Source organism: Micrasema longulum, unplaced genomic scaffold, assembly GCF_059751315.1.
Source record: "Micrasema longulum isolate JH-2025_06_02 unplaced genomic scaffold, ASM5975131v1 h1tg001927l, whole genome shotgun sequence".
NCBI lineage: Eukaryota > Metazoa > Arthropoda > Insecta > Trichoptera > Brachycentridae > Micrasema > Micrasema longulum.
Genome location: NW_028279101.1, coordinates 57,014 through 129,102, shown reverse-complemented (window position 1 = coordinate 129,102; position 72,089 = coordinate 57,014). Strand labels below are relative to the sequence as shown.

Sequence of the window (72,089 nt, the reverse complement as noted above, 5' to 3'; positions counted from 1 at the left end):
TGGCTTAGTTTATTGATTCCAGGCAAGCTGCTTAATGAAATATACTTACATTGAATTTATAAATTTTATGAACATAAATTAACCCTCAAACAATTAATTTCATAATAAAACAGACAGGGTTTTTAAAGTTGTTTTCTGTAACGATTCAGTACCATTTTTTTGTTATATTTGTTTATGTTATTGTTATTCTTATTTATTGGTTTGTTCATAAAAGCAGTTTACAATAAAACTAATAAACATTCATGAATACAGGTCAAGACAATGAAAGCCAAGCAAACTGCACTTTAGCACTTGGCAGTCCTGTTACTGAGAATACACAATATCGTATAATATTTTATTTTTTTAACAATATTTTTAGTTTTTTGAGAATCCTTTATTGACGCGGGCAGAATGATGAATATTACACTGTGTTTGAAATGGCCACTTAAACCAGCCAATGACAGATCATAAGCCCTATAGATGACTAGACTTCTATATTATCTTCTCAAAAGTGTTCTTTATATCTGTTGTAATATGTTAATTTATATATTTTTTAAATTATTGTATTATTGCCAGTCGACAGTAATAAGGGTTAGTACTCCGTATTACCACCGGCAAGTGTTTTTAAATTATAATTTTTTTATTTCTTCAAAACAATAAAATATATTTTTAGATCTTTAAATTCAATGCCTTTTTGCTGTTTTTTTTTTAATGTTTTATTATTTAGAGTAGAGTGGGGTTTGAACTTCGTACCTATGATCCGTGAGTCCGCCGCAAAACTGGCACGGGATCACAACCCGATTCGAAATTCGTTTTATATTTCCTAAATCTTTTCCACTTCATTTCCATAAATGATTGTATTATTTTTACTCTACCTTCACATTAGAGATAACCGAAATACGATGCATTCGGTTTACCAATGCAGTGAACTATGCACCACTAGGTACAGAAAGAATAATATAATGTATTTTTAAAATTACTTTGTCAACAGGAATTCCAGCAACACTCAACTACATCAGAACAGATCAAGCACAGCCTGAAAATCCCCAGCTTATTCCATACCCGAGTTTAGCAGAGAATGAATTAGGGAACTGCGCTTCTGGACTAACCACTGTTTACCGTGTCAAAGCAGATTCCTGCGGAAGACTGTGGGTTTTGGATACAGGAACTTATGGAATTGGTAAGTTATTAACAATAAAATTAAATAATAGAACACGACAGAAGAAACTTGGAAAAATTACGATTAATCGTTTATTTTGTTATTGCAGGAAATACAACCACAAATCCTTGCCCTTATGCCCTGAACGTGTATGACTTGAATACCGATAGACGCATCCGTAGATACGAATTTAGACCTGAAGACACGAATGCCAATACCTTCATTGCCAACATTGCCGTGGACGTTGGAAGTTCTTGCGAAGACACTTTCGCATATTTCTCTGATGAACTCGGCTATGGTCTGATTTCATACTCTTGGCAACAAAACAGGTCTTGGAGATACACTCACGGATTCTTCTTGCCCGACCCTCTGCTCGGAGACTTCAACATTGCAGGACTTAACTTCCAGTGGTTCGAAGAAGGTATCTTCGGAATGGCTCTTTCCCCCACTAAGCGTGATGGTTTCAGAACACTGTACTTCAGTCCGATTGCTAGCAACCGGGAGTTCGCTGTGTCAACTAGTATCTTGAGAGACAGCAACCGGGTGTCCGACTCATATCAAGACTTCACCGCTCTGGGAACACGAGGACCAAACGGACATCTTTCCGCCAAGGCAATGAATGACGAAGGTCTCATGTTCTTCAACATGGTTGATCAAAACGCTATTGGATGCTGGCATTCTAGCCTTCCTTACAAGGCGAATAATTTGGCCATCAATGATAAGGATGACATCGGTCTTGTATTTCCTAGTGACGTCAAGTTCGACAATAGTGGAAATGTATGGGTTATTTCAGACCGCATGCCTGTCTTCTTAGAAGCTGATCTTGATTTTAATGATGTAAACTTCAGGGTTTATTCCGCCCCAGTAAGTGAAATGGTGCGAGGGTCTGTCTGCGATGTCCAAACACCCCAAAGGCAAACTCTTGCTCCTGCCATTTACCGTCCATTTGGAGGACCTTCCTCTACATTTGGTCCTCAATATACTCGTTTACCATCCTTCAACTCTCTGCCATGGGTGAACAGACACTACAGAGTTCACGAAAACGTATTTTAAAAAAATAAAATAATTATTTTAAGGCTATTAAGCTACATAGTTTCCATTTGTAAATAAATACATCATAATGTCTGAACCAGTGATTATGTACATACAAGGGAAATTTATTTATTTAATATTCTTTGAACTTCATGTTTATATTAATAAAACTAATTGTTAAAAAATAAAATATTTTATTTAAATTGTAAGGAGTTACTGAATCATTTCAAAACCATCCTAATTTTCCCTCATAATAATACACAATAAATCTTAGCAATTTCCAGTTTCAAGAAAAAAAAGTAGCGAGATTTCTTGTTCCGAGATCTACATAATATGCCAACCGTTTTAAAAACCAGTTGAAGCCGTCTACCATTAATTTCAAGTTAAGATGAGTTCATATATCACAAGAGAAGAGGCACGGCAGCCGAGATTTTTAGACCTTTTGTCTAATTAGCGGGTTACCAAAGGGCCTTATAATAAATCTTGACACACCAGACTCAAAGAATTATTATTAAATTTTTGCACCAACCTTTATATTATCAAACGACTCAACATACATACAATCCGTAATGAGTTTAAAGGATTTATTTAATGAAAGTCATTTACTTAGTGAAAGTTTCAACATTACATTAATTTATGTCAACTTATGAATAATTTCATAATTTTCGTGATATTATTGAAATTAAAATTGCATTTCACAAAAAGAAGCTATCGTAATTTGATTGTCGAATTAGATAGTGGTATTTCTCTTATGAATAGTGGGGTTCGAACCCCAGTAAAATAGTGATTTGGATTCCTAAAGATCTGTCTTTCAGTAAATTAATGTGTCCTACGTTTTAATGGAATTATAACACACAATATCTTTCACTAATTAAACTTTAAATATGTAGCAGGCTGAAGCTGTATTCATTTAATGTTTATGTCAAAAAGGGATAAATGAAAAAAAACACAAGAGCCTGACTCTTTTGGCAAGCCCAACCTGAACTGTTCCAATATTTTGATTAACATTAAAGCTGAATATTTTTATTTTAAAAATGCTCAGGCATTACAGTCAATAAAAATATTTAATAAACTTTGCATTTTTTTGCGTGCCAAAAAGTTTTCATAAAAATCATTCGAATGTGCATGCTTACACAAGTAAAAAAAATGTGTTAACTTATTTCACCGGCAGGCACTAAGGCATTAACATTCTAACGAAAACAGTTTTTTTTTATATCAAAACAACTTAAGTATATTTGACTCGGGTTGTGGTCCCGTGGATAGTGCTGCGGACTGTTCGAACCCCACTCTACCCCAACCTGATTTTCATTTTCTAATAGTGAGTTACTTACAACTCGTTGAAAATGGTCACCAAAATTGAAATATTTGGGTAAATTGAAAGAACGCTAATATTTCTTTTTTCTTAAAAAAAAAAAAAAATACTACGTAATTTCAAATTATTCGTTTTGTTATTTACGAAATACAATCATTTTTAATAACCATATTACCATATTCCGACTTGCTAGAAAAATAATAGGCACTCAATCAAATTATTGCTCGACACAATAAGTCTTATTATATTTAGTTTTATTTTATTGATAAGCAGTCATCCTGGCTGCGGAATATGCAGGACTGAAATGCTTCCGCTGCAGTGATCGCCAACGTCGGCGTCGGGGGACCCGACAAGGGACCGGAAGAAAATGATGGCTCGCTGGACGGCCAAAACCGTACGGCAAATGTACCAAAGTACCTATAAGTACTTACAAACGATAATAATAATGCTACATGTGGTGAAAACTGTGAAACAATCATACGAAAACAACGTAGAATAAGTTAAGGGTAGCCTACAACAACGCATATATTAATATTATTGGCGGCCTCCGTGGTGCAGTGGTCAAGACGCTTGACTCACACACGGAAGGTTCCGGGTTCGATTCCCGGTGAGAACACAAAAATCAAATGTGATTTTCTTAAGCCTGGGTGTTCTGTGATGTAATTCACCACTTGTAATTAGGTCTCCTGGCCTGTTGTGGTGAAAAAAAAAATACAAATACAAAAATAGTAATTTAAGGCCTATTATCTCTTTGTATACGAGTATTTTGTTTTTTTTTTTTATTCCTTTGATAATATTGTGTATACGTTTAATTACTGTTATTATTACATATTAAATAATTAGTGAATTCGTTTAACTAAAATTAAAATAAAATAAAAATATGGGCTATTGCTTGGACTGCCTAAGCACAGCAGAGCCTCCGAATTGGTAGGTGAATTCTTTCTCTGCTTTACTTCTTTAAAGAGCCTGGAGCCATTTATAACGCCTAAAAGGCTCCAATAATACGCTTCCCCAAGCCACTGCAGAGTGGATCAAATCGACCCTGTTCAAACATTGGTTACAAATGCTGAGCCTTCATAAAAACTTTTTTTTTACGATTATTTATATTTCATTCCCTACCATTCTTCATTTTTATTTGGCGATAATTTATTTAACAGCATATTTTATTTTCTTTATATATCATATATATACTTAAGGTGCTTGACTTTGAAATGAACTACCTTTTCATACGAAAAATTCACCTTCTCTGGCCACCTTCAAGAATAAAATATTACAATATATCCTTAGAATCCCGACCTCCCTGTATTTTATTGTTTTTTTTTAATGTGTATTTTAATTTCTTTTTTTTTCCTGATTCTTCTTTTTCTCTCTTTCTAAACTCATTATCTGAATCCACATGCCTCATCCTTTGATATGTAAAACAAAACACAGTTTTTTTAGTTAATATGTGCAAGCCTTTTCTCCCCATACAAAACAGCTGTTATTTTTAATTAATTTGTGTTTTTTTTCATGTACTCATATGTAAATTCTAAAATCTTTTTATGGTTTTCAAAAATTTACTTTTTTAATGATGTAATAACTTATATTTACATAACATAGTTATTAATTTAAATATACTAGGTACACTTCCAATTATTTATTTGACCAATTGTCGCTTTCACCCTCTAATGGGCATCTTAAGGCTGGTGAATATTACACAGTGTAAGGATAATTTATATAAAACTTATTTTTTGAATGTACCAACACTTAAGATAATATACAGTTTTATATAAATTATCCTTACACTGTATAATATTCACCAGTCTGAAGATGCTCATTAGAGGGCGAAAGCGCTCATTGGTCAAAATAAATAAGTGGAAGTCTACCAAGTATTTTTAAATTTATGACTTATATGTAAATATAAGTTATTACATCATTACAATGGAATTCCATCAAGAATTGTCAATAAATAATTTAAATAAAATAATTTACTTTTTTGTTTGTGTTGAATCAACGTTCACGTATTGTTAAACCTTATTTTATTGTTGTCATTATTTCGTATTTACTGCATTTTGTGGTTACCTACCGTATTGTATAGGACTCGTCGCACATTATTCATTCGATGTGTATCAGTTAAATTTAAAAAATGAAATGCTTTTTTTTTCAGAATACGGTTTTGAATTTAACACTTAAAAAAAAAAAAAAACAATTTAGATTTGAATTTTAACAAAAAGGTTTCTAACTTTTTACTTAGCTCTTTATTGTACCATTTTTAATACAATTTACAAGTTTTAAGCAAATATTTTTTTCATACTTACGCACCCATACACACGCACCCTCTCCCTCATTCATTCACGCATACACACATTCACATACACGTGAATACAAACGTCACACAAATACAATTACTAAACTTCTTTTCTTATATATTATGTGTCATTATATTTACAGTGGATTTTTTTAATTGGCTGTAGTATTGTTAAGATTTTTCTAATTATTTTGTTTATGTACTAGCTGTAAAAATCCCAAATAAAATAAAATAAAATAAAAATAAAATTATTTTGTTGAATAATGATAACATCAATCTTATAATCATGATAATAAAATATTTAATTATTTTTTTACACTTTTGTGTGTTGTTTTCAATACCGTACACATATAAAATGTCAATGTAGTTATTTATCCATTTCAATTCATGTACCTACACATATGTAATAATATTATATTCTTACCTAAAATGCAGCCATACAGGTATGAAAAACCTACATAACTTTAACGATTTCAACGTGATATTTAAATACAAAAACTTATTGTTTATTTTGCTTAGTAAAAATTGATCAAAAATAAATACGTAGTTACTAATGAACGGGTTTCAGAACGAGAACATTAGGTTGGTATTTTTGAAATCTCAAGAAAAACAGTGTTAACATAATTTCACAGATTTCGGTATCCTGCATAATTGGTATATTTCTATAAACTATGTTTCATTAATCAATCCGCAGAATATTTCGAAATAATATTAAAACTGGAAATCATGTACAAAGTTAGAAATCAATAACAAATTAAATACTTGCATAACTTGTCTTAAAAGCGTACAACGTGAATTATATTTATGTGCATAAATCTAATTAGGTATTTGAATTAAATGAATTGGAGAACTATTTTAGTATTCGTTTCTTTCCTAGTTGAGTAGGTAGGGGTCTGCAACAAACAAGCTCCTGACGTCACTGAGACGGCTCCTGACGTGTAGATCAATTGTGACGGGTCCCTGTAAATTAATTTTCGCTATCCATGCCCGGGTCTTTGAAGAGCCTTCCCGATGGAATAATATATTTTTATACTACAATTACTACTATTTTGAGTATGCCGAAACATTCGCAGACTGGCTGGATTTATTCAGATGTAAATCGGTCTCAACAGAGGGAAAACATTTTTGAGAAGGAAATATGGAAGTTTAGCCATTTACAGGGCTTGTGTGATGATGATGAATAGATTTTTGCATTCATAAACCACCTAGTGACCTGTTATTGGTTCAAAAAGTAGTAGGCGTATATTATTTTTTTGTTTTAAATATGACGTATCAAACGTTTATATGTTTTCATGTAGGTATGACGCACAAGAAAAAATACCGGTAGCTTTTTCCTGTCGTAATTTAAAGCAATAAATCTTTCGGTCGATTAGCATATCGTCTAGTTTAATTATATTAATACATGTCCGTACGATCTCTGTTTTCGACAAATTTTTTTGACTGAGGTCGAGTCTTTCTTTTATATAACTCTATGACTATGCAGTAGACATCTCATGTTATAAATAGTGATCTATTAGACTAAATACACTTTTTTTTTTTGTTTGGAAAAAAATTACAACAATTTTTAAATAAAAAGCATACATGCTATAAAATATAATAGAAACCTAATTTTAAAAATAAATCCATTTTAATTTCTAAGAAAATTTTATAAATGATTAATTAATTACATAACGTTACCCAGATATAAAATAAAACGATGTTTGATGATAAAATTTTCCTGATGTTAACATATTACAACAGATATGAATAACATTTAAGATAAGGTAGTATAGAATTCAAGGCATCTACAGGGCTTATGACCTGACATTGGCTGGTTTAAGTGGCCACTTTCCACTCTGTGTAACATTCACCATTCTGCCCAAATTTGAACATTTATATTCTTTCATCTGTTGATGTCATGAAGAAAAATCAATATGTGTATTATATCAAAACGTAAAAATAAAAACCACTTAAAAACAATTATAAAATTAGTGAAATTAAATTAAAATTTAAACAAAATTTATTATGTGAATAAATAAACAGATTTAAAAAAATAGAAATTTAAAAAAGTAATTTGTAAACATAATTGAAATAAAAAATTAATGCAAATTAAATAATTTTTATGAAATAAAGTATTTTTTTCAGTTAAAAATATAAAATAATATTTTTATAACTGACAAAACATAATATTGTTGTTTGTAGTAAAATACTTTTTTTAAGCGTACAATACGTACATTGGCGACGTGATGTTTTAATTGAGTAGAAGGGGTATCTAACTTTAAAACAATCTAAAAGTACGTGGTTAGCTGATTGGACTACCATAAAAGTCATGAGCTCGTTTGTCGACGTGGATCACTGTAATATTTTTAGATAAGATTTCACTGTAATATTTTAAATTAACCCTCAATCGCAACTCTGATTATCTTGCCAGTAATTAAAGATAATAGTAATACAGAAGCTAGTTTAACAATTATTTATTTGTACATTTTACTTTTTACAAACATATACATTTTAAATACATAAAAGAGCGGGCAATCGCCTAAAAGTATTTCTTCCTACCTACCTGAACCGTACAGTTTGAGGAAAAAATATGTAAATGAACATGTTTTAGACAGAATCTTATAACTTCATACAAAATTTAAATAAAAAATAAACTAAAAATCTACCCTTTACTATGAGGGGGGTGGGACGGAAAAAAGAAGGACAACGCAAAAATAAAGAAGAAGGAAAACAGAAAAAAACAAATATTTAGATTGTGACATTTCTATCTTATTTTTAATTAAAGACGCTTAGAACAATTATATAATAGAATAGAAAATTATAAATACCCTTAAATTCTCTTTTAAAACACCACAGCTTGCCCATATGAGTCTCCTTTTCTTTTCTTTTTTTTATATATATATATTTTTTTTATATGGGAGTTGCTTTATTATTTACCTTGCTTATAATATACAAGGTTTATACATAAAAAGGTGGATTTTTCTGCAATTAAATTTCTTTAATTTTATCTAAACTGTTACGATCAGGAGGAATATACTTATGTGGACCAATCGGGAACTTCTCAACATTGGCTCATGTGGAGAGGAAACCACTTAAAACTCTTCAGGAGAAGCAAGCCTGTTGGCAGCAGTCAACAGGCCTGCCGTTCCACTAGAGGAGTGTTCGGCATTTTCTTCCCTACTTTGGTTTATTTTACCAATTGCCTGCACTATATTTATCATGTATGATACTACCTCTCGTGTGAGTTCTTTATTACCTACGGATATGAGTCTCCTTGGCGTCGCCCACACACACGGAAAAATTGCTCAGCTGGCTGAAGGAGCTCTTTTTAATCTGGTAGCCTTAGCATATTTGTGCATATTTGTGTTGAGGGTAATCCAGAAGCACATAATATGCACTTCACTAGATTGTGAAAACAGGGAAGTGAATTTTTCACTGGCTGGGATTAAATTGATTTGACATGATCAATTTGTTTAAATGAAAACAAAACGTTTCAAAAGTCTTGAAACTATTTTTGGAAGCCACCAGATCTGTATATCACAGTAGAAATTAAAATTAAAATTATTGAAACATAAGTCCCAACTATATGGGACTAAAGACCTGTATTGCGTTCTGACAAACAATAAATTTAAACAACTAGGCACAACATTTGTTATACAAAACAAAAACATCATTAAAAATAACACATCAATATGAAAAGAACTAACAAAAACACACATTTTATTTACATGAAACAAATTCAAATGTTTTTTTAATTTGTTTAGAATAAAAATTGCTAGTTTCCTACTCAAATCCCTCCCTCCACTCTTGAAAGTGGGTTTTGTTCTCGAGAGCTAATGATAATAAATTGTATTTCCCTAAGTTGTTATGCCGGGTGATATAATCACTCATAACTAAATGACACAAGCCATATCAACCCGCAAGAACAGGATCAGTACCTGAAAGTATTCAAAATTAAGGATTCTAAGTGCAAAAATGTTACCTGGGTAACTATTGTTATATGGTTATTTCAAAGTTATTTATTTGAAATACGTATGTAGCGCCTACATATTTAAAATTTAATAAAATAGCTCTATTTCTAAGGCCATTTTAATTAAAAACACTTGTTTTCATTACCAAGATTTAACATTATAATAATTCAACCTTGTCTTTTTTTTAATCCGGTTCCTCATTTTGTAACCTAGGGCTATTTTTTTGCCTTGTGAATTAAATCAAATTGAATTACGATACCTTTGAATAAATCAATAAACTTAAGAATTTATTCAATGCTCTATAATTATGCTTACACAAATAATATTAACGTATTAGAAGCCTACGTGCTCTAAAAACGAGCACATGTAGAGGAAAGTGACCAAATACGGAATAACGTTTTGTTTTCTGGACAAAAAAGAAAACCATTTTACAAATTAAAGACTTTTAATGGTAATCATGATTAGCAATACGTTTTTGCTAATCATGATTACCATTACGTTGAATTCAGTAATAATCTTATAGTTTTAATATTCATTATCAACATTTTTCAAAAATCTAAGTAACCAAATGGTGGCTATTTATTGTACTACTATGGAATAGGTACTCAAATATGGAAAATTAGAATTAAGCACGAAGTATTTTTTTTTAATTAATGAAAATTATACTCATCTTTAAAGAGGTCAGAGAGACTTGTTAAAAATTAGATCAAACTTAATCTACTCCAAATTAAATTTCCAATTATCGGATCAGCGTGGCGCAGTCATTATGTGCCCAGAGCCTACATAATAGACATTTGAAACTACATCTTTCATTAAACCTTTTTTAGAAAAAAATATAGTCGCTGCGATCCTGACTTTCTTTTTTCCTTTGTTTGCTTTCTTTTTGTTTTTTTTTAAAATATTTTTTATTCTTTATTTTCAATACCAAATCATTTACATTTGGTCACATTAGCTTTTCTGCCCCCCTAAAATATTTTCATTATTTTATTTGACACCGAGTTTTTTTGTTTTTTACTATAGTGGCGAAGATATTCTAAAAATAAATTTCACAATCAATTTATTAATACTTTAATTGAGGTACAAAACAGCCTCCTAAGTTTAATAACCCAAATACGGAATTTTTCATTATTACACCACCAGTAACTATCCATATTCGCAATAACAAAAATAAATTTATTAGTATATTTTACAAATAACAAAACACAAACAATAAAACGTATTGAACGTATAAAGACAATCACTATACAGCTTGCTGAACATGTAATCATAGCATTATTTTCAACAAGTTAATGAAAATTATAAAGCTTTTACGTATCTTGTAAAATTTCATATCTAAAACAAAAAAACTTTTGCCACTCCAAAAACGTTCGTCGGAATGACAAGAAAAAATAAGTGAATAAGATAAAATATTATGGTCTTGTATTGCATCATAAACTGTTCGAAATAAATGACGGTATTCCATATTAGGGATACTATTCCATATTTGGTAACTTTCCTCTACAGCTATTTAAAAGAAAATGGAGAACCTCTTTCAGAAGATAATAACTGTTAATGTATTTGATTATTCATTCAGATTTACATACATACATACATACAAATTTATATGTATATTGAAGAGAAGAGAGTTAATAAAAAACTGTTAACAATTCTTAGATACCTAGGTAGATTTTTTTTTACATTGCCATGTCATTATCTTAAGTAACTGTGTAACATTCATCATTCTGCATTAGCATGTTTGAATATCCATACTGCTTCAATTTTTTGATCTGTTGTATTTCGTACAGAAATCTGAATCCTTTTTTTAAGTACATGAAATTATTTCAATAATTTCACCAGCCAACTTTGATACGCCTGGTTTTTTTTATTTTGAAACTTTCTTATCTTATACAAGCTTTTCAGAGGGAGATCGTAAACCTTTAGAGGAACATTCCTCATGGTAAGCTGTAAAAAAAACCCAATAAAATTTTTCCAAAATGTAATTTTTAAAAAAAATCTCAAAATGTAGTAAATCCTTAATTTCTCAGACATGCAGTCCCTCCAACAACCACTACCCCTCTCCTACCCAGCCGCTTCACTTATCTGCGTCTGGTGCGTATCGCTTCGATGGTCAAATACGTTTATATCTTTTTTTTTTGGTTGTCGAGGAGGGGTAGGGGTTTGCGGAAGGGAAGCTAGTGCGAAAAATTAAAGGTTTACTCCATTTTGATATCATGTTCTTTTTTTTTAAAATGAATTTTTGGAAATATTAAATACAGATTTTTTTAAAGCTTACCATGAGGAATATTCCTCTGAAGTTTCACGGTCAGGCCCTGAAAAATCGTGTACATCCAAAACATATCTTCAAAGGTTTACACGTACGGACTTACTTATAAAAAATCAAATGTAACGAAGGAGGCAGTTAGGACCCCCAATAGTTTGTACTGTTGGAGAGGATGATGATAATTTTTTGATATTTCAATTTTGTACTTTGTTTTTTGCACCACAATAGATTAAGAGGCCTTATCGTAGTAGCGATTGAAGCACAGAACACCCAGGCTTTAAAATATCACAATTAATTATTGTGATCTTACCGGGAATCGAATTCGGAACCTTCCGTGTGTATGGCCACACTATACTACAGGGGCCGTCAATTCGATACGAAAACGGTTTTTCTCACCCTATGAAATATTTTTAATTAATTTATTTTGATATTATTTATACGGTCTAAACCAATTACAACAAATACATGAAAATAAATATCTAAAAGAAACTATTATATATAATTGATTAATAATATATTTATTTATTTATTATATATACGGCCTTAGCTAATTACAACAGTTATATGAAGAAACATAAATACAAGAAACTAAACAAAAACTAGGTAGCAAAGACAAACTAGAGCAATAAAATACTGGTAAACAATATATTTATAAACACTTCTAACATATAAGATTTCAAACTAAGCCGTGTCAATCCATCTTTATCCCACAGTATTTTAGTGGCGAAGTGATCTACAAAAAGCCGGAAGATCGGAAAAAGAATTCCAAGGTATGGGATGAATGAGAAGTTCAGTGTCTATTTAATATTTTTTCATATGTCAATAGACTATTAAACTAAGCAACAAAATAAATATTTGTATTTTAATATATTATCAGCGCTTTGTTTTTTTTAAGTTTCGTATTTCTGAAATGACTCCGCGTGTGACGTCAAAGGTTCTTCTCTGTAAGTTCTTCCTATTGGTTCGTTTACGGTAAGCAAACAGGATATCCTTCACAGCTGTCATATAATTGGTTGGTTCATATGAACCAGTGAAGTCGTTCAAAGTAGTGCGTTTTGTTAAAGAAAAAATATTATTTTTACGTACATTTTCAAGAAACTTTGCAACTTTGTACAATGAAATGCTCTATTTTTTACCGCGCGCAAGAAAACCTTTTTTGTATCCAATTTCTCGTAGGGCTGAAGTTCCTCATTGACTAATCTGCCCATTCTGGACATTGGGACATAAAAACATTGATAAACGTTAAAATGTTTATGACAAAAAAAGAATATGTCAGAAGATACGTCATTGATATACTCGTTCAGTTAATTAAACCTCAGTGAGGAATGTGAGTATATTTTAGCAAATTCAATGTTCAGCTTGTCAGTAAATTAGTTTGACATCACCGTAGCTGGTAAGCTTGGCATGGAAACTGGCATATCTAATATTGTGTGAGATATGCCGCATAGCCACTTTATTTCGCTCCAGTACAAAACGACATATCTCAAGATAATTACCTGTCAGATTGATACCGCTTTAGGGCTCTAAATATCTATAGATCCAAAGTGCATCGTTAGGTAATTAACGAACTGAGTGGGAGGGCCTTGCGATGCACTGGTTAAGATAATTTTGTTTATTAGATTTTTTGTACATAATGTTAATTGTACATTGGCGGGCTTATTGCTAAATGGCAATTTCTTCCAACCAACCAAAAAAATAAAAGTTTTAATTTTACAATTCAAGTAACAAAACATATTTTTAAAAATATAAAAAAGCTAAAGATATACGAGTATAAAAACATAAATAACGATATGTGTTTATAAATAATCTTAAATCGATACTATTACTCAATAGGGATAAGAAAAAAAGAGAAAAGAGGAAAGGAGGAGAAATTAAGGAAGAGAAAGGAGATGTTTCTTCAGACGTGATTTAAACAGAGATTCCACAACAGTCAAGCCGCATGGACACTATATGAGTAAGAGAAGAAAGAGGATTGTGGATGGGTATTAAGAGAGTACTTTGAGAATTATAAGGAAGAGGTAAATCATCAGCTGATAAGCGTTGAAATTTTTCACACAGGTATATTGGAGCGTTAGGACTATGAAGTACATTGAACAGAAGTGAGAAGGAGTGATAGTCTCTTCGCTGTCTAATTTTGAGCCATTTCAGTTGCCTACGATAATCAGAAATGTGGTCATATTTCCTAAGACCAAAAATGTACCTTATGCATATACTCGTATTCTGAAGTCGTTCAAATTTATCGAATTGTTCACAGCTTAAATCAGCCATGGAAAATTTTCCCTCTTGCACGGAGGTTCCGGGTTGAATTCCTAGTGAGACTTCAAATTGAATACCAAGTACAATTTATCTCAAGCCTGAGTGATCTGTAATTTAATTTACAGTTGTTATGTGAAATCCTGTGCTGTCTTGGTGCTCAAACAAGTAGAATAATGGATTGTACTGAACTTCTCCCTAAAGCTATGCGATTTGGCGTATGCTAACTATGCGGTTCTTCTCCAAAAATATTTTCGTGATCTTCAGGAAATCGTTGAGAGACTGCAGGACAATTCTGCATGTCTGTGCCTTATGCGGGTAATAGTAATACCTACTAGATCCATATTATGTGCAATAAGTCCTATCCTAACCCTTATCACCCACTTTTTGCACAAACAGCTCGAACCCGCTTAAGGTTGTTGTGGCAACGTTTTACTTGATGTGTGCTGTTTGAAACACTTATTTGTACTGGGTCAAAACTTAATGCTAACTGTTTAACCATTATATAATACCAATGGGTGTTCTTACATGGGTGCAAATCCTGGCTCCTCACCGAACTTGAGTATGTGCACGGCAAGTGCTTGATAACTAACATTGAAGTCCTGCACCCTTTAACAAGTTTCTTGAAGGTGCGGTGGTGAAAATTAGTTGGACACGTACTGCCGATGCTTCTGGAGAGCCTCACCACATGCCTCTTCTTCATACATGCGGGCTCCCGCCGTCCTGGAAGGCCAATGATGACGATGAATCGGAGGTGATGTCAAAGTTGATTTAGTTTTATGACCGTGCGTCTGTAGGATTTTTCCAACTGCGAGCCGTTTAGTGTGCTTTTTTTTAAACCCAAAAACTATGAATGAAAACATGTATTTTTTATACATTGATTGTTTTATCATTATAATTGGAAAAAATCCCCCTTATATTCCTGATTTGTGAAAATACTGTATTATTATATTGGTCATTAATAAATTTAAATTTTCGTCAGAATAGATCTCATAGCATACCTTTTACAGGCAGGTAACAAGAAATAAGATGATATAATAAGCTACCGAAGGTAATTTCGCGTCAAGAACATTTCAAAGAATCTAATAAATTAGACTCCTTTTTTGTCTTTGTTCTTCTTGTGTGCCGCTATTAGTAGATAATTTAATTTGATAAGCTACTATCTTTTGTGGTTGAGGATAAGGATTTCAAGTATAAAATGTGGATTTAATCCGAAAATTCTTGTGCTAAAATTTACTATCGTAGACAGTGTTGTAATAATAATTAAAATTAAAAATGAATGCATACTGCAAACAAATCATTTTTTCGTAATTTCAGCATTTGTTAATTTGGTTTTTCTTTTATTATTATTTTCTTTTCTTTTATTTTTATTTTCTTTTAATGGTTATGTAACTATTTAATAATAAAAAAGGAATGGCCCACGCTCAGACGCTGTAGTCTTTGTGGGCATTTTTCCAATTCGTGTTTTAGCTTAATTTCAAGATGTATTTTTCTAAAGTGTATTTTTGTAATTATATTTCTATGTAAATTAATATATGTATGGATTTTTTTTTTAATGCTGCGTTACTCTTGGGACATCACGTGATTACACGAAATTTAGAAGCAAATTGATTTAGATAATAAGAAATTGAAAATTCTGCTTATTATTGCAAGATACTTCGATTGTAATAAAAATAGGCACACAGATGAGCGTGGATACCTACACATAAAGTCCAAAGCCTAAACAATCGCAAGCATTCTTACGCTTGTATTTTCAATTTCAGTATTTTATTTAAAAAAAATGGTTTCTTTTATAAATTTAACAGATATAATTGTTTGAATAATACGAAAACCATTATAAATGTGATTTTTTTTATTTATTTATGTTTTAACATTGTTTATATTATTTTTTATACATAATAATGTTCCCTCACTGGGGTGTCCCGTGCCGAAAGAAACAGTTTACAAAATGTGAAACATGTCTAAGATTAGCTATTTAACAATGTTAACATAATAATAACAATAAAAACGTAATTCATCCAATTAACCTAATTATCATTAACATAATAAACAATAAAAAACTAAAATAATCATAAAAAACATAACCAATTTATATAGACCCATAGAACAAATTTCATAAATATTACACACATTTTACCTATTTGGCTTGATCCACTCATCGATCCGTGTGCATCCCACCTCCACTATCAATTTCTTAATAGCAATTTTATATTGTGAGAACTTACTAATTGTCGTTATGGATAATGGAAGGAGATTGTACACTTTAACCGAGTAGTAGGCCAATCCTCTTTGACCGAAAGTTGTATTTATTTTTATTTTTTTATATTTTTTTCCAGCATCAGGGTGGAGTATCTAGTAACTCTTGTATTTGTAACGGAAGGTAGAGAATAATGTTTACGTGCGTATAATGTGACAAGTTTATTGTATTTTTTCAGCTAAGCAGTCTCGTTGAATTTTTTAAATCATTTTTAAGCAATACCTGGCCAAATGAGATATAATAAGATATATACTAATTGAATTTGTAGAATTTTGCTGGTTTTGTGGCGTGGAGCTCCTACCCCAGTTGGAGATTGGCAAAAGATACGATGTTGATGTTTGATGCATATTTATTACACGGCGAATAAAAAGTTGATTGAATCATGTCGCGTGACTGTTACGGCGATGATGTATAAAACTGACTGGGCTGACTTGGATGGGCTGACTGATAGAGCTGACTTGCTTCGGCTGACTGACGTTACCACGCCCTGTGGTCTCTTTATAGGCGGCGTTCCTTAGTTCTTCATGTTTCTATGGCGGGAACAAAGTTAATGTACTCCAAGACGTTGCTCTTATGTAGACGAACGTCTTATATACAATATTGGTCTTGCAGAATATAGTATAATGTAACCAATCGAAAACGCCGAGTTGCTTCTTACAGTCGTTGCTCTATGATTTAGGTAAAATCATTTAGCACGTGTGTATGACATCGATTAATGGATTATGACCTTCACAAATTTATTAGACGAAAAATTATTAAAAATACATAAAAACCTAAAACAAAATGATACAGATTTTGAGGTTTTTTTGCACATAGGAAAGTGGGTATATGCAAGGACGCTATGAAAATACACCACAACACCCAGACTAAGTAAGAATTTTTTTTTTCTTTTTATTTCTTGCTATTGGCGGGAATTAAACCTGCGACGCTAATTTCACAGGTGGCCATATAACCAACTTTTTCACAGCGCCTGTCAGTTAATTAATAACTATAATGATTAGCTAAAACGAATAATATAATCAAATACTTTTGTGTAGGTATGTGTATTTACATATTTAACTACCTAGGTACATGTTATAGTCAAACCCTGGAACTATTGAAATTCTCAATATCAAATATCATTTAGATACTGGCTTCACAGTACTTAATTTGTGGAATTAATTACCTTTATTATACTGGTAATATCATAGGTAAGTTTTTAAAACCATTAGGTAGGCTCACCTCGACTTACATAATCTATTAAGTTATTTTTATCTTGATTCTGATCTTAATCAAATTTAGCCAAAAAAAATATACCTATTTCAGATTGATTGACTAAAGGGCCCACCCGACAGACACCTTTGTAAGATTACAACAGGAAGCGAAATAAAATAACTAAGTTTCCAAAATGGCTTCCGTTAAAAACCTTTTCTTCTTCTAGCCCAGCTGCCATTTCCAACATCCCCAAAACAAAACAAAGGTAGGTACTTATTTGTAATATGAAGTTGCCAGGAGATAAGCATATGTTATTTATGGCTTCCACAAGTGGTGATGATTGCAACTCTGATTTTACAATTACCATACTTATCTGATCATAAAAGTAATAGCGTTTTGTTTTTTGACTGGGACGAACTGGACGTTTAGATATTGAGTTATTTACATACAAAGTGAGTATTATTTTATTTTTTTTAATTTCGGAAATTATTTTAAATAAATTTATTTATTTTTTGCTGATAAAGCATTTCATCATGTGTGCTTTATTTTTATTTTTTTTAAAAAAGCATACAGACGAGTTAAATAAAACCAAAACTATTCTCGAGTTAAATCTCAGATCACCATTTCCCAATTTTTCTAAAGGCGCAAACTGTTCAATATAACCTTTTTTATCTTTTTTTGTAAAACATTTCTATATCTTCCACATACAAAACGAATTTGTAACGTTAGCAAAATACAAGACCATCGTATTATTTTTCATTGTAAGTATGTACGTAGTATATATCCATACTAATATTATATGAATCGGGTTGTGGTCCCGTGGCTAGTGTTGCGGACTCACGGATTAGAGGTCCGAGGCTCTAAACCCACTCTACCCCAACTTGATTTAAATTTTCTAATAGTGAGTTATTTACAACTCGTTAAAAATGCTCACCAAAATTAAAGGTTTTGGGTGAATTATAAGAACGCTAATATTTCTTTATTAAAAAAAATAGTAATGCTTTTATACGCCTGTGACTTTGTATTAGCGTACGCATTATGTAAATGACGCGAAGCGACGAAGGTAAATAAAGTTCTAATGTATCAATCTAATGGGGAAATATCATGTGTATTTTACATTTTTAAGTAATAAAATATTGTCCAGTAAAAAAATAATTTCATTATTATTAGTGGCATATTTTTTTTTATTTGAATTTTCGAATTCCCGCAAAAACGGTAATTTCATTAACCACGCCCCAAATATGTCACGATTCGCGTTCATTTGTTCCCGCCCGAACATTGTCACGAATCTTGACGTCACAGTTGCGTTTTTCGTACGTATATTTCGTACGTAAGGTCTTTTTAAAATTTGTGTATAAGAAAATTTCTCAAAAATATACATATTGATTTTAAAAATACAATTAATAATTCTAATTTCATTTCACATATTTTTATCGGTATTCGGAGTATGTGATATTTCCCTTTTATTTCGAGGTGATCAAATCGACTGACTTTGGATAAAACTTTTTACGCTTTTAACGTCTCGTTCGCATCCCTTAGTAATGCCGATGCAACCGTTTGACTGTAGACATTTTTTACAAGAGGAACTTGTGCTCATATTTTTTCTCTGAATCCGGCCCTTCCACAATATTTTAGTCAATACGGAATGTTCGAAATATTGGGTTTTGTGTATAATCAACACCTTTTGTTAGCGCCCCCAAAAGCCGGAGATTGCGTCGGATAACCGAACTAAATCATTATTTTAACACCTTTTTTTAGTAAACCCTACACTTAAATGGCGGCAAAACTAATTGGTGCCGAAAATGAAAGAATCGTTTTGAATATTCCCAAATGAAAAAATATTTCTCAGGTACTGATCTATATTGGAACACGTGTTCTAGATACAAAACCTACCCACCTACCTACCACGATTTTGATTAATTAATAGGCAAAGCGAATTAATTGCCACATGATATTTAAATATTCGATTTAAATATTTTTAAAAACCGCTTCCGTGTTATTTATTTAAATAATGTTAAATATTTTATTTAAACTTAAATTATACCAGTCCTCACGAATAATAGGAGATATGAGTGCGTATCAGATAGTTTTTTTTTTTTTAATGTAATGGCGAATTAATTTATCATTACATAAAAAAAAGTATATTAGATATGTAAAAATCTGCCATGATTTTTCAACCATTCATTTTACTAATTTTATTTGACTTGCTTGTCTTGGGTCCAAGGTAAATATATCAAATTGAAAATTCGAAACAGCAAGTGTTTCGATAGTTAACTCAAATAATTTTTCATGCAATAGTTTTTTTTGTTTTGAGTTAGAGCAAAGTAAATAAAACGCAGCCTTGAAATATTTTCACTAGCGACATCTATGTATACAAATTTAAAGCGTATATGTTATAAAGCTTTTTACTACAAAACCTAGATGGTGTTAGACATGCTTATTTTCTATAAATTAATATTTCATGTGGCAACAATAACAAACATTACGCCGCACCGTTTCCCCGTAAGGGTAGGCAGAGAGGATAGAACGCCACGTCACTCTATCGTTGCATAAAGATCTCGGTTCCTCTACATTTATACATCTTCTCATGCACGTGCGCCGATTATTCCGACTTTTGACATGTCCATCTTCAAGTATTTTTTGGATTTGGATATGCTATGTCTTTCTCGGTCTTCCAGTTGCAGTTGGTGGCAAATAAACAATATAGTACAATATTATGTCAAACTCAATTAAGATAACATATTTGAAAACTAGTTTTGTTGTATTTTTTAAGGCTTTATTAAGTTTATAACATCCTGAGAACTAAAAAACCCATACATTTTTAATAACACTACATTTTATAGCAAAATTGATCTAAAACATGTTTTTTTTAATTGATTTGAAATATAAAATGCTTTTCGTTCATTTTATATCCTTGGGTAACTCATTGTACAATGAGAAAGTTCAGTGCAACGGGAAATATGATACAAAAAATATTTCCTTACATGCAGTTAAAATTTAAACATTGGTAGCGCCAGGATTCTCTAAAATGTATGAAAAAAAAAGGTACTATTTTGAACGACGTCATTAGTTCTCCGAAATCAACCAATGACAGAGTGTTGTGATAAATTTCTGACTACTGAGAAACCAACCCACCAATCGGGACAACTCACCGTAAAGAACTTGTCACGTCGTAGGCGGATTAAATTCAATTGAAAAATCATAGCGCTGATAATACAATACATGAAAATATATATTATTTAATTTTCGCTTGCTTTGATGGAAAATTTTAATATAAATTCTCATGATGTTATAAACCAACTTAATTAATCCAAAACCATTAACACCAAAAAGAGACTGGTGTGAAGTGTTGGACACTGAATTTGAAAATGTGGTGTTATCGGCGAATGCTGCGGATTCCGTGGACAGCCAGTCCTAAATGTATATGTACTCCAGGAATAGACATACAAGAACGACAAACATCCATGTGGAGAAAAGAGTCCTGAAACTCTTTTGACATATTTCCAGAGGAGACTATGATAGTTTGGAGAAAACTATCCTTCTGGGAAGTGTCGAAGAGACAAAGTCCTTGATGACTGAATTATCAGAACTATCACTGAAAAATGTTAACAGAACAGTACAAGACTGTTCTAGATAGAAAGAGACTGTTCACAGACGAGCCATGCCTAGAGTCGGGCGTAATCAGTGTGATCACTATCCTCAGACATGAGGCACGGATTAAAGTGAAAGAGACAGAAATAAAGCATCTGTTAATAGGTTGAGTATACATATGTTTAGGTAGGTAGTCCGGTAGGTCAAAATAAAACAGCGGAGAGACTATCACTCCCTCTCACTTCTGTTCACTGTATGTTATAGCCCCAACGCACCTATATACCTCCCTGAAAAATTTCAACGCTTATCAGTTCATGGTTCACCTCTTCGTTCTCAAAGCACCTTCTTTATAACCATCCTTTTTCCTTTCCTCCTTCTTTTTTTCATTTTTCTTCTCACACTCATATAGTGTCCATGCGGCTCGACTGCGGAATCATCTGCCATCCACTTTTAATGATGTTGTTACTACAGTTCGAATCGAGTTGTGATCCTGTGGCTAGTGTCTTGGACTCACGGGTCAAAGTTTTCTAATATTGAATTATTTGCAACTCGTTAAAAATGGCCCCAAAATGAAATATTTTGGTAAATCATAAGAACGCTAATATTTCTTTTCATAATAAAAAAAAAAAAATCTCTGTTTTAATCACGTCTAAAGAAACATCTACTTTCTCTTCCTTAATCTCTTCTCCTTTCCTCTTTCCTCGTTATTCCCTTTCCTTATTGAGTAATAGTATTGATTTAAGGTAATTTATATACTCTCTCTCCGATGGCGCTACAGCCCATATCTAACTTTGGCCTCCTGCAACTTTCGCCTCCAACTTTGTTGGTCCTCAGCCGCCGTTTTCCAATTTGCCACCTGGATAAACTGTGCTGCATCCTTTCTCACTTCGTTCTCCCATCTCAGCCTGGGTCTTCCCACTAATCTCTTTCCTCCCGGGTGTCCGCACATTATTGTTTTAGGGACACGTAAGTCAGGCATTCGCTGTACATGTCCAGCCCATCGTAATCTAAGCATTTTCATATGTGCCGAGATGCTCGGGGCCTGGTATATATTGAACAGTTCTTCGTTTTACCGAATGCGTCACTGATTATTCTCTCTGAGATTGGTCCGCAGATTCTTCTGAGTACTTTTCGCTCAAAAGTGTCCAGCATTTCAGCCATCTTTACTGTCAGTGTTAACGCCTCACACCCATATGCCAATACAGTACGTAAAATTGTTTTGTATATGGTTATTTTGGTTTTCCTGTGGACGTTACGTGATCTGAACACTGGCAGCAAAGAAAAGTATGTTTAAACAAATTTATTAATTTATATACAAATACAGCTATTTCCATTTTTTGACATCATAAGCTTTTTTTACCATTCTTTTTTATTTTTTTATTTAATATATTTTGTAGCTTGAATAATGTAAATAAAACTTGTATTTTATTGGTTAATTGGAAAAAATTTCCATTTGGCAATAAGATCGCTAATGTAAAATTTACATTATGTACAAAAAGTTGAATAAATAAAAATAGGTAGATACTTAATAATAATAATCGTGGTTTATTAACACAAAATTACAATTTCTTTATCTACTACATTCATACGTAGGTAATAGATTTCTCTGGATTATGTCTAGTCTGCTTATCTAGGTACAACCTGTTTTTAGGCAGACATTCTTTGCAAAAATAAACAATAACATGTCTACCTACTAGTTAATTTATTAAAATTATAAAATATTTAAATATACCATTTAATATTTTTGAATGTTTTTAAGTAAGTTTTTTAATTTTTCTCTACCTAAATCCAGTAACCATTTTTTTTACAAATTTATTTAATTGAATTCGGCTCATAGTTTTGCAATGTTCTGGTAACATTTTGAATATTTTGGGGCCCAGAAACCTGAAATTTCTTAAGCCGAATTCAGAGTATGTAGTAGACCCCATGACCCATCCTTTAGTTTGACTTCTGAAAATTAAATTTATTTATTGTAAGTATTCAAGATATTCTTGGCTGTACTGAAAAACAATAGTTTTTTTGTTCCCTCTCGTTTATTACCGGGTTCCATATATCTACATGTGTTATGATTACATTTGTGGCTTTAAAATAATTAGGCTTTTTATTTTAACGACATTGGATGACAGTTAAATACTTACTTACGCGTTTCTTATCCCCTGACCTTGGTGTTATCATGAAAACTTCTCTTGTCAGAAATATGTTAATCCCTTCGTCAATAGTTCTCATGCTTCCATTTTTACAGCATCCATTCATTTATTGACACTACAAGTCGAGGCACGTACGAACTACATACAATTGCTGCCACCGCCGCGCTTGGCGCAGAGGCGGATTTGTTCTTTGATATAATTTAAATAACTTATAAAAAGACGAACAGTTCGTTATCAAAGCTTCAACGGACCCTACCTATCCCGATCGAATCTCCATTTTGCGAGGTTTACAGGACAGCAAAAATGAAGCTAAATATTTTTTAAGAAGCAATCATATACTGCAAAATCGCCAAACATGTATCAAGTGTTTATTAAAATACAATAGACGCGGCTAAGAAGTTCAGTGGTTTTTCATTCATTCTTTTATTGTTTATAAAATCCCAATTATAGATTTTTATACAAAATTGTGAATATTTTTAAGAATTATAATTTAAAAAATGTTTAATCACATGTTACCGATGAAGATACTTCAATTTTTAATACAAATATCCACATTTTCGTTTCGAAAAAGAAAATTCTGTAAGAAAATGAAAAATTTAAGAACTTTTGTGTATAACCTGTAAATAAACATGTTTGAAAAATAAATATCCAATTATTTATACGGAAAATGCAAACGCAAACGGAAAATTTTACTTTACTGACGATAGAGATATATCACTTTTTTACATTTTTAAACTAATAAAAGTCTTAAGAATTTTTATTTTTATTTTTATTTTAAAAAATTTTTAAGCTAATAAGCGGAATGGGGAATGTTGTAAAAAACGTAAAGTGGCCACTCAACCCAGCCAATGACAGGTCATAAGCCCTGTAAACGCTCGAATATCGATAATCCTGAATTTGAAAAAAATCTACCTCATCTCTGTAGGAATATTGATAAAAAAAAAAACTAATAAAAGTCTATGAAATACTGTCCAGTTGAAATTAAATTTTTGCTAATTATTAGTAGCATAAAAAATGTTTTTAAATTTGTAATTTTGAATTCCCGCAAAAACGGTTATTTCATTCGCCACGCCTCTAATACGTCACAATTCATGTTTATTTGTTCCTGCCCATTCGAATTTGTTTAGAACATTGTCACGAATCTTGACATCACAACCGCCAAGGCCAAACATGTCTCGTTTTTCTAGCAAATTATTTTTATTAAATTCCTTTTTTATGTATGAAAACATTTCTCCACAATATCCAAATTGATTTTGAAAATACAATTAATGATTCTTAATCCATTTCACATATGTTTATCGGTATTCGTAGTGTGTGATATTTCCCTATTGAAGATAACTTTGTTAACTTCCCATTGTAATATGGGCCCTTGTGGCGGATGGGCTTGACCGAGTAATAATTCTGTTGTTACTCTAAGGACTTGACCATTCGAATCTAGTTGTGTTCAATAAATTCGTATGTGGTGAAAAGGTATATTTAAAAAAAATCATGTCAATCCAAAGAACAACTCCGAAACAACATCCAGTATAATTATGAAGTTCAGCTCTACGGGAAATTAAATACAAAAATGTTTTCAAGTTCTGTAAAAAATAGAGCATTTAATTGTCAGGCGAAATTTCTCGAAAATGTCTATGATAAAAATGAACCACTTTGAACTTCACAAGTTCTAACGAATCAATTAATGATAGAGTATTGTGAAAGATTTACGGTTTATGGAAAGCCAACTCACCAATCAGCAGAACTCAATGATGAGAACTTGTAACATAACTGGCTGAATAATTTCAAAACTTAAAAAATCGTAGCGCTGATAATACAATTCATAAATTATTTTTTTTAATTTTCTGATTTAGTTTGATAGTCTTTCAACAAATAATAAAAAAAACCTCTGAATTTTCTTATTGAGCAACAATTATTTACCATTCTGTCCGAGTTTTAGTTTTACGTCTTTAAAACAGCGTTCATTAATTTACATACATACATAAAAATACATCATTATGGTAACTCATTACCTACATCTACAGACTCTTCAATCGAAAGTGTGTTTTTTTTTATCTTTAGATCAGGTTTTGAACTTGGGACCGAATGATTAATTTTATGCAATGTGATTCAATATAATATCCAACGTTGGTCACTGTTACTATAATAAAATGGTTTTATATCATTGTCGCTTCGTATTTATTGTAATAATCTTATCCAAAAACTAGTTCTATAACTTAATGTTTGTAACAAATAAATTATATTTACTTGTAAAGCAAATGCATGTACCAATAAATCAAATAATGAAACATAATATTTTCCGTTCATCATATTATCTGCTGAAAAAATATGCTTTTTTTACATTACTCGTATTGATTGCCAAATCACCGGCGATATTTACAATATTTGATATAAAAAAGGATTTTCCATGGTGCGTAATTAAATATCCCAACATCATAATATTTTCAAATACCTACCCAAGAACCCTAGCAAACATTGCACTGAACATGCAGCTAGCAATACAAACACGTAATACTAAGATGCGTTAGGTAGATAACAAAAAGTGTCAGAATTACAACAATAATTCATAAATGATTAGTTTTAATTCTAGTGTAAATCGTGTCACGACTTGACTTAGTATTGTTTATTTGCTGATAGTAAATAAATGGAATTCAATCCATTTGTTGATTATTTTATACCTGGTGTAAATGTGATCAAAAGATTTTTGGTAAGTATAATCAACTTCGTAACTGTTACATTGATAGAGATCGAGAACCCCTTTGGAAATGTTATTGTCTTATTATGTTTAGATTTGTTAGTTTTTACAATAACCTTATTACATTGGCATAATAATTAGGTCCCAGATAAGTAAATGCAAGCCCGTTTAAGGAGCATGCCTTTCTTTATAAAGTTATATCTGAGAACCCCACCAAACAACGCCAAACGTTAAAAGTTCAAAAATAAATATAAATTCATTTTTACTGTAAAAAAATCATACCACACTATCGCGCCTTTGCTGAATACTCAAGTGGTTGGTTTAGGACGTTTAAGTGACCACTTTACACATTATGTAAGCAATTCTTGTATTTTTCCATCTATCGATGTTTTTTTGGAGTAAAAAAACTGAAATTTCAATTTTGTAACACTCATACAAATTACATCACCAGCACCACAACGCCTGTAAATAATGTTCAATATTTATGTTTTTTCTAATATCAGTTGGTAAAAAAATATCTTACGTCGAAGTATTAAATAAGGACTTAAAAAATAGGAACCAAAAACATTTTTTTTTAAATTTTTCAACATACAAAAAAAACGAATCACTATTTTTAGTTTTTTTAATAATAGTCCTTATTAAAAAAAAACTGTATGCCTTTTCGATGCCAGTAAAATTTTACAGCAAGTTTTCGCTTATCATAAGAGTATTAGGTACCTACCGTTTAATATTTTAAACCATTAAATGCTATGGTAAATAATATTGTAAATTCGCAATAAATTAATTAAACATATGTAATTGGATCTACATTTCGGTGTGGGTAATCAATATTTTCTTTTCTGTAAAATTTGTTGATTCAGGTAAAATGTGTTTAAATTTTTTAAATCTGAAATGCACTGAAATAAATTGATTTCCATTTTTTGTTTTACGAAATTACGAACTAACATTAATTCAAAAACATTTCTTATGTGCTAATGAATAATATTTATTTAACAAGAAGGTTTCTTGTTCATTGTGAACTAAGAATCCTACAATCGCCACATATTAATATCTAGAGAGAAATAAAGAACTCTTTTAAATAACAATTAAGAAAGTATAAAGGATTTAGTGGGCTTATAATGATAATTGTTTTGTCGGCTGGTTTAGGTGATAACTTATAACATCCAGTAGCATTTACCATTCTGCCCGCGTTAAAAAATTCTTAGTTTTTATTTTTTTTGCACTGTAAAAAAGCCGAAACCTTTATGTAAATGACAGTTTAATCAAGTACCTACATGTCTAGAAATATTACCCCTATTTAAAGTATTGTTAGAGTCTATCTAAATATTTGTAGACAAAAACTGATTTCAAACCCCTTAGTAGTTTTTTTTATATTTATATATTACAACAGAGATGAAGAACATTTTATAGAAGGGAATATAGAAGTCTACAGGGGTTATGTGACCTGTGATTGGCTTGTTTAAGTGCCAGCGGATGGAAAATCAGAATTCACCATTCTGATTTTCCATCTGGCCTTTATGAAGTTAAAGAGCTGAAATCATTATTGATGGGGGTGACATTCTAATCGAATCATTATACCTACATTCTAGGCATAGTGATTCGATTTTATACTTCTTCTTGAACAAGCTGATTTTATCAACAATATTTTAAGTCTAAGGTCATAAGCCCTGTAAATGCCTAGACTTCTATATTATCGTCTGTAAAATGTTCTTAATCTCTGTTGTAATATATTAGTATTGTGAGATGATTTGAAACGGGTTGTGGTCCCGTGATATAGTCGTGGATCAGAAGTCCGAAGTTCGAATCTCGTTCTACAATAACTTTGTTTATTTTTTAACAAAGTTACTTACAACTAGCTGAAAAGAGCCGTGAAATTGAAACATTCAAATAAATAATATCAAGAAAGCATTTTTTTTTTTAATCCGGACCTTATTTTCTCAAGATAAAGCACGTATAGAAAACCAATGAAATCTTCAATGTACTAAACATTTTTAGTTCTAGTTAGCATTCTCCGTATCGTTCAGCTACGCTGATAAGATCAATCTTTAATTGTATATTGAAGAGAAATATAATTACTCCGTTTGCGGTATGTAAATTTGTTTATTCTAAGTACCTTTGCAGTTAATGCAAAAAAGTGAGTTAATATTTTATATTAACGAGTATGTAGCTATTTTAGACATCGTCCATAATATACACAAACTTCGTGTGATTATTCGATAAAGCATTGATCTTCCCGTGCAATTTATTCTGTTCCGTTTTTATCGGATTTCAAATTTCACTTAAAGTTGTCGGCGAATTAAATAAATAATCTGGTACGAATATCAATCATTCAGTTATTTTTATAAGTCAAGAAAAAAAAACGACATTAAATTACAGTGCGTTTAAAAGGTTTTAATGCCATGTTGCCTGTTGGTGAACCACGTAAATATTCCGTTTTTGTTTGTGTGAGTACGAACTCTATAATATTTTATATGAAAACTTTATGTTGCACAAATATAAACACGGGTCATTTAAAATTTGAATGCATGGTACCTAAGCAGTATTATGTAAATTGTTCGTTTCAATCAGATTAGCTTCCCTCAGAATGAAACGCAATCAAAAAATATTTATTCAATTGCGTTACTGTAATTACAAAATCTGTGTATTTTAATGGCAATAATTATTTATTAATAAACACGGCACGTGGTGCCTCTTACTGTACAAAAAATACATTTTGTGTAGAAATAAACACTTTAATACAGTAGATAAAAGAGGAAAAAAAAAACATAAAAAGTTTACGTGTATTATTTCACAATGACTTTATTTGATGAACACGAAACATATTCTGTAAAAAAAAAAAGTCATTAAAAGGAAGAAAAAATAAAATAAAAAAAACATAAGGTACATGGAATATAAAAATTAAAATGTACGAAAAACGTTTTTTTTTAAAGTTATTTTAAAAAAAGGACAGATAGATATATCTTTAATCATAATTACATTGAACAAAAAATACAAAATTACAAAATCTAAGTTTGAGATAAAAAATGTTTTTTTTATGTTAAAAATAACAATAAAAAAACATGTAAAATATGTTCACTACAATATACATAAACTAGAAAAAAAATTAGGAGAAGGCAATTAAAATTTTACAAATATAGTTTAGGTACATGCCTATAGCTTGACAAATGTTACAGTTCACCATCTTTGAAATAATTAAAAAGAGTTGTTTTATATAAGCTATAAACTATATTATTAACTTCAAAAACACTATAATTAATGCACTTACATTTAAATTTAAATCAATAATAAGGAATTAAACCCAAACCAGCAGATTTTTAGTTTATGCATGGATATGATGTAATTTATTTTTCAATTGATACTCTTGTCATCAAAAAATCTTTAGCGGTCGTACTTACGTCTCAAATTTACAACTGCAAAATATCACAATAGCGTTTTTCCGCTTACAAAAATATTTTACGGAATACGTGTGAAAAATAATAGCCATCATTAGCATATTTTAGTGTTGCAGTAATCAACGAGTGGTTCTCATTTGTGTATCTTTTTTGTTTAAAAATTGGTCGTTCTTACATGTTTTCAGCTCTACAAAATACTCATACATTGGTTCAGTAGCTGCAGATATAAGTGATAGTAACAATTAATGTTGTTATTCTACGATGAAGACGGACATAGAAAATAATTTCAGCTCAACGTGAGTATATTAAAATTTATTATTCAAAATATACTCAATAAAATCGCAATCAAATACAGTAAGATCTATAATCAAACTGGGACCTTGTTTACACGGATTCGAAATTACAAGGTCCAAAAATATTATTGATTGAACCGTTATTACTTTGTCCAAAAATTTGAAAAAAAATTAATGAAACATTAATTAAACAATGTGTAATAATTGATACATATACTATTTGTTATTAGAAAGACCTACATCCTTTTTTACTTACTTGCCGTATAAAAAATATTATTATAGTTACAGTGAATGGTCTTCGTTTCGATTTTTTAAAGACATTTTCATGTCATTTTATATTTTTGGAAAAAGCTGAGGTACACTTAATAGTAAGCATTTCTCCGTGGTAGAGACAATGTCAATGTACTGTCTCTACCACGGAGAAATGAAGAACAGAGGAACGTGTAGTCAACGCCCAGTCCAGTCCAGTAAAAGTCAGTCAGTCAGTCAGTTACTCAGTTCCAGCTTGTATTTCAAGTGGAGTTACTTCAATACATCTCTTCAGTACTATTTCGTGGACATCACGATGTTCGTCGCATATAAGATTAATGTTTCATATATATTTAAACGAAAATAAATAATCAGGGCCGCGATTATGAACGGCTATCGTCATCGGTATATACTGAGATGGGAAAAACTAATATCGATATTAAAGTACGGAAGTGTGTATATTTGCCAGAAATTTCGAAGTATCTTCGTCGGTAACCGGTAATTAAACATGTTTAAAAAAAAAAATGTAAACGTATTATATGTTTCATATTGAAAACTTAATTTTACTCTTTAGATAAAATTGAAGAAACGTTTTATCATCCCATCATAATCGAGGCCCAGATTAATATTCTAACATGTTCCTTCTGTCTACGCTTAGACTGGTGTTGGGAGTCCTCAACTCACTACCCCTAAACGCCAACAGATTTTTATACAAGGAAACCTATCCAGCATTGTTCAATTCTTAGTATATTTTTTACACGGTACTGTGTGATGAGGGGCCAGACCGCGAAACTTCAGATGAACATTCCTCGAGGTATTTTTTTTTCAAATACTCAGCTTTTTTATTGAAATGTAAAAATGTATTATTTTTTTTCATTTGAAAATGAATGAAATTCATTATGTCTCAGACTAGTATCCTTACCACAAACCTTTACACCCCCCCTACCCAACCGCTTCCCTAGTCCGCGTTCGTTTCGTTGGTCAAATACGTTTTTAGTTTCTATTTTTTTTTTAAAATTATAAATGCGATTTTCCAAAATATCCTGAAAAGTACATCATAAAAAATGTTCTTCTGAAGTTTCGCGGTTTGGCTCTGAAAAGCCATGTTTAACCTAAGAAGTGATACTTTTATTGAAAATCTGCTATTTTGGTTGTTATTTCCTATGAAACAAGTAATGATAAAGAGGAATACTTAATTAATGGAATACTTAATGTGATGTGAAAACGGCTATTCCCATTGGATATTTTTATTTGTTTTTTTTAAAGGATTGTCCTTGCTCCCAGGGATCTGAATACAAAATGTGAAAACAATAATGCAGAAATAATAGGTAAAGATGGAAAACAAGTGGAGGATCCCTACAATCCACTGGAACACAGAAATGTTGAGTGTCCGATTTCGTAAGTGACAAAATGAGTTTTTAAATCTTAAACAAAATAAAGAAGACTTTTATTTTTTTTTAAGAAGAAATATTAGCGTTCTTATAATTTACCCCAACATTTCAATTTTGGCGACTATTTTCAACGAGTTGTAAATAACTCACTATTAGAAAATGAAAATCAAGTTGGGGTAGAGTGGGGTTCGAACCTCGGACCTCTGATCCGTGAGTCCGCAACACTAGTCACGGGACCACAACACGATTCTGACTTAACAGGAATTTGTGTCCAGACGGATAAAGAATACAGAACAGGAAGAAATATTATTTTAACACTGGGCGAGTGTTTTCGACTCGATGGCCTACTCTCAGGTATAAAAACAGAATAAGAAAACTGAGTGGAAATAATTCCTTCTCGTAGTGGAGTATTGGGTGCATTTGACTACAATGCTTTAGGTCCTTGGTTCGATTCCTGGCAGATATGACGTGAAATATTGATTTAAAAACTTGAATATTTCATTGTTTCTGAACTGGCACCTAAAGTGTTAGAATAAGCAACTTACCTTCTATGTAACAAAAATTATCCAGGCATGCTGCAATTGGAGAGCCGATGTAGTGTCCTATGCACCACTGGGAATGAATAGGGAAATTATGAATATAATAAGCTCGAACAGGAACAAAGCAAATACCTAGAGGATGAATAATCCGGTGACCGTAAGGAACGGATGACTTCAAGGAATTCAATCTCATGGAAAAAGTCGTATATGGTTGACCAACGTATAGCATAATCGAAGGTCGTCTTTTAAAAAAAATCTTTTTTAGTTAAAGTAATAACCTGCTAAACCTTTTTTAGAGGCTTGTCGACAGGTTTAAAAGAGAGAATATGTAAGAATGTTGTGAAAAATACACCATTACATTTTGACCAATTGAAAAAAATATTTCTTGAATTTTTTATCTTGTGAAATGCGGGAATCGATCCCGCGATGCCAGTTTAACAGTTGGCCGTCTGCACCGTGGCCCTCTCTACATGAGGCCTCTATAATTGCTGGAGATGAAGAGAAATCAGGAAAATTCTAACAACTTGCTTTCTCGTTCTTTCCTCTATGCCAACAGCAAATTTTTCAAGTAGTAGAGGCTAAAACACAAAATTTTCTGATATTTTAGTGACGCAAGGTCTTTAGCGAATCTCCTAAAGTGTTCCCTGGGATCTGGAATTCTCGCGATGCCCCTGGCTTTCGAAAATGCTGGCATTTTGGTTGGCACAATCGGCTGCATACTTGTGGGCTTCATCTGCACTCACTGCGCTCAAATTTTGGTAAGAATACAAACAAAATATATTGTTTCTCAACGTTATTCGTTTGTTGTGTAATTCTTAATTTCTTAGAATTTTCTCACTCGTAAGACTTGAATTTAAAAGCTAAGCATATTTTCTCTAGGTTCAGACTTCCCGAGAAATATGCACCCTGATTAAACAGCCGTCCTTAGAATACGCAGAGACCTGCGAAGAAGCTTTTGCAAACGGTCCCAAATGCTTGCGAAGTTATTCGAAAGCTGTAAGGTAAGTTTAGCAACACTACATTAATTTAATCTACCAAAATAACAGTTATTGCTGAATGTATTTTCCTTTTTGTTTCCTTATGACAGAAAATTACAACCACCATGAGTTTTTAGATAAATTACAATAATCCACAATTTCTTTCACTGCCTCTATTCTCAGCGCCCTGATATGATTTTATAATTGTTTTCACCTTCCTACTACGTAATCATTAGTTTTTCAACAGAGTGTGTTTTAAGTGTGTAACACATTTTATTATGAAGACTTATGTTCTGAATTGAATGATTTAGTACCTATCTTAACTTAATTATAGTTCAAAATTATCAACAAAATTTCTAGTATTCCCAATTTCTAAAAATACGATTTCCATTGTTGTATTTATTTAGGTATTTATTAAAAGATCGAGAAGTAAAATTGTTGCGTACTTATTAAAATTATTAAACTATTGCGTATCTCAAGTCTTAGATGTATTTAAAGAAATAATACAGATTGAGAGCTTACTAAGATAAGAAATATGGAGTAAGTATCTAGGGTTGTATACATTTGTAAACATAAACACTTGTCTTGAATGATGAATTGTATATCCCGTAAGCTTTATTAGTAGCAAAAATAATATCTAAATACACATATGTTGGCGCGTTTTGTACATTAGGATATTTATTTTCCATAATTTTACCGAAGGTATACATGTACCCAGAAAAACGACATGATGAAAAGGAAGATGCAAAGCTTGCATGACAATGTCCTTTTATTTTTATATCTAGTAAATTGTAAAATTTAAATTCTGTTTTCAGATATGGAAGTGATTTTGGTATGGCTTTGACTTGTCTCGGAGCATGTTCTGTGTACGTTGTTCTTATAACTAATTCAGTAAAACAGGTAAAAATATTTACTTAATAACTATAAATATTAATATGAACTCTAGGATTTTAAATTGCAATGATAGCATTACTTCTCAAATGGCTAAAAAATATTGGTATTTTAGGTGTTTTTACTACACTCATAAAAAATCTTTCTTGAGACGTATTAAAACCACTATCTTATTCAGTTATAACCTTTCCTTTATTTTTAGAATAGAAGCTTACGAGTATAAACTTTAATTTTATGTATGCGAATTGTGTTAAAACTATTTCTTCATTTTTTGTTGTCGAATTCAGTCAATTACCTACATTTTTTTTACCCGAGAAGCTGACAATATATTTTTTTTTACCTTTTTTTATCTTTGAATTCTCCTTTCAGTAAGAAATTGGCTTCTAGCAAAAGTTTTGCGAGTTAGATTCCTCTAAAATCACAATGTTAAAAATCATTTGATTTTTAACTGTCTTTCTGTATCGTACTTCCATACGCAATATTTTTAAAACTTATTTCCAAGAAGTCCGATGGTTTACTATTGGTCTAAAAGACTGTTATACAGTAGAACACAATTTTTTTTTGGTTATTATTTGAATTTTTGTTGGTTAATTTGGTTTTGAAGTCAGTTTTAAAGCCATTGGCCATTCTCAAAACACCACACTACAACTAATGTTAAAACTGCCACCCATGTATCCTTCAAATACTCTATTCGAGTCAACTAATTTGCTAACTGTCAGGCAGCTATATGTTAGGGTGGTTAAAACTTTCTCCTATTTTTCAATAATAAATAGAACCCAGCAAAATATTAAAAGATGATGTTCAAGCAAAATAAGGGTACCCTAAAGAAGACTTGCTTTATTCAGAGGCATTTCACGGTATTTTTTAATTTTTTTAAAGAAAAAAGAAATATTTGCGTTCTTATGATTTACCCAAATACTTTATTTTGAGGGCCATTTTCAACTTGTAAATAACTCACTTTTAGAAAATAGGAATCGAGTTGGGGTAGAGTGGGATTCGAACCACGGACCTTTAGTCCGTGAGTCCGAGACCCTAGCCACAGGACCACAACCCGATTGAATATTGGGTCACAAGTTTTTTTTTAAATATGTTGGACCCTGACATGAAGACGTCTGTCAGTCGCACTGCATATACGAAGATTGTAAGAAGGTGGATAAAATGAAGATTTCTTAATATCCGGTGAATTGTTACTTTGACACATATTTTGTATGTTTCAATTTGAATTACATCTCGTTATTCTTTAAATTATGTGATTTCGCTTTCTGTTTTATTTCAAATAATTTGAGTATTGACTTTTATGAAGAAGTTCAGTGGTTCTGAAATTTTGAAATTTCTCCACCTGTGACGTCACAAATTCTTTACAGTGAGTTTTGCTGATTGGCGAACTGACTTTCCGTAAACCGAAAATCTATCACAACACTATCATTGATTGATTTACAAGAACTCGCGACCTCATCCAAAGTAGTTCATTTTTATTAACGTTTTCATACATTTTCGAGAAACTACGCCGTACAATTAAATGCTCTAATTTTTACCGGGTGAAGCGAAAATATTTTAACTATCCAATTTCCCGTAGCACTGAACTTTCGCATTGTCTTAGCATCATCCAATGAAAAAACACACGTTACAAAAAGGTCTTACCAAAAGGGTATATTCCTATTTAGTAGAGATCTCAAACAATGGAGCTTTGTACCTTGTATAAAGCGTGAAATAAATAAATATTTTTTTATGAATATGACTATTTTATTTATATTTGAGCTTTATATTTACATATTTATTTTGCGTAACGAGGCTTTACTGACAGAATGCAAGTCATTAAAACAAGTTCCAAGATAATCCCGTTTAAAGCTTTTTTATTCTTTCAACACATTATTTCCACCTTAATTTTTTTTTTTAAAGTTTTAAAATAGTCATCTTTATTCTAGGCATAGCATAAAATTTGAAATCAACATCTTACATCTATATTTGAAAACATTTTAAATATATAAAGACTCTTGACTTATTTTATTATTTACTAATATTATCAAGTACATTATATTTGTTCTTTCCAGCTCATCGAAATTCAATATCCAGAAACTGTGATCAATATCAACTTGTACTGTTTGATGCTGGTCATTCCATTAATGTTGTTGGTCCAGATAAAGAATCTCAAGCATTTGGCTCCTTTCTCAGCGTGTGCCAACATCATGTTTGTCGCTATCGTTTGTATTACGCTTTACGTAATTGCTAAAGACTTACCTTCTATTGGCGAGAGGCAACTCTACACTAATATCAAGACGTTCCCATCCTTTCTAAGGTAAATACATTCAGTAATCACTTTATCAGTTTTCATCCAATTTAGATATGGGAATATATTGCCCAATTGTGGACTAAGATATCAAGTTTATTATTTATTTACATTTTACCGAATATAAATTTGTATGCAAACGGTTTATGACAAATGTAAAATAAATTAAAGAACAATAAAAAATATGGACAGTTAACCCTTCTTAATGTTATGCCTAAAGTTTGTAATTTTATACCATAGGATATATAATGCCCTGCGAAGGGTAAAAGTCGTATCTGCTGAATTGAAAATTTTACAGAAGATTCTGTTTTATGCTTTCCCGATCAGACTCTTATTTGAGAACCAGAAATTACTTTTTTGCTTAGTAAATATGTGAAGCTATCGATTACGACTTTTAGGCTTAGAAAAGTAGTATAATGTTTTACGTAAATTAATCTAATTTTTTATTAACCATTGTTTATAATGATTTTTTTTTAAATGAATATGAAAAAAATATATTGTTTGTACCTATAAAAACGATCTCATTTGGTGTTTATTTATTTTTATTGAGAGGTTTATTTTACTTTGCATTAGATTTATTTTTATAATTTCGTTAATTTGATTTGATTTTTTCATTCATGATATGAAAATTAGCTTAAGTGCCATTGATTTAATGTACCTTAAATGTAAATCAACAGTAATTTAAGTTTTTCCAAATTTTTTTAGATAAGGACTGGGTTTTACCACCGAGGAAGTTGTTATTATTAATATATTTAAACAGAGATGAGGAACATTTAAGAAAAGGAAAAATAGAAATCTAGACATTTATAGGGCTTATGGCCTGCCATTAGCTGATTTATAGCGCCGTGGCGCAGTTGGCTAACTGTAAAACTGGTGTCGCGGGTTCAATTCCCGCCAGTTTCAAGAAGGGAATCTTAGAAAGATTTTTTTATAAATTGGTCTGAGTGTTGTGGCGAATTTTACATAATTTCCTTCCGCGTTATTTCTTTTCCGCCTACTGACAAGCCTCTAAAATTAAGGCTTAGCGGGTTATTCTTCTTAAAAAATATGAACACTGTATACACTATGAAATAATTACTATTCTGGCATTACATTTTATTTTATGATTATTCGTTTCAGCTTGGTGATATTCGCCATGGAAGGCATTGGTATTGTGATGTATATAGAGAACTCCATGTCCAACCCGTCCCATTTTCTTGGGTGTCCTGGAGTGTTGAACATTTCTATGACGATTGTGGTAATCATGTACGGAGTTCTTGGATTCCTGGGCTACTGGAAGTATGGTCACGAAGTTATGGGAAGTGTAACTCTGAATCTGGATCCAACAGCTCTGTGAGTTTACGTTTATTTTCACTAATGAGATCCTTTCTGAACAAATAATATTTCGCTTGTGAGACTTTTATTGAAAAGTCGTAAGTACCTGAGCTAGAAAACTGGAATTAAATTGCATTAGAGCAGATTTTGAACTTCCTCTGATCTGTGAGTCCTCGGCACTACCGAGGAAGTACAACCCGGACTACAATCTGGTTCAATTGTACAAAACTAAATAATGTTCACCAGTCGAAGATGCCCGTTGGAGGGTCAAAACGCTATTTAAATAAAAATCATAGCGCTGATAACACGATATATAAAAATTGGAAAAAAAATTGCCTTAGTTTAATAACAATATTTTGAGTTTATCCAAATTTTTGTAGACAAGGACTGGATTCAACTCCCCGGGGAGCTGTTAATATTAACATATTACAACAGGGATGAAGAACATTTTAGAGAAGGTAATATAGTGGCATCTACAGGGCCTATGACCTGTCATTGGCTATTTTAAGTAGCCACTTCACACACTGTGTAACAGTCACCATTCTACCTATATTTAAACATTTTTATTCCTTAAATTATTTCATCTGTTGATGTTTTTAAACCTCTAAAATGTTCTTCATCTCTGTTGTAATATTAACAGCTCTCCGGGGAGTCGAATCCAGTCTTTGTGGAAAAATATGGACAAACTCAAAATATTGTTGATAAATCCACCTGGTCCATGAAGAAGTATAGAAATTGAAAAAATAAAATCTTCAAAAATAATTCAATTAGATGAATCGCTCCCGCTTAAATAAAGGTTTCAGCTCTTTAACTTCACAAACATCAACAGATAAAATAATGGAAGGAATATAGATGTTCAAATACGCAGAATGGTGGATGTTACACAGTGTATAAAGTGGCCACTTAAACCAGCCAATGACAGATTATAAGCCCTAGAGATGCATATACTTCTATATTACCTCCTCTAAAATGTGATTCATCTCTGTTGTAATATGATGGTTCAATAGTCTTTTAACAAATAAATAAAAAATTTAAGAACCACGGTACTTCCTCAATGTACAAGGCTTATATTTACTGATAAAGGCATGTCCTTTCTAACTGCTTCAACTATTGTGTGAGGATCTGACGGGACAGCAGGGGCGAACCGTGCAAAGAAGCGTTTATGCACAGCTTACCATGTTATTTGACTAACCATAATAATATTTTATTGTAACTTTATTTACAGAAAAACAAATAAATAATTACCATTTATTTTCAATTATTTCTACCGTTTGTATTTTTATCCTACTACAAATATAAATATTAATAAAGCGCGCCCAGCGCCTGCGGTGAGCCAAGAAACTAGCCAATTATTCCAGGTTATTTTTTCATACAAATAAGTACCTATACTATATTTTGAATGTACTAACCCCAGTGCAGGTTTTTTCTCATAGATTGTACTTGTAACAGTAACAGTATTTCAAACATTGTTTCTTAAGGACTATTTTTCTTTAAGATGGTACTTTTGACATAAGACCATAATTACTTTCATGCGTCATATTGAACGATATATAGCACTCCACGCGGCCGTTTTTAGCACTAGTAATTCTTAGAACAATGCGGTCAGTTGACATTTCAATTGAATACCTAATATCGACTGAATTCGTAGTGGTATTTTTTAATGAATTATATGTTAAAGTAATGGATAATATATCTATATGTTATAATATATCACGAAGTTACACCGTTTAAATTTATTTCATGGATGAGAGTTGTTGTATCACCCAGAACCACAGAAAAATATCAATTTATAGTATATATGACTTACTTTGTATTATGTACCTCCTATGCAGGTACAATTATATTTTTTATAGCTTACCTGTAAATTAATCACCATTCGCCACTGCGGGATAGTCCGCTGTGGCCTTGTTAAGAAACTCCTCCGCATTAACTTACTGAAGAACCATTGAAAACTAATTTAGAAGACGGACTATTTACTGACATCAACAGACCTTCCGTTCCTCTTTGACAGGGTTCGGCATTTTGTGAAGAATTTTTAGCTAAAATGAATTATGCTTTATTTATATATTCTGTTATTATTTATTTTTTTGTTTTCAGATTTCGAATTTACAATACAAGTACAAAAAGACAAATTGATATTTTATGATGTATAATACAATCTTTTCATTACAGGCCAGCCAAAATAGCGAAAGGATTGATAACGGTGGCTATGTATTTCACGTATGCTGTTCAGTTTTACGTGTCTATTGAAATCATTTGGAAATACACCAAGGTGAACATATCTAAACGGTGGCAAAATGTCTCGAGCATTTTTCTGAGATGTCTGTGTGTTATTCTTACAGGTTAAACCTTTTACATTTTGCTTTTTAATAATAATAATTAGGCGATAAAAAACATAAAAGTTAGGATAAAGTTAATATTAATGACAATTATGGGAAATTATTTTCAGCGAATTATTCAGTAAACAATGTTATGAGTATGTTCAAATGTTCGCAGATAGGCTGGACTTTCTCCCTAGGGAGTAATTTTGATTTAAATTTGTAGCAACAGCTGCAAATGATGGAAGATTTGCGGAAATGTGGATGTTAAAACATGGGTAGAATGTTACACAGTATCTTAAATGGCCACATAAACCAGCAAATGCCAGGTCGTAAGCCCTGTAAATGCCTAGACTTTCGTGTTCCTTCTCAAAAATGTTTCCCTCTCTGTTGCAAGAAATTAAAATCTAAATGGCTCCCTAGGGAGGAAGTCCTGCCTGTCTGCAAACATTTGGACATACTAAACACATTGTTGATTCAACTAACTGGTAAAATAAAAATTATAGAAATTGTAAAATTGTTTTCAGGCGTTGCATAATAGGTGAATTGGTTCAGCCGGATCAATATCACCCACATGAAAAATGTTTTAGCTCTCCTACTTCATCAACAAATGGAAGAGTTGAGGAAATGTGAATATTTAAACAAAGGCAGAATAGTCAATGATACACAGTGTGTAAAGTGGCTACTTAAACCACCCAATGTTAGGTCATAAGCCCTATATATGCCTAAACATCCATATTCCCTTCTCAAAAATGTTTTCCCTCTCCGTTGCAACAAATGAAAAATTATTTAGCTTTTTTTTATTTATTTTTTATTTTATTATATAAATACGTGTGAATAAATAGATAACATTACTACACAAATCATCATTAAAAATCTGAAATAAAACAAACTTCCCAACATCATTAAAAATTACAACCAAAAATTATGAAATACAATACATATGTTTGAATTTTCATGATTTTAGAGTCGTGACGTACCTCGGCATAAATATTTAAAAATATCATTTGAATTAGAACGTATGTTTATACATAATAATGTGTTTGTTATTTCTTTAGAGTGTGAATTTGTATATATAAGGGTTAATGGAACTCCTACCACAGTTAGAGATTGACAGAAGACCCGATGAAGCTGTTTAATGTGTATTTTCATTTGATTCGCTTTTGCCCAAGCTGTGATCCTCGAAAATGGTGCTTGTGTAAAGTATAAAAATGTTTTTTGATAAAGAAAAGCAAAACATAACCAAGTAATGATATAATAACTTTTGTTTAAATATAAGTTACCAATTAAATATACTTAGTACACTTCCACTTATTTATTTAACCAATTAGCGCTCATACGCTCTAATGGTAAAAGATCAGGTCAGAAAATTAAAAAAAAAGCGGAATATACGTGGTTGCGCGAGTGGTTGATGGGATCGAGTGGTTTGTGGCTGGATTGACCGCCGGTGGATAAAGGTCCACCTATCCTACCAATCCTGTGATCTCCCAACTTTCAATGTTTGCTATTCTCTTCGTCTTTATGGCCATGGGTAGCTACGGTTGCTTTTGGAACAATTTTCCATATCCATAGCAACTAACATCAACAAATATATTTTTCTCTTCTTGATGATTTCTGCCAACTACCGCATGTTCATAATTTTATCTGCCCGCATCTGCTCTTCCTATAATCACCTGCCCACATCTGAACATATTTACATTATCTGACCGCCGCTCCGCCACATTCATCTTTTTATTTTGCAAATAACTATAGTGAAAGTGCCGTGCACCAAAATGAATAAAACAACCTAGAAGTCAGGACTTGGATATATCATCCGGATTCCTGTCCCTGATTCCCTTTCCTGTCTTCCTAAAGGTAGGATTTTTGTCTGCTAAAGTTTGTTTGGCCGCATACTGTTCTTTTCCATTATTGCCATCATCGCGCAAACGCACCTCTTATCTCCCCGCACAAGTAAACACAGATCAACGATTCAGTCAAATAATATCCACGCAAGATTATAATCGCCAATCCAATACGAATTAACATGTTATTGTTCTGGTTCATGCGGGAGAGCAATTAACTATACACTGAAAGAACATTTAGCTTCACATAGATTAAATAACGATATGTCAAACTACGCATCACATTTAAATTAATTAAATCATAATTTTGTCACTTCAAAAGACATTAAAATTTTACATGTAGAACATAAAGGTCCAAAGTTAGATAGACTAGAAATTTTAGAAATAAATGCGATAAAAAATAAAACAGATGGAATAAAAAAACTCACCTTTATTAGCCCCCTTAGATTGACCCTGTACATTGCAATAGAACAATAAATATTTTTATAGAATAGAATCCTCCCTTACCGCCAATACATGATTTTAATAACTTTGTCGCACTCTGTTTCATTGAAATATTATGTATTATTTATTTATCTTTCGACTTTTCTTTTCAAATGTAACTGCACTTAAGATAGTATTTAGTTTTATATAAATTATCCTTACACTGTATAATATTTACCAGCTTGAAGATGCCCATTAGAGGGTGGAAGTATTTTTAATTGGTAACTTATATTTCAATATAAGTTACTATATCATTAAAATGGAATTCCGTCAATAAATAACTTAAATCAAACCAAGTAGTTTGATATTTTGAATAAAAATTATAAATATTTTATTCATTTTTCCAGTGTTAATTGGAGCGGCTATACCCAAACTGGATGCGATTATAAGCCTCGTGGGTGCAGTATTTTACTCCACGCTTGGTCTCTTCATCCCAGCTCTGGTGCAGACTGTATTCCGATGGAACATAAACCTTGGGAAATGGAACTGGATTCTATGGAAAAATTGCCTCCTTATGTTGTTCTCACTTACGGCACTTGTTTGTGGTGTTTCCGTCACAGTATACGATTTAGTTAAATAATGTTCAGATTTTTCTTTTTCTTTTTCTTCTGGCGGTAAGTATTTACCGTGTTTTGTGTTTTGAATCTTAGTAAGTATTTCCTATCACGTAATAAATGGTTCCTTATACACTTGGATTGGTTTGTTCTTAATAATCACCTCCGTAGTAAAGGTTAAGATTTTTTGTTTTTTTTTTTCAAAACTCTTTGTCGCATTAAATATTATTATTTTTACGAGTACTAAATTTATGAAATCTTTATTTGTCTTTTTTGTATTGAAAGACCTTCGTTTTCATATTAAACATGTATTACTGAATATTTTCCAAATTAAATATTATATGTAATTACGTACGTTTGTTATGAAATTAAATTTATAACAGCAAGGAGAGTTAATTTAAAAAAATACATGCAAAATGGAAATTAAATTAAATTATTTTGAAACCAGTAACTGGTTATTCCGAATTTGTGGATTTTTTCATTCGTCTTTTTATGTAATAAATAAGAGGCATTCCACTGTAATTCTTGAATTTGACAACTCCGAGTTGTATCTAAGTCATAAAAATTCATACAATAATAAAATATTTTTTTAAAACAAAATAAAGAATCATTTTACTATACTCAAGAAAAGGCCAAACAGTTTATAAGTTGTGTACATTATTATTTCAATGAATGTGACTGTTGGGACTCGGAAAAATTTTACTCATTTATCTTTATGCATTTGAAGACGAATTTAAGCCAAACTACTCTATTTTTTGTAATGTAAATCATGGAATATTGAACACTTTTGTTTTCATAAAATAGAAGTCTAATAACAGTTTTTTTTAAAATGTGACAGGTGGGACAGGGTTTTGTGATACCTAATAAAAATATTTACTAAATTGTAAATCAGTGTGAAGTAAAAGTTTCAGTAGACAAAAAAGTTATTATAAATTTTATATTTGCACTAACTTTGTGGTTATTTTATTTTAACAAGCTATTATTTATTATTTTGAAAAATATTTTCGGAAATAGATTCATAAAATAATGAAGACGTTTAGCCGTATGTTTTTATTAAATTGGAGGTGATAAATGGAAATTCAAAATTTATGTCATTTGTCCACTTTACATGGAATGTCCCGTAACAAAAACTTTGACTAAGAAATTGTTTTTTAAACCTGAGAATAAGAATAGAAGTGTTTTTGTTGTTGTTTTATATGTATAGTACCTTCATATATATTTATAGGTATACGTATACTTTTGGATTTGCATTAAAACGTTTTTGCTATATTATTTTCTTTTCAATTTATTTTTTATTACTCTGAATTTCATTTGATTAAGATATCTCAATTTTATATTTTTGAACCCATCAATATGATTTTGAAAATTTAGCACAAACAAATAATAAAGAATGAATAATGTGCATTGCAAAAAAAAATTAATAACGTCCAAGTAAAATGCTACGGTCTCAAAAAAATGTAGTTAACAATGAACATAAAAAAATAACAAAAAAATTTTATGTTTAACCTTCAATTTATTACCAAATATTAATCTCAAACAATGCGTGTATAATGTATAGACATACCGGGTTTTCCAGTCTCGATTCCTTCACCGAAAATGTCTAGTAGAGTATCATCTGAAAAATAAATAACTAAAATATTTTCCATTATAGACCATAAAATGAACCTTTACGAAGTAGCGGTCATTTTGTCGTGCAGAAAATGTTAAATACGGTGTATTATCAAAAACCGCAAAACGTGCAAAACCTAGTAAAAACAATATTTAATTGTATAAGCAAACAAATTTATTACAAAAATTGAGAAATGTGAATACAAAGTGTAAAATAAACAGCATGTAAAGGTGATCACTTAAGTCAGCCAATGGTAGGTCATACGTCAAGTAAATACCTATACTACCATATTACCAATTTTCACAAAAAACAATCTCTTTAAACATATGCACAAAGATAATTTATTTTAAATCACTCCTGACTCCTAGCTCTCGTGGAAAAGCATTTTACTTTTGGAGTAGCCGAAAATCATCATCATTGTACTTTTAACCACACCAGGGGTGATATTCTAAATCTTATCTACCCCCTAGAGAGTGGTTAATTTAAGGATTTCAATTTTTTGCATGCGTTTATACTTTGCTTCATATCTGGCCACACTGATTATTAAACGTCAAATGATGTTTTTTTTTTTTTATTTGTTTATTTTTCCATACACAAATTATTTACATAGAAATATAATTACAAAAATACACTGTAGAAAAATACATTTTAAAATTAAGCTATAACATGAATTGGAAAAAATACCAACAAAGACTACAGCGTCCGAGCGTGGGCCATTCCTTTTTTAATTATTAAAAAGTTTATCGCACATATGTATATATGGTATGACATGTAAAAAACTGTTTTAAAAACTGAAATAAAACTAATACTGTTTGAACTTACGGCATTCTGATTCCAAGACACACGCATCGCTGTTGCTTCTTAGAAACCCTGAATCACAAACACATCTTTTCTGAGAGCAATTTATTATGCAATCTGAGGGGTGAGGTACTTCACATGTACCTTCACAATCCACAGGGCACGTCTCTACGTGGGCGTTTAGACCACAACCTTCAAAACAGATTTTAAAAATAAGTTACAATTATATAAGTCTACATCAATATATAACAATGAGGAAGTTCAGTGCTACGGTAAATTGGATATTAAAAACGTTTTCTTATACGCGGTAAAAATTAGACCATTTAATTGTACGCCAAAGTTTCTCGAAAATGTATGAAAAAAAAAACTACTTTGAAACGTCACAGGTTTATGTGAATAATAACCAATCAATTATAGAGTTGTTACGTATTGTGATGTGATTTAGTGAATTTTCACCACCATGGGGTTCTACTTTTATATGTCAGCACAACTCACCGACGAAAACTCGCGACATCACGTATGGAGTAATTTCAAAAGTACTAAACGTTAAAATATTCACGATGATAATGCGAAACATAAATATAAAAAAAGTGTTTTTTTTTTATTTGATAGTCTATTAACAAATAAAAAATGTGTATGTGAAAAAAATGTGATGAAAAACACCCTGAACTTACTCATTCCGAAAATGGGAACAGACCTGCTCTAACATAGTAGAAAACCAAAACATGACTCCATGATCCTGAATTTTCTAATTAGTTTTTTTTAGTGCCACGAAGGGCCAGGAGCCTCAATTACAGTGGCGAATTAAAGCTTAGTTAAAGAAAAAAAATCAACTACGTATTTTACTTTCTTTTGCACATCCACTCCTAAGTGGTGCATGTGGACATGACCAGACGCCTTTAGGAGATCCCATCGCTGGCCAGTAGTCTCGCCTACTCCCACGTCAATCCCGCGTACCTAATTCCACTTCCAGGACGGCAGGATTCCGCAAATGGAAGACTAGGCAATTTCGGTTTCTCTCCTGAGTTATATATTAAGTAAAAAAATAAAAAAATACATTATTTGCACGTTATTTAAATTTTATTTCCTCATACTCACTGATTTTTGATAAAAAGGTTTATTTTTAAATAAAGCCATCTGTGAAGATTTTACAAAAGCGATGAAACCTGTCACTGATTATTCCAAATTTGTTAATTGTATATTATTATGATTGTCAATGATAACGGTCAGTACTAAATAAGCTCCTGACGTGACTGCGATCGTTGTCGATCTATTGTGACTGGTTTCCGTAATTTAATTCTTGCCCACCGAGGCTAGGTCCTAGAGCTGGTCTACTGAGTGGAGGATGGATTCTCCCATATTCATTAGTGAATCTCCTTCTCTAATTTAGTATTTAAGATTCAATATTGTTTTATTTATATTTTCTTTTTTTTTAAACCACAACAAGCCATGAGGCCCAATTACAGTGGTGAATTACATCACGGTCATCCACTTTAAAAGCTGTAATCAGAAGAAAAAAATGGCCAGAAAGCTGATCATATTTCAAAATCAACTGTGTCAACAACAGTCAACTGCGGCATGTAAAACAAAAAATTGTTATGCGGATGCTAAATTTTAGAACACGTCCTAATTTTAATTCAATTTTTTACCCAGATTCTTCATGCATAAACAAATACCATGTAAAAGTTGGAAAGAAGGCTGCTATTACATTTATTTAAGAAGATGACGTATGTAAGAACCCACCTGTTACAAGATTTTACGATTTTTTATTCAGAATATGCACAATACTGGGCAATACAATACCCGTATTTATTGCATAATACGAGTACTTATTGCGCACGCTGACAGACAGATTTTGAGTCAGAGAATGAACCGTGTAATACATGAAGTTAACATTTGCAGGCTATTAGTATTCTAGCTCAGAAATCTGACGAATTTCATGTACAACTTTCAGTTTCTATAATACTCACATAAATCGGGAGATACGCATTCTCCATTCAGCCTCACCATGTTAGGTTTGCACTGGCACTTTGGAGCGCACGTCCAGTTTGGCGGTTTTGACCCACAGATCCACGAGAACCCCAGCACGTAAGATTGGCAGTCGTTTTCAAAACTGCAATAGTTGGGGCAAGGATTTAACACTTCGTTCACCTTACATAAAAAGTATGCTGAAAAAATACCATATATTTTACTGGTTGTCAGTATGATACGTTGCCGCCTATTATTTTTTTACGAAAACTGTGGAAAATGAAATGCCCATGACAGACTGACAACGTATCGGGATTTATGTTATTAAGTCTCTCCCCTGACGTTTTAAGTCTTAATTGATTCTATTGGGGAATTAAAAATCATTATATAATCAAACAATATTATTCTTCTTTTTCCTTTAAACTCGAATGTCATTCAATCAATTGATATATTATTTATCATGCTTTATTATTTATCATTTGAAATCATTTATTGTATTTTTAAATTTCTAAAAACTCAAAATTATTGTTAGTTGATCAACTAATTATTAATAACAATCCATAAAAAGTTTACTTATTATTGTTTACTTACAAACAAAAATCTTTAAATACTTCGTAATTCGTAGCTTTTTGGAAAGTGTTCATATAAATATAATCTTATCTATATTATTTAAGATTTTCATTATTTCAGAAAAGAAATATTTGCGTTCTAACAAGTAAGAGGATATTTTTTTTTTCTTTTAAGAAAACACGTCCTTTAAAGATAAAAAAATTGACTCATTCATATCAAATTTAAATTGTAGCTTAATTAATCGTGTAATCAACATGTGGTGTTTCGATCTGTCGATTTTGGGGATTCAAAAATGAATATCATACCCAACTTTCATTTTATTTTTATTTAGGAGTAGTTTCAAAACAAAAGTTACACTTGCATAAGTATTTCGTGCATAAACAAAAATAGATTTACTTAGGTGCACGGTACACCCATTGGGCTTTAACATATAAAACAAGAAAAAAATAGATCGGTACATTAAAAACATATCCATAATAACTTATATATTTATTTGTTCATTTTAGTTACAATTTTTCACTGGGATAACCCGTGCTGAGGACACTTAAATATGTAAATTCGTAAGTGTATATGTAAATTAATAAGTTTTTATACAAAATAATAAGATTTATTGCCTTTTTGAATCGTACCAATGCCTTGTTAAATAAATTTATATCTGTGATTCTTTAGTATGTTAGGTCTTAAGAAAGTGAATTATTGGTAACAAATAATTAATATCTACATTCGTTTTGAAAACTGCTATTATTCAAACGGAATACGATGTCTTATTGTCCTGTTAGGTACATTGAAACTGAAGCATTTTATTAAAGCAGAGACATTACAAAAATCCATGTTCAAAAATACCAAATAATATGGTGCTCAATCACAAATGTTTATCACGTGAATTAAAAAGTCCTTAATCAACACTTATCCAAAATATTTTTAATCGCGTAGGTAGGTAATAACCGACAAGTGCGACCATTGTGATCGAGCTGCTGAAATCATTATTCTGTCTTTCATTTTTAAAATTCAATTATGTGTGTTATTACTTACGACATGATTTTCTCTTAACGCACTGATAGAAAATGTTCCTCACAAACCCTTTATTGCAATCACAGCCAGGAATACATTCTTTAAAGATGCTACAGAACTTCGGCACATACAACATAGGGCAAGACTCGGGACATTTTTGGTGGCAGCGAGCAAAGTGCTCATTGGGTCCGCAGGACAAACCTAAACCTACGAGAATTTCAAAAGGACACGTCAAGTGGAGGGCAGTAATCTTTACAACGATCTAAATTACTTAAATTATTTTAATGATCTTTTATTGTTGAGACGGGTTACGGTCGCGTGATAGTGTCGCAGGCTCACGAATCAGAGCTCCGAGGTTTGAACCTCGCTCTGCTACAACTTGTTTTCCATTTTCTAACACGGTTATTTACGACTAAAAGAATATTGCCCCAATTTAGGTAAATCATGAGAACGCAAATATTTCTTTCATTGGGAAAAATTATAAATGAGTTTATATATTTTTTTAAATAACGTACCGGTCGTATCCATGGTCAATGTGAAAAGTAAAAAGCTTACAATAAAAATGGAGGGAATCATTTAAAATTATTTCTTTTTTCGAGCGGCGTGTAAGTACATATAAAAGTGAAAAAATAATAATTAGGGTCAGCGGTAGAAAAAATGTTTTATGCAGAGTTTTATTACCAACGCCTTTTTTTATACAAGAACTTTTATGGAATTATATCGTGACTATGTATTATTTTTATTTTCTGTCCAAAGCGTGATTTTCAAACAGAGCCGAATTAGTTAGGAACCTACATAATTAAAAAGTTTCGAATGATTTTAAAAATAATAATTTTGGAATCTCTTACGAATTTTACGCAAGTTTAGGTTACCTGCTAACCTTTTTTTTACATTTCGACAGATCAATTTTGAGCTCTGACTACCATCAGAAATTTCTTAGCAACCCTGTTGTTATTGTAACACATTTTGAGATATGTAATCATCCTTGTTCTTCTTCAGAGAGATGATGTACTCGTATATGATAGAGACAGTAAGAGCACTCCCACCACACACCCGAAAACCATTTTAAATGCTGAGTGTATTCCTATAAGTTCCGCTTATACTAAAAAAATCTACTTTTGAAAAGAGGTCCATAAACTGCGGTTTCAGTAAATTTAGTGTACTCTCCTCTATGCATTTCACTGTGAATTTGGCGATTTGTTTGGATATCTTAAATGTGTCGAATATTTACATTCTAGGTCTAATATTCCTATTAGGTAAATGAACAGTAGAAACAACCTGTCCCTTGTATGATCCGGATAATTGTGTTGCAAAAATTCATTTCCACTGTGGTATTATTTAACATCGAGACTTTAGGTATACACTTCTTTAGTATTTTGGTTCCAAAGTAATGTTTGGGCCTGAGATTATTTAAAGTTATAGCCCGGCAGTAGCACCAGACCCCGACAGCATAATATATAATATTATTATGAAAGTAGGAATCCATCCAATTACATATTGTATTAGGAATTATAAAGGAATTCTTTGTCGCAATAAACACCGAGATCATTCATTTGTCAACCCGAATAGCTAAATACAGTCCCTGGTCCAAAATCCCGAGAATAAGATTTGACTGATCCCTTAGGCTTTGTCCATACAAAAATACATAAAAATTACCAAAAGCTTGTGTGGGCACATGGACAAAATTACCCACATGTTATGCGGGGACAAATTCTTTGAGTAGATTATGGTGTATGATGTTTTATTTTTATTTTTAATCCAAAACATCATAAATGCCATTACTTGATTTCAATCAACCAAAATTAAAAAGTTCATTCCATTATGATTAGGGAGTACTATTGCTTTATTGAATTGTATAAATTATAATTTAAAATAATTATTTTATTTATCTATCAATGTGTTATCAATTATCAAGGGTGTACAGGTTTTTTTCTTACTTTATTTTTCCCGTTCGGGCCTGCTTTTTTAATGTAGTAATAATACCTAAAAATAATCAATAAATAATATTGACCAATTTTTATTACTCCTTGTTTTGAGGTGCGTAAATATATAAATACATCTTTTTTTTATTTTTATTTATGCATTGTTCCTTGCATCATCCAAATCCACATGAAAAATATAAGTATCAATGTTCAGATGCCAGTGCAAGGAAGCATTGAAACATGAAATATTATTAGTAAAATATATTAACAATATTTATTTATTTGACATATTGTTATAATTTATCTGAATGTCAACCTAGTCAGGAAAATAATTTGAGTTCTTACACACGGTAGCCTGCCTAATATGCTGACTAAGCACCATGAGGCAGACAAACCTTAGTACCATAAGTGTTTCAGTGAATAGTGAAATTAATATTATTTCAAGCAATCTAATTTCTGTATTTCATAATAGTTTATCCATTTACCACTACTAATTAAGCTACTAACCCCGAAAAAAAATCCTACCTTTACACTGGCATCAACCAAACAGCGGTGAGTCGCCTAAACATAGACCATAGACATTACAAAACTGTTCGTGGGTTTTAAGCCAATACAAGACTTTTCAGACATTTTTCAGATGCTAGAGCTTACTACTACTAGAATATCAATACTGTTTTTGGCGCTACTGTCGGTGGCGTGCCTAGACGAACCGCCGCGCCGTGTCGGCCGGCGTTCGTCTAGACGAATGGCCATTTTACTCTGCCCGAACTCGCTGTCAGCTTGTTGGTAAACCGTAAATTATTTTAGAACAGTACATATTAAAATATTATTATCTGCTTGAAGTTACCTAGTTTATTTGTTTTCTATTTCGGATTGCACTTTTTTCTTCGAAATGCTGAATTGCTATGAACCAAATTTAATTCTAAGAAAAAACTTTATATGGGCGTTATAAAAACGTTATGTGGGCGTTAAACACTTCAACACGTTCAACTTTAGCCAATACAATGACATACAACTGTTATTTTACTTTGTGCCTACCATTGGAGTGCCAGGTAAATTGCAAGATATTTTATACATAATTATTTCAAGAATTCGACTCATGTTGCATGTTTATTTGTCATGTATGCCATGCTAATTTTTATTGACAATCTTTGGAACTTATAGGGAAAACTTTATTTACTACTTTTGTACACTTTGTGGAAACCTGTTATTGGTTCAGAGTTTAAACAATATATAAGTTGTTTACTACAAATATGTATGTATTTAGTTGGTTCTCCAAATAATATAGGTGCTTTCTTTTTGTTTAATTCCTGTGAAGCAGCTTAGAAATATCAATGTGAAATCAAATAAATTATCCGCCATTAGTATAATGCTTTTGTTTCAGAATGGTGATTGTTAATGCCATAGCTCTTGATCTGCACGAAGAAAATATTTTTCATCCAAGAATAGCAGGGATCCAATGCTGATTACTATGCATTTATTAAATAATACTAAATTATTCTTTTTGACAATCCAATATACTAAACACAAAACACACATGAATATAATATTATTTTTCGAGTGTCAGTTTTCTTTTTCGATTCTTTCTGAAGTATCTAATAGAATCGAGAAATTTGTTTTAACAGTAAAATAAAACTATAAAAAATGTTTTTTTTAATTTTATTTATGTATTCCTATTCCACTATATTCCAAAATAAATTTATTGTGCAATATCAATATAAAATTGTTTTTTTAAACACAAGACTAGTATTTTTGAATCAAAATTTTCTCTGCCTTTTTAGTATAAATAATCAAACTTTTTAATGTTGAGAAATTTTGAATCGACATTTTAAAGCAATTTATTTTTTATAAACTTGTATTTAAAAAAGCAATTTTGTATTCATATTGTACAATAAATATCAATCTGTAATGTGACCCAGTGGTTTAAATTTTTGCGCCGTCGTTAAGCTTCCCGAGCTTCATACTAAGAAGCGCTGCGATCGACGCCAAAATGCTTAGATATGGTACTACAGTTTCCTGTCTAAACATATCTGTAGTCTGTGCAGATATCTGCAGTATATGTGTATAATCTCTGATCTGTGGTCTCTGTCTGTGGTCTGTGCGTTTGACTTTGACAGGAAAACTAAAAGCGGGCGAGCATAAATGTGGATAAACTAAAATCGCAAATTGTGTAATTTTTTATTCTACTATCTAATATATTTTTTATATTTTCAAGCTGAAGTTTTCCACCTTGATTGTCTAGCTAACTAGTGATATTATTTTGGTCTTAAATTATTAAGTAATTACATTTTGAATTTGACATCTTAAATCATAATCCGGTGTTTAAGTTGACGTTTCATCTGTATGCATAAACACTTTTCTTTTTGGCGTTTGCAAGATCGGTAAAATGTTGCCTCGGTCCTTTGTATTCGCCAAATATTTTCGTCAGACTAATGGAAATCTCGAGACATTTATATCCGTCGGCTCAAAATGCTTAGTGCGTCATTTTAATTCTCTCGCCCGTTCGCATTCCCCAGTTGTCCATTATAATAATTTACTGCGAATAAGTCAATTCAATTCGCGGTATGTGTGCTTCACAAATGTGCTGTGTTCAGCGAAGGATTCGAAAAACAACACTAAGGAAATACAAGAGAAGCCACGGGATCCTCACCAGGTCAAAAATGAAACCAAAGATTCAAATGATAATAAAACGATAGCAGTTAGTCAAGCGACAAAGGATCTTATAAACGATGTCACTGTCGTAAAGACCGTAGAATTGAAGGTAAATGGGAAGAAGCTTACTGCGGAAGCTACGATAAGTGAGGATTCTTCTATCACCAGTATTACATTCAAGAAAGAAAGTGACAAAGGGTCAGAAGCTGAAATTCCAAAACGTACAGTAACATCTTATAACCTACCTACTACCTAGTCATACAATCAACTGTTTGGTTTACATACACCTTTTCAATTTAGAATTTCCTTATTAAAAGCACATTTTTTTATCTACATAGTGTATGTAATGCTTTAAAATGAACCATGACGCTTTTGTCTCTAGCAATCTCTTTCTAAAAATTCATTCCTACCCTCCTTATCTTTAAGCGATAGCATTTTTCATATATTTTAAATTATTTAATTGCATTATGTCTTTTATTCAAATAAAGATTTCACAAATTATTGCCATTCAAATTGATAAACGCTATGAATCATCTGAGAAAAAGAAACTTGATTTATCCATCATAATTTAAAAAATTTTTTTTTTTAAAAGAATAACCCCCTAAGTCTCTATTTTTGAGGCTTGTCAGCAGGTGGGAAAGAGAGTATTTAAAAGGAAGTTCTGAAAATTACACAACACCCTGACTTATTGAGAAAAAAATCTTTCTTAGATTTCTTTCTTGCACCTGGTGGGAATCAAACCCGCGACCCCAGTTTCACAGTTAGCCGTCCAACCAACTGTGCCATGTACTTTTAACCATACCGGTCCTCTGATTTGGTTTAGTTTTTGGCTCTGTGGTATTGCTGCTGATCAGTTTACAACCCTACTCATCCACTTGTTGATTCCTATTTTTAAACACACTGATTCTTCTATCTTGATCACAGAATAGAACATGTACAATCATTTTAATAACACCGAGTTATGTTTCATATGAAAAACTCAATAAAGAAATATAATACAGTTTAACTTGGTTAAAACGCTTATAGAAATAGCGAGATCTCGGATGTTATGAGGAAACATTTGTTGACAGTTTAGTTTATGGTTTTTTCCATACATTTATTCACTTTTATAATGAGCTACTTCTCTACTTCTCTTTTGTCTTCTAACAAAAACACTGTCAACAATGGAGCTTTTCAATCTCTAAAACCATAAATATTTCCATAAATAATACAATCCAAACAGGGGGCTAACTTAGGACGGATGCTGCTGGGCATCGGGTTCGGAATAAGTTTGTAACACTATATATGTGTCTAAGTACCTGATTGGTGTTTTCACCGACAGCTTTGAAAAAATATCACACATGGTTGAAGTCGAGTGTAAAAAATCCAAGCTTTGTGAACTTAGTAAGTACCAGTTCGGCACTTCATTACAATTTACAACTTCTTTTGCAGGTTATAAATGAAATCCTTATTTTTTTTTATGTTCTATGGTCAATGAGTAAAAAGCATTATCAGGGGGTGATGTCAAATCAGTTTTAGAGCAGGCCAGTTAAAAACTAACCCTTGAATTATAAACATGTCTACTTACGAGAGCAGGTGTTTTTCGATTCTTGATAAAGTAGCAATTGAAATGAATTTCCTGGACTCGAAAAAATTTTGAAAGTGGTATGTTTGTAAGCATTTATTATAATTTTCCCAAACATTTATATTTTTTAATTATCTGTGAAAATTTCATGTATATTTATTTGTTTACTGATAATATGGTATAACGAGTAATGCTTATAATGTGCAAATTCAATCGGTTCCATTTTCCTCGTAATAACCATGTTTGACTACTCAATTTCTGAAATTAGAAAATGAAAGCATTTATAACCCAAATAAACAAGTAAGTCAGTCCCTGTTATGTGGTTTTGAGCTTATCATAAATCAAGGGAGCTTGAGTTCAAATCCCGGTGAGAACTCAATTAAATGTGTTTTTTTTCCTGGGTATTTCGGGTTGTAATTCATCCCCGTAGTTAGACCTCTTGGCCTACTAAATAAATGCATTATTACTTGCACATAAATATAACAATATTTTGAGTTTGTCCAAATTTTTGTAGACAAGGACTGGATTCAACTCCCTGGGGAGCTGTTTATATTAAAATATTACAACAGATATGAAGAACATTTAAGAGAAGCTCTTTAACTTCACAAACATCAACAGATGAAAGAATTGAAGAAATATAGATGTTCAAATATGGGCAGAATGGTGAATGTTACACAGTGTGTAAAGTGGCCACTTAAACGAGCCATTGACAGGTCATAAGCCCTGTAGATGCCTAGACTTCTATATTACCTTTTCTTAAATGTTTTTCATCTCTGTTGTATAAATATAAGTTGTTTTTCATAATGGAAATATAAATGAAATTATAACAACTAACTTATCTTAAAAATGACAACTCGATTACCAGTTTATATAATTTCCGCAGCTCCTAAAAGAGTGAGAGTGGACCTAACTGCGACATCGCTGGAGCGTAACTTCATCACTCCTGCACGGGCAATGTCAGATTTTCTATTGAAGCCATCACATTTAGAGATTTTACCCAAAATTAAACGAAGATCTCCTTATGAGCTGGAGCCACCAATAACAGTCTTCTGGAGGAGAGACGTTGAAGCCAAAGCATATGAAGTAAGTAATATTAAAGCTTATAAATGTCACTCATTTTGTATTTCACGCAAACAAACGACGGTCAGCTTTCCCTACTCTTTCAATAACACCCCTATTTCTATAACAGATAGTCAAATTCGCAACTTGGGTGTTATTATTGATACTAAACTAATGTTTAATATTCATATTTTAATTTTTTTATATAGTTTTTTATTTGTTCGCCCCCAGCTAGAATACTTTACTCATATTTGGTCACCTTACTATAATGCTAGTATTAATAGACTAGAAAGAGTCTACCAATTTTTTTTTAAACATCAATTATTATTTATCCACCCGAACATAAAACAAAATCGTGCAAAATTTTACTCTACTGTCTTGTTCCAACTTGCTGTCTTCTTCCAAGTCGGTCCCTCTATGCTGAGGATCATGACCGTGAACACCTCTGATTAGTCTGTTCCACTCCAGTCTGACTCATCAAATTTTAGCCCCGTAGCCTCCTTTATTTGGTCAGTCCATCTATATGGGATTCTACCCTGGCTTCTCCTACCTTCAACTCGGCCTGACATTATTGTATTTTCTAGATTGTCTGTTTCACGTCTAGCATATGTTCAAAGAAAGACAGTATCCTTCTCAAACACACCACTGATAGAGGAGTTGTAATATGGATCTCTTCCAGTATCGATGCATTCGTCATTCTGGCTGTTCAAGGCACACGCAGCAGCCTTTTCCAACACCACATCTCAAATGCATCGATCCTCTTCCTCTCGTATGCACGCATTGTCCACGTTTCAGCCCCATATGGGAAAACAGAGAATACCAGGGCTTCCATCAACCGCTTTTTTGTGTTTATTGATATACCTCGATCTCGCCAAATCTTCTCCAAACGGTTCATTGCTTCTTTGGCCATTTGAATCCTGCGACCAATCTCAGGTCTGCAACTACCGTTGTTGGAGATAAGAGAGCCGAGGTACACAAAGTCATCTATCAGCTCAAGGTCTTGTATCTGTCTTGTCCTTAGGAGACTGCCAGCTCTGTCTACAAGCATTAGCTTTGTCTTATTTTTATTTATTTTCAGACCCAGAGCCTCACTCTCCAACTCTATCCGTCTGAAGGCTTCTGCTAGCCCGGTTTTATCTTTGGCAATCAGTGTCGTGTCGTCTGCATATCTCAGATTTGATATTTATTGACCTCCCACTTTGACGTCACCATTCCACCCATCCAGCGCTCTTCTCATAATATAATCACCATTGAAGAGTTTTGGCGACAAGATGCAACCTTGACGCACACCTCTTTCTGCTTTAAATGGAACTGACAGTGCATTCTCCATCCTTACTCTTGCTGACCCATCCATTTATAAATTTTTCACCAGTAATGTGAGGATGTAAGAATTTTCTGGCATGGGACATGAGGGAGATTGTACGATAATTCTCACATTTACGGGTTGATCCTTTTTTATGAAGCAGTATTAAAATTGACTCTGTCCAATCATCCGGCTATTGACCTGTTCTCCACACTTTCAGACATATATTGTGGATCATCCGAACTCCTTCATACCCTAGATGTTTAATGAGTTCAGCGGAGATGCCATCATTACCTACTGTCTTATTTTTCATTTTGGAAATGCCATGTTTTACTTTCTCCAGCAATATATCTGGTTCCCTCTCAGGAAAAAATGTTTGGCGCTGAAAACAATGTTCTGCCAAACAAATAATACATGTACGTATGTTTTTTTGTAGGTTTGGGGTTCCAAGGAAAACCTGAAAAAAGAACTTTTACGAAAAGAGATTGATCGAAGAAGATATCAACAAAGTATGTTTTTGTTATTTCTATTTAATTCTTATACAAATCTTGCTTGAATTTATACTGACAAATATAAATAATAAGTTTATTAATTAACACAATAATTTAAAATTTTAGTTCATTTTAGTTTTTTTTTATTTTTATATTGATGAATCAAAATGCCACAAAAAACACTCCTGACAAAATTAGCTTATGCTAAGAATAGGCCCAATGCTTGAAGGGTTCACAAGCCAGAATGATTATTATGCCTAAATTTGCAATCGGTTCCTTTATGAAAAAATGCCTTTTTTAAAGAACCGAATTACTCTGGCAAAATACTACTTAGTTAATCATCGAATATTGTCACAAAAATATAAATAAAATTAAAAGAAAGAAAAAAAAGCTCTTGCATAAAAAAATATCGATATTATAGTTAGTGATAGTGAAAAGAATAAAATGTTCAAGTTATACATGATACAATGGAATTTCATAGTTATTTAGTTTACCACTTTCAGCAAATTTTTGTATTCCTTACTTCTACCACGTATAACAAAAATACTCCCCAATATTTCTTAACTTTTCATAGCCATTCAGGTGCACAATGTATTTTTAATTACTTGAAAGAATTTCTCTTATTATAATCCCACATTTGTACATATTGCAATTTTTATTTAAAATCATCATTCATTTTAACTGATTTTTGAAGAAGCACTTAAACATTTGCAGTGGATTAATTGTGTCAAAAATACTATTATTGATATATGATGAGTAATACTATTATTTCTACAGATGTATTTACTGTGAAGAGACGTTTGCGCGACTACCGCAGGGAAATGGGTAACTCTGCAGTAACACAGGATAAAGAAGCCGGCCTCTATGGACGTTCTGGGAGAGTTGTGCTAACCGCAGTTGCTATGTAAACATTTTATTTTTATATGAATGAAGGTTAGCGAGAGTTCATTTTCTCCGCAACATATTTAGATTAGATCCTTGAGTCCAAATGTATCAAACAACTATATGACTCCTGAAATTGAGTAATTTTTATGTTACAAACTAGCCATCCCAAATAAATGAATTAACATGGAAAAATCTACTCCATTACAAAATCTTTTCATCTTCATTCCCTTTTCGCACCTAATGGTGCATAGAGCACTGCATTGGTACACCAATCGCAGCGTTTATAATTTTTCTTACATGAAGGTAAAATGATCAGTTACACTTCATGAGCCAGTCCAGGGATTATGAAATATTCAAGCATAAAACACCTTATTAAATAAATGTTTCATCTGAACCATGTCGGAAATCGAACCCGAGACATTACATTACAAAATATCACCCTAAAAACAAAATATTTTGATACATTTTCCTTTTAATTATTTTTATTTTGCCACTGAATCTCATCAATTTTCTTGCACTACACTATATCAGAACCACAATTATTATAGTGGTAAATTACAGCTCAAAACACACACCAGGAGACTGCTCACCTATCTATCAACAACAGTCTGATTATTTAGAAAATTACTTTAAAATTAACAATCTAAATTAGTGAGGTTCACACTCACAACACAAATATAATGTTTTTTTTTTTCCCCCTACGGGTACCAATCTAGTGCTTTGTTCTCCATCAGGTGTGGAAAAAAGAATTTTAAAGGTGTTTATTTTGTTTTATAAAAAAAACATTTACTACTACTACATACTCTAAACCCCAAAGAGATAGGCGGAGAGGATGGAATCTTACACATGTCTATTCTGACACATTCATACATCTGCCTGACATACATGCCCTTTGATTGTGTCTGTTTCGACATGGCCAGACTTTGGTTTATCTGTTCATGCCACAACTTCCTTGGTCTTATTATTATCTCTCCGGATAAGTAGAGACATTCACTAATTAAGCCCCAATTTATTAACATAAGGCATATTTATCCTCAGAGAATGATATTGTTTTTATTTTGTTTTGCAGTAATGGCAGTAACTTCGTATTCAAGATGGTTGCATGGATATACACAGGATCTCATAGCATGTTTTCAGAGTGTATTCATTCCCTGGCCGATACCATTAATCAGTTAATTTTGGCATATGGGATTCATAAATCTGGACAGGTAAAGTAAACCATTTTCTTAAACTTATTTATTTACATTATATGTGTTCATGTTGAGAGACAAATTTATTTCATATGAATATGTGTTGTGTATGAAATATTATACATGTCATATAAACATGAGCCGTAGAGTTACAAAACTCGCTCTACACAAGTTTTGAAAGAGAGAGATTAGGTTATTATTTATTAATGTTTTCGAAAATCCACAGTTTAAGATGATGATTGAGAATTCGTGTTAAATATGGTCAATAATATAGTATTTGATTGTCAGAATGCAAATACTTTAATTTTCTTAAAAAATATGTTGAATCAAAGTTTTTTTTAATGTTTGTATTATATATACATATTATAAAGGTATGTATGTAAATCAGTAACATTAATGTATGTCAATCTTTTGCTTTAAGATCTTCCCGAGGGTCTAGGTAAGGCCTCAAACTCTGTAGTATAGGATTTGGATATAGTGATATTGCTCCAGTGGCCAACAAATAATATTTTTTGTACTTTTATTTACCTTTTAATAAAACAACTCATTGAAATCTGATCCGGTCATTTTCATTTACATTTCGATATAAAGGTATTTCTTTGAAGAACGATACGAATTATGGAAAATGATGTGATGTAAAATTTGCTTTTCACTTCGATAATTTAAAAAACTTTTGGGTCTAATTGAACCAATCTCCGGCGGGTATTAGTTAATGAAATTGATGTTATGACATTTTGGTGAAAACATGCTTCGACTTACAATGTATTGGCAAAATTAGTTGTGAAATCCCCTTCAGAATATTATTATACAGAAAAACAAGAAATTATTAGGTTTTGGTTCTGTGAATTTACAGCCTGTGGCTATGTTCATATGCCACATTGTAGTTTTCACTACATATTACACACTGCGTGCACAAAAAATCAGGTTTTGTGCGAGTATGGGTCACAGTGGGGCCACACTGCCAATAACGCACTGTGTTTGTGTGTTTTGTAGCAAACAAAGAGTGAGGCACGGGCAGATACAAAAAACAAGTTTGTTGTGTAATACATAAAAAATGTGTAGCGCTCACTCAAACCCAATAAAGCGCTTTACATTATTCACAGTATGTTTACATCTCCGCTTTATTACTACTATGGCCTAAGATTATTTGATTAAATGTAAGTTTTTCTTATAGATGGCTGATCCGAATCACCCATACGGATATACAAACATGAGATACGTCGCTTCTCTTATATCAGGTGTTGGAATATTCTGTGTTGGAACAGGTCTGTCTTATTATCACGGAGTTATGGGTTTGATAAATCCACAGCCCATCGAGTCATTTTATTGGGTATGTTCATTGTTTAGTATCTCATGATTGGTGTCTCATTTTTATATTTATGTTTCGATATAATCAGCAAATTTAATGTAAAACTACTAAAATGGTTGTAGCATAGAATGGATTTTAATTATTATATGTGATTTTTACATGTGTAATATGTACGAGGTTTGATAAAAAAACACACAGAATATTTTAATTTCAAATTTGAATATGTAATTCTGAGTGCCTTTTTTTTTCTAGATTAGTTCACATGTTTATAGTTAATTTGTAAATTTTCGGTTCTTTTGGACACATGCTTGGTTTTTGACAGGAAAACTAGCTTTTAATTTTTTTAAATTAATTTTTTTGCCCCACAACAGACCAGGAGACCCAATTACAGCTTGGCCATCACATACCGCACACCGCATCTGAGGACTCAAGTCTCCTTGGTATGCCCACAAAGGGAAAATTGCTTGTTACCAAAAAAGAAATGCTCTCTATAATTTGGTAGCCTTAGCGTCTTTGTAAGGAGGCCCAATTAAAGTGGTAATTTATAGCACAGTGCACCCAGGCTTGAGAAAAATAACATTTTTTTATCTGTTCTCACTGGGAATCGAACCGGAAACCTTCCCTGCTTGAGTCAAGTGTCTTAACCACTACACCACGAAGGCTGCTGTATGATGTGTTTATTATTTCCGGAGCCAAAATGACTCTGTATTTGCATACAGACCTCGCTCCCTCTACATTCATACATCTTCTCATGCATGCACTTAGATTATCCTGACTTTTAACATGTTGATCTTCAGTTATGGGATTCGGTTATCCCATGGCTTTATCGTTCTTCCTCGTTTTCAGCATCCATCAATATTCACATTGTTAATTTTTTTTAGCTCTAATCCATTTACATCAGATAACAGATTTTCGTAAATATATATTAAAAAATGGTTTAATTCTACAAATTTTTCTTGTTTTAATGACTTAGTCAAACTACTGTAATAACATAAAGGGCTCATAGAGACTATACCACAAATTGTAATACTTAATATTTTTTCTAGGCCTACTTCATTCTTGGTGGAGCAATAGTTTCAGAAGGAGCTACGTTATTAGTTGCTATTAATGCTATTAAAAAAGGTGCGAAAGAAGCCAATGTTCCCTTTAAAGAGTATGGTATGTATTTTTTAACCTTATTTTTTGTTATGACCACTGCTATCTACCATTAACTACTTCACTATTGATCTTGGCACACAATCCTATCTGTTTTCACTTTTACATCTTATTTGTAAATTTATTGCTAGAACAAACATATTTATTATTACCAGGAATCTACAATAATTATCACTAGAGCTTTTTATCATGAATATGGAGTGTCGGCTGGTTAGGTTAGTCTCCATCTAAAATGGCTCAGCCCGTTCTAAGATGGAGAACAACGATGGATGTGCAAAAAATACAACGTTGACTTTCTTTTATACATATTTGATTTATATTCCAGGTTTGAAAAAAATATATGCATATAACTTACTCTATCAAATTATATACTTTTGTACTTATTAGGTTCTGAAAGTGTCAAAAAAGATTTTAAACCGCTCTCATGTAAAGTTGTAGAAAATCGCTGGTGTCGTTTTTATACATATGACATTTGATTATGTAGACTTTCGATTCTGCCAGATTTAAGATTTTAAGTTACCTGATCAAAAAAAACATTATTTTTCCCTTATCCAAATATTTATAAAGGTGTGTTGGGCACGGCATCGATACACTAATTGCAGCTTATAGACAGGCACCGTGGCGCAGTTGGTTAGACGGCCAACTGTGAAACTGGCTTCGCGGGTTCGATTCCTGCCAGTTGCAAGAAAAAAATCCAAGAAAGATTATCTTCTCTATTGGTCTGGGTGTTGCGGTGTATTTTTCATTACCTCCTTCCATATCCCCTCTATCCTACAACCAGTTATTTACAGGGTTTGTGATCTGTTATTTGCTGGTTAAAGTAGCCACTTTACACACTGTGTAAATTCAACATTCTGCCTATGTTTGAATATCCATATTTCTTCAGTTCTTCCCTCTGTTGATTTGTATGAGCTGAAACGTTTTATTGATGCAGGCGAGATTCATCTGACTGAATTATTTCACCAGTTACTTATTGGACCAGTTGGTTTAATCCGCATATTTTGAGTTTGTCCGAATGTCAAGTCATTAGCCCTGTAAATGCCTAGACTTCCATATTCTTTTCTCTAAAATGTATGTTATAATATTATCTTATGAACTGTCTTGGAGGTGAAATCTAGTTCTTTTTACAAACATTTGGACAGATTCAAACTAACTCTACCCGATCATGCCAGTCCTTAGCCGTCCACCATCTAACTTTCATCATAGGTTGTGGTCCCATAGCTAGTGTTCCAGACTCATGGACCAGAAGTCTGAGGTTCAAACCGCACTCTACCCCAACTTTATTACCATTTTCTAGTAATGAGTTACATATTTATAACTTAATGAAAATTGCCCAAAAATTTTCATATTTGGTAAATCATAAGAATGCAAATACAGTGGGTCCTCGATAATCCTGACTGGCCAAAAACAAGACCTTGGCGGATTACCAAGGCGTCCGGATTGTGGTTTGATACTTTGATGGTAATAAAACATGTATGTTTAACTTAAGAAATTTCTTTAATTATCAAAATACAACCTCGACAATTTTAACAATTTGATTAATAAACGTGCAGGAAGGCTGCATGTTCGAAATGAAGCCAAAAAAACAACTTAAATTAGTGGCAAAAAATCCACTTTTTGAAATATAAACCTTGTATACTCGTATTATAAGCAAGGTAAATAATAAAGCAACTCCTATATAAAAAAAAAAGTTGTCGTATACGCAGGTCAGTAATTGACAGCAGACTGCTTAGAATGGCGCACGACGCAAGTGAAATGCGTCCCGACCTATCTGTTGGGATTATCGCGATCACCGGATTAGCGAGGCCCTACTGTATTTCCTTATTTTAAAAAAAAATTAAACATTCTAACATAATTTATTTGTTGCAAACAAACAAACCATCTATGTGCCTCTTTCTTAACTTTTTATTTAAACCTGTCCCAGATTGATGTTCCAAACATTTGACTATGTAATTATTAATTTTATGACTCCCTATGTATTCCTCTTAGTTTGTCTGCTCTCCCTTGCACTTTTTTATTACAAATAAATTTATGCATCGGAGTAGTGGGGTCCCAAATAGGCAAATGAATGCCATTTTATCGGCCTCATTTCACAAAGTTGTATACTTCTCTCTCCCAGTTCTGCGTGGATCAGACCCATCGGTGAACGTAGTGTTGCTGGAAGACATGGCAGCTGTAGGAGGAGTCGCAGTAGCCGGTTGCTTTATGGGTCTATCTTCTCTCACTGGAAACTCTCAATGGGACGCTTGTGGCAGCCTATTTGTGGGGACCATCCTGGGAGGAGTGGCTTCCTTCATCATTCTCACTAATGTTGGTGCTTTAGTGGGCAGGTGAGATTGGTGCATCCCTTATTAATCTTACGTATTATTTGACTGCGTTGATTCACCGTCACCTTCGTCAATACTGCACTGTACGATTTTGGACTTACCTGCCCGATAATATTAGAACAATAGTAAACAACGACAATTTGAAAACAAAAGTAAACAAATTTTCATAAAAATAATTAACAAAGTTATTAAAATACGCTTATTTAATTTTAATAAAATTAATGAGCTATCTCTAATATGCACATAATTATTTATCCTAATGTTTCAAATAAATAAAAAAATGTAAATGTGGTTTAACAAATATTTATTTCTGGTGAGTTTATTTGGTTCTGTGTCCAGGCGGATGAAGAATACATTTTTGTGTATAAAATAGAACCAGAACCCTGGACAAGTGTTTTTGACTTAAAACCTGTTCTCGGGTAAAAATCCTGAATAAGGAAATCGAGTGGAGATAAGTCCGCCTCGTTTTGTAGAGGTTGGGGCAATCGCTTACCATTCTTGAAGTCTTGGGTTTGATTCCTGGCAGGGTGGACATGAACATTTTTAAAGGTTGTCAAAACTGCTCAATTCGCTTCAACAGACTCATTTTTCCTGGACTGGCACCTGAAGCGTAAGACTAATCACCTTACCTTTATATAATAGATTATCGAACTACGCTGCATTTGGTTTACTAATGCAATGCCCTATGCGCCACCGGGTGCAGAAGGAGGAATGATGATGATGATGAATTCATGTTAATAACGGCTGAATCATTTCCTGTCCACATCAAATCATGTGGGAACTTACTGCCCAGCTTAGCTATGGCAAATACATTAGCAAATAAGACTATTTAGAAGAATTTGGCAGTCCTGGATAATTAAATGTTACCTCATCGACAATATTTTTAATTTTATTGGCCGATGTGAAATTTTCATGGAAATCTTCTTACTACTTATCCAGATTTTTTTGTCAATTTAGTATATTTTGGCCCGCTTAAAATTTTTTGTTTGCTGCGCTCGTATCCCAAAATTTTCTGTCACGTTAACCCTTTACAGCATCATGTGACAGTTTTGTTACAAACCATTTCAGCGCTTACAAAATCCAAAATAAGCACCGAAGTTTATTTTAAATAAATGTTACACCACAGGTACCACACCATTCAATGTAATTAAAATACGTTTAGAGCTTCACTCGCCATGAAACTAACACAAACGCGTATTTGGAATATAGAAAAAATCTGTCAAAAATATTTGTACATGCTATTTAATACATATTTTGAGCTTTTAAAGCAAACAAAACAATTGTTTAAACATATTTCATATGTCTGACAATTGAGAATACTTTGTGGCATTGAACACAATGAAACAGAAATGTCTCATTCCTATTTTCTACCGTTTTCTTCATTTTATTATGGGGTTGAATATGTGCTAAATTAGTCTAACGCATGTTTAAAAATTTAGTAAAATTATAAGCAATTTACTTTACCTTTCAGGTCTATACCGCAAGAGCAGCTAGATAAAATTAACCTGGAACTAGAGTCAGATGTGATGATAAGGGCAATACACGATGTTAAGGGCATCGATATGGGAAGTAATTTAGTTCGATATAAAGCTGAGTTGGATTTTGATGGCCGGGAACTAACCAGAATGTATTTAGATAAACAAGATCTTAACACAATGCTAGATGTAAGTGTGCGTACATAATAATATTCTCTATTTATGAGAGAGTTCTATACCCTGTTATTTGAAATAAAATGATTTTATGACATAGATGCATATTTTTTTTTTAATGTTTTTTAACCGGTTGTATTTTATAATAATATTTCAAAATATAAATGTACTATATTTAATAAATTAGAAAATATCAAATTTAACCAACAATGTCATACATATCAAACTAGGGATAAAAAAAGATAAGTTTACCAATGAAGAGAAAGACAGTCCCAAAACTCATTGTACAAGGGATTGAAGCTGTACGATGAGTTACCTGAAGGAGTTAAAGAAATATAAATCATTGAAACATTTTAAATTAATTTGATAAAATATGTTCTTGAGAATTTTTGATAAAAAGTTGTAATGTTATCAAAAGTTTATATTAGTTCTTTAGATGTTATGAACTAACTTAATAAGGCATAAATAAATAAATATTTAATGTGGAAGTTCAGTGTTTTTTTAAAATTATTTGTTAATAGACTATCAAACTATGCCAAAAATTAAAAAAAAAATTTTTTGTGTATCCTAATATCACTGCTATGATTTTTTAAAGTTTTGTAATTCTGAAATTACTCCGCGTTTGACATCACAAGTTCTGCTGATTGTTGAATTGGCTTCTCGTACACCGGAAATCTATCACAACACTATATCATAGCTTGATTTGGAAGAACTAGTGACGTTAAAAAAAGTTAGTTTTTATTAAAATATTTTTTTTTCATACATATTCAAGAAACTTCGCAGTACAAATTAATTTTTACCGCTTGTATTAAAACATTTTTTTAAATCTGATTTCCCATAGCACTGAACTCCCTCAATGCCAAATTGTAGACAAATAAATGTTTTATTATTTATGGAATAATTTGTATTTTACAAAGAAATATTCACGAATAACTAAACATTAATATTGAGAATATAGCCTTAAATGAATATCTTGTTAATATTGAGAATATAGCCTTAAATGAATATCTTGTTAACACATGAGCATTAAATATTGTCCGTATGCAGAAACTTTATGTTTTTCTTCTGTGCATTTGTGAATTTTGTCTAATTATTTTTTTTTTGTATTTCAGGAAATAAAAAAGCTTCAAACAATTAATGAGCTAGAGGGATTTATGTTAAAACACGGAGAGAATATTGTAGATATGATGGGAGGTGAAATCGATAGGATTGAATTAAAATTAAGGGTAAGACTTTATTTTGTTTGATAATATGTGATTGAATCCTCCTATTATTGGTGAACATTTTGAAAAATCAAACAGCATGTCTTCTGATAATTCATGAATTAAAAAAATAGAACAATCACACAATGTTCAATATGGAATATGACTTGGAATATGTAAAAAAAAAAAACAAAAAACTTATTCCCTCCTCCTTATCCCCTTCAAAGTAATCACCATGAGAGGCAAAACACATATGCCAACATTTTTTCCAATATTCATAGCACTTCTTGTAGGCCGATTTCGGAATGGCTTTCAGATCTCCCTGCAAATTTTCTTTTGTCACCTCAATCGAGTCAAAATGCTTTTGGGAAATTGGTAATTTGAGTGAGAAGGAACAGAAAAAAGAGAATATGGTGCACGGGGAATGACTTTTACATTGTTTTTGTCCAAATGATTGCGTACAAGGAAAGATGTGTGAGATTAGTTTGAAACCAAGAGTTATCTCCATAAATCTGGCCTTTTTCGACTAATATTCTCCCTCAAATGCTTCAATACACCTAAATAGTATTTTTTATTGACTGTCTGACCTGTTGGAAGGAACTCAGAGTGCACAACACCATGATTATTGAAGAAATCAGTCAACATTACCTTGATTTTTGAGCGACTTTGACGTGTTTTTTTTAGGTTTTAGCTCAGTTGGCAAGTGCCACTCTGAAGATTGTCAACTTCTTTCCAAGTCAAATTCACAAATTCATGACTCACCACAATGATGCGCTAAACGGCGGTATCGTCCATAGAAAGCATTTCTTTTTGATGAAAATCAAACAAAATTGTCAAAAAATTTCAGAACACACCTAAGATCGACTTGTTTACACAGCTATCATAAACTAGATAATGGATCACACTAAAAATTTACACTTATGTCCAACATGAACCTTAAAAAGAAAAAAAAAATCAAAATCTTTAGTACGGTTCTTTTAAATTACAAATTCCGCGTCATATTGGAACATAACTGTATAAGCGGGGTCTTATGTATAAATAAAATTTGTGAAAGAAATAACAGTAAAAAAATGCTAATTATAAAATGAATAACTTAATTTAAAAACTGCCTTTTATGCTAGCACTTCAGCCTTTTCAGTGTGCAAAGTTATTTATCTTTATTTGTCAGAGTTCTCAAAGACCAAATTATGTAGTGTTTGTTCTTTTTAGGGAGAATAAGAAAATTCGGTGGTTTAAAAAAAATATATATTATTGACTATTAAATTAAGCTAAAAAAATATTTTTGAAATTACTTCGCATGTGATTCTCAGTGAGTTCTGCTGATTTGTCAGTTGACTTACCGTACGCCGGAATTATATTACAACTCCCTTATTATTGGTTGATTCGGAAGAACTAGCGACGTCATGCAAAGTAGTTCGTTTTTAATCATTAATCATACATTTACAAGAAACTTCGCCGTACAATTTAATTCTCTAATTTTTACCATGCGTAAGAATACATTTTATTTATATCCAATAGTCCCGTAGGGCTGAACTTCCTCATTAATTAAAATAAGTTGCTAAAACTTAAGAGTATAAGTGTCATATGTGTATCTTAAGAGTTGTTAATTCATATTATATTGGCGTAATATGTTTCAATAAAATATGACTTATTCTATTGTTTTCTTTTTCAGAAACGATTCCCGTACTTGAGACACTGTGATCTGGAAATATTGTAGATTGAAATGCATTTTATTTAGCCTTTAGTATTTATGAATTTCCATAGGAACTTTTATTTGTAAATAATATGTAGGTATTTCTTACGGAATATTGATTATTCCATGATGTTCTGTTAATATGTACATTAAAATATCTACTTAATGTCACTTTTTCACATTTATTTTAAGCTCAAAAGCACTCAGCTCGTACTCCATATTTCTGTAAGAAATTTTCTTATTTAAGTTATATCAGATTCAGTATTAAATGTCTTCACTATCCTATTAATTTATAAGGTTTCTTTTAACATTTTTTTTTCAAAGGAAAAAAAAAATATGTGCGTTCTTATGATTTACCCAAATATTTAATTTTGAAGACCATTTTCAACGAGTTGTAAATAACTCTCTATTAGAAAATGGGAATCAAGTTGGGGTTGAGTGCGATTCGAACCACGGACCTTTGAACCGTGAGTCTGAGACCCTAGCCACAGGACCATAACCCAAATCAAAATCTCAATTTTAATTTTCAAATAAGGTTAACTCGGTTAGAATCTCCAAAATTAATATTAAATTTGGAGTAATATTGATAAGTTATCCAAACCGACTGCACACTGGTGTAATTCTTGCTAACAATGTGTAAGTAGTTCTAAACTACTACATTACATTGAACTATATAAGTATTATCAAACTAACTGGTACCACTCTCTTATAGTTTATATCAGCTTAAACAAGTATTTAAAAAAAAAAATATTACATTGTTTCCTTGAAAAAAATGTTTTTTTTTATATTGCTGAAAAGAAATTGAGTTTGTTTGTCATTTGGGCATGTAAAAAGTATATTGCAGACTTTTATGTACCCATTTCCGTGTCTTGAATCTTTTCCAATAAAATTCATTCACATAACATTTTTGTGTGTTGTGTTTTACTGTAGGCTGTTGTGCATTGGTGCATTAGCGAAAAAGTGAAGCGTAGTCTAGAAGCCTTTGAGAGTACTAGGAATTACGTAGAGCAATCGCATAACAAATTATGGAAGTATGTATTGGACAGAATTGGTGAAAATTGGCATTTGCTAAACACCATATCAAAAGACATGTAAAATTAAAACAGTTACATTTTGTGCCATGAAAATCGCCTGCATACTATTTTAGGAGGAACGGTAGAGGGCACGAACCATAAAGGACGCCCCCGCCGAAGAGTGCCTTTATCAAATCATAGGACATGTGATCTGCACATCATATAGCCAGTTAAAGATAGCCTCTGGGGATCATCGATAAATAATGAAAAAGAGATGCAGGTCTTTGAAACAAACAAATGAAAAAGTTCAGATGTTTTCATTTAATTTTATGAACTGTATTATCGCTACGATTTTTTAAAATTTTGTAATGACTTTTTTTGTATTTGTCGTCGTCGGTGAGTTGTTCTGACATTTAATTGCCGACATTGCCGAATTGGTAAGATGGCCAACTGTAAAACCGGCATCGCGGGTTTGATTCCCGTCAGTTGCAAGAAAATAAATCCAATAAATATTTTTTTCTCAATTAGTCTGGGTGTTGTGGTGTATTTTTCATTACCCCCTTCCATATTCCCTCTATCCCACCTGCTGACAAGCCTCTAAATAGTGGCTTAGCAGGTTAACCATTCCTTTAAAAAAAATAAAAAAAAATTAGAACCCCATAGCTGTCAAAATACACTAAATGTTAAACTAAATGGTTTCCCTGAAACCGGAAATATATCACAACACAACAACGCTGTTATTGATTAGTTCACAATAACTTGTGATGTCTTCATTCATGAATTTTTTCATACATTTTTGAGAAACTTTGCCGTACAATTAAATGCTACCATGTGTAAGAACACATTTTTTTATATCCAATTACTTGTAGCACTGAATTTTCTCATTCTGGGGATGAAAATCAAATGAAGAATATGTATACCAAATTTATTACTCCATGAATGAAATTTAAAGTCTACTTATTTCTAACCATTTAGTAAATACAATAGTTCATTCCAAGAATTCGTCCCTCAGACCTCCATTGCTAATATTTTTAGGTGCAATATCAAATACTATATAATATTGTTTGGTATTTATATCATAATCCATCTGTTTTTAAAATTTCAAATACTCGTATCATACTCACTTAATCATATACAAATTTTGTTTTGATTGCTTATTCTAATAATGTGGTTTTATAAGTTTTAAGACTGATTGTTAATCTTTTAAAAAAAGTTAGTGATTATATTTGTATGCATTGTTTAAAAGCCAGTTTAATGTTTTTGATATTAATATAATAATAATAAAAATAGTAATAGTAATTATCAATTTGTTGTGAAAATTTGTTGTTTATATAACCGCATCACGCTGCATAAACCACAAGGACAGTACAAGATAATAAACAATGTCCAAAACTATGATTCTTTGTTTTATTGTGAAATGTTTTGTGTGGATATCATTCATTTATTTTCTATGCCCGCTCTCTAGTTGGAGCATAATATATGGTGTCCACATAGCTGAACACAAAGATCAGCAGTGGACCTCGAGAACCTGAGGCCTTGAAAGTTATGCAAACATTGTTTAAGCTCTCAGGAGGCTTCTGCAGTATATGGCCATGCCTACCGTATCACCTCTGCTTTATAACAATTTTTATTGGAAGTTGCTGCGTCCTTTCCCTTATTTCTTCATTCCTCACAAAGTCAAAACCACCTCACTTACAAAATTATTCTTAGACAACTATTCACAAAACTTGGTATTTTGCTGTGGGCCCTAGTGAGGTGCCGTGATTCGCAACCTTAGAGGAGAATAAGTATTATCCAGGCGTTGTAAAGGCGACATTTGGTTTTCACTGAGTAAATATCCTCTCTGATGAGAAACTTCAGTGGTTTTAAAAAAAAAATAATTTTTTAATAGATAATTAAACTAAGTTAAAATTTTTATTTTTGATGTTATTATCAGCGCTATGATTTTTTAAAGTTTTGAATTTCTGAAATAACTCTGCATGTGACATCAGAGGTTATCTTCTGCTTATTCTCTGTCAGTTCTGCCGATCGGTCTGTTTAGGTAAGCAAACTGGATATCTATTACAGCTCTCTTATC

At 31.9% G+C, this 72,089-nt stretch overlaps 4 protein-coding genes across 8 annotated transcripts in view; 3 read left to right on the top strand and 1 right to left on the bottom strand.

Annotated features, from left to right (window-relative positions):
- Positions 1–2,360, top strand: part of y (L-dopachrome tautomerase yellow) — a 22,225-nt gene extending 19,865 nt beyond the window's left edge. Inside the window, exons 3-4 of the mRNA XM_088238595.1 lie at positions 971–1,159; positions 1,248–2,360. Of these exons, the coding sequence (XP_088094721.1) occupies positions 971–1,159; positions 1,248–2,191 (1,133 nt within the window). The 3' untranslated portion in view covers positions 2,192–2,360. The remainder of the gene's footprint in view (positions 1–970; positions 1,160–1,247) is intronic.
- Positions 2,361–25,965: 23,605 nt separating this feature from the next.
- Positions 25,966–42,783, top strand: LOC148273522 (proton-coupled amino acid transporter-like protein pathetic). 4 transcript variants are annotated; one of them, XM_088238599.1, is made up of 10 exons: positions 25,966–26,125; positions 29,691–29,801; positions 31,314–31,445; positions 32,585–32,735; positions 32,857–32,978; positions 33,770–33,854; positions 35,897–36,141; positions 37,252–37,464; positions 39,619–39,788; positions 42,436–42,783. In XM_088238599.1, exons 2-10 carry the CDS (start codon positions 29,767–29,769, stop codon positions 42,666–42,668), a joined length of 1,386 nt encoding a protein of 461 aa, XP_088094725.1. In that variant the 5' UTR covers positions 25,966–26,125; positions 29,691–29,766; the 3' UTR covers positions 42,669–42,783. The 4 variants fall into 4 exon arrangements, with proteins under 4 accessions (XP_088094725.1, XP_088094726.1, XP_088094724.1 ...); XM_088238600.1 differs by lacking the exon at positions 25,966–26,125 and adding an exon at positions 28,101–28,199 and having other exon boundaries at positions 31,332–31,445; XM_088238598.1 differs by lacking the exon at positions 25,966–26,125 and adding an exon at positions 28,101–28,199.
- Positions 42,784–44,135: 1,352 nt separating this feature from the next.
- Positions 44,136–48,862, bottom strand: LOC148273521 (serine protease inhibitor swm-1-like). Its single transcript, XM_088238602.1, has 4 exons — positions 48,620–48,862; positions 47,020–47,217; positions 45,074–45,241; positions 44,136–44,257 (listed from the first exon to the last, which is right to left on the bottom strand). Exons 1-4 carry the CDS (start codon positions 48,732–48,734, stop codon positions 44,175–44,177), a joined length of 564 nt encoding a protein of 187 aa, XP_088094728.1. The 5' UTR covers positions 48,735–48,862; the 3' UTR covers positions 44,136–44,174.
- A 3,722-nt stretch (positions 48,863–52,584) lies between these two features.
- Positions 52,585–70,543, top strand: ZnT49B (solute carrier family 30 member 9). 2 transcript variants are annotated; one of them, XM_088238596.1, is made up of 11 exons: positions 52,585–53,393; positions 55,620–55,819; positions 57,535–57,607; positions 58,367–58,493; positions 59,544–59,682; positions 60,839–60,994; positions 62,020–62,131; positions 64,248–64,458; positions 65,927–66,119; positions 67,217–67,330; positions 68,979–70,543. In XM_088238596.1, exons 1-11 carry the CDS (start codon positions 52,907–52,909, stop codon positions 69,021–69,023), a joined length of 1,857 nt encoding a protein of 618 aa, XP_088094722.1. In that variant the 5' UTR covers positions 52,585–52,906; the 3' UTR covers positions 69,024–70,543. The 2 variants fall into 2 exon arrangements, with proteins under 2 accessions (XP_088094722.1, XP_088094723.1); XM_088238597.1 differs by having other exon boundaries at positions 52,621–53,393; positions 58,367–58,522.
- Positions 70,544–72,089: the final 1,546 nt, after the last annotated feature.

What these genes read in the sequence shown, in the direction of transcription:
- LOC148273522 (XM_088238599.1), top strand. Translation starts at nt 29,767, where the DNA reads ATGAAGACGGACATAGAAAATAATTTCAGCTCAAC. An exon ending in GAAAATAATTTCAGCTCAAC is followed by an intron (nt 29,802 to 31,313) that starts GTGAGTATATTA and finishes TTTTTTTTAAAG; the next exon opens with GATTGTCCTTGCTCCCAGGG. An exon ending in AATCTGGATCCAACAGCTCT is followed by an intron (nt 37,465 to 39,618) that starts GTGAGTTTACGT and finishes TTTTCATTACAG; the next exon opens with GCCAGCCAAAATAGCGAAAG.
- LOC148273521 (XM_088238602.1), bottom strand. Translation starts at nt 48,734, where the DNA reads ATGTTGTATGTGCCGAAGTTCTGTAGCATCTTTAAAGAATGTATTCCT. An exon ending in ATGCGTATCTCCCGATTTAT is followed by an intron (nt 45,242 to 47,019) that starts GTGAGTATTATA and finishes TCTGTTTTGAAG; the next exon opens with GTTGTGGTCTAAACGCCCAC. An exon ending in TGTCTTGGAATCAGAATGCC is followed by an intron (nt 44,258 to 45,073) that starts GTAAGTTCAAAC and finishes TTTATTTTTCAG; the next exon opens with ATGATACTCTACTAGACATT.
- ZnT49B (XM_088238596.1), top strand. Translation starts at nt 52,907, where the DNA reads ATGTTGCCTCGGTCCTTTGTATTCGCCAAATATTTTCGTCAGACTAAT. An exon ending in TTGAAGCCAAAGCATATGAA is followed by an intron (nt 55,820 to 57,534) that starts GTAAGTAATATT and finishes GTTTTTTTGTAG; the next exon opens with GTTTGGGGTTCCAAGGAAAA. An exon ending in TGTTCCCTTTAAAGAGTATG is followed by an intron (nt 62,132 to 64,247) that starts GTATGTATTTTT and finishes TCTCTCTCCCAG; the next exon opens with TTCTGCGTGGATCAGACCCA.